The sequence below is a fragment of the Halichoerus grypus genome, chromosome X, assembly GCF_964656455.1.
Source record: "Halichoerus grypus chromosome X, mHalGry1.hap1.1, whole genome shotgun sequence".
NCBI lineage: Eukaryota > Metazoa > Chordata > Mammalia > Carnivora > Phocidae > Halichoerus > Halichoerus grypus.
The window spans coordinates 23,180,148-23,252,236 of record NC_135727.1 but is presented as its reverse complement, the minus strand read 5'-3'; positions in this window follow the sequence as shown (position 1 = coordinate 23,252,236).

Below are 72,089 nucleotides of genomic sequence, written 5' to 3'. Positions count from 1 at the left end.
CTGAACCAAAGGCAGATGCTTAACCATCTGAGCCACCAGGCACCCCCAATGTCAACCTTAATTTCAAAACAGTGTTGACATTTCTATACAATCTTTCATTAAGAATTTTGTTAACTTTGCTGCAATTTGACGGGTAAAACTAGGATTAGCAGGTGAGAGTTAATAATTATAAAAACAGCTCACATTTATTGAGTGGTTACCATTTTTAGGTCCTGAGCTTACTGTTCGTGAGTAAGTTAGCCTACTGAATTGTCACAACTCTAGGAGGCAATGCTATTATTATCTGGATTTTGCATATGAGGAGTTGAGCTCACAGAGAATTAGTAAAGTGTCCAATTTGTGAGAGTTAATATTCACAACTAGGCTTTTCTGGTTCTAGAACCAAAGCACTTAAGAAATATGTTATGCAATCCAGGGTGCCTGGGTGGCTCAGTCAGTTAAGTGGCTGACTCTTGATTTTAGCTCAGGTCATGATCTCAGCTCCATGTTGAGCTTTGTACTCAGTGGGGAGTCTGCTTGAGGATTTCCTCTATCCCTCTCCCCTGTCCCACCCAATGCTCATGTGCTTTCTCTAAAATAAATAAATAAATCTTTAAAAAAAAAAACACACAAAATACGTTATGCAATCTGACTTCATTTCCACATAGAAGAATTGACTTGTACTCAAAAGAGTTCAAAGGAGTCCAAAGAAAGATCATGACCCTTACTACTTGAAATGTTAGAATGAGGTTTAATGGCCACTTGACAGAAATGTAATGGCAAATAGAGCATTGTGCATGTGGTTGTCTCTCCAAGTTGTGATATTCTCATGTCCTGGACATAAAATTAGGTCTTGCACAAAGGAAAAAGCAAAAAAGATTGAGCAAAGAACAAGGATAGAGAAGCTATAAATTGGCCATTTTCCTGTGTGGGCTTTCTTTTTTTTTAATTGCCTTGTTGGTAATTCCCAGAATCCATATTTGAGTGGGAAAATTAGTCTCTTCCAGAGCCAAATATACTGTGATTAAGTGACATCCATCATTCAGTTTTATCTGAGCCATCACTATCTTTTATTTTATTTTTATTTTTATTTTTTGAGTATAGTTAACACACAGTGTTACATTAGTTTCAGGTGTACAAAGTAGTGATTCCACAAGATTATACATTATGCTACAAGTGTAGCTACCATCAGTCCCTATATATCCCTAGTAAAATATCCACTATATTCCGTATGCTGTTCCTATTATTCCTGTGACTAATTCATTTCATCACCAAAAGCCTGTATCTCCCATTCCCGTTCACTCATTTTGCCCAGCCCCTGGTCCCATCCCCTCTGACAGTCATGACTCTGTTCTCTGTATCTATAGGAGTGATTCTGATTTTTGTTTGTTTATTTTTTTAGATTCCACTTATGGGTTAGCTCATATGGTATTTGTCTTTCTCAATATGACTTATTTCACTTAACATAATACCCTTTAGGTCCATCCATGTTGTCACAAATGGCATGATTTCATCCTTTTTATGGCTGTATAATATTCCATTATATATATGTATAGTATATACATATGTACTATATATATATGTATAGTATATATATATAGTATATACATATGTATATATATATACTATACATATTTAAACATTTTATTTATTTTAGAGAGAGAGCATGAGTAGCATGAGTGGGGGGAGGAACAGAGAGAAGGGGAGAGAATCCTCAAACAGACTCCCTGTTGAGAGGGGAGCCCAATGTGGGGCTCTATCCCAGGACCCTGAGAAAGAGTTGGATGCTTAATCAACTGAGTCACCTAGGCTATATATATATATATATATATATATATATATATATATATATATCTCACATCTTCCTTATCTATTTGTCTATTGATAGAATTCTGGTTGCATCCATATCTTGGTCATTGTAAATAATGTTGCAATAAACATAAGGGTGCATAAATCATTTTGAATTGGTGTTTTTCTTTTCTTTTTTTTTAAGATTTATTTATTTATTTGAGAGAGAGAGAAAGAGCAAGTTGGGGGAGGGGAGGGGCAGAGGGAGAGGGAGACAAAGAATCTTCATGCAGACTCCCCACTGAGCATGGAGTCTGGGGTTCAATCTCAGGACCCTGAATTCATGACCTGACCCAAAATAAAGAGTCAGGCACTTAACCTACTGAGACACCCAGGTGTCCCGATGTTTTCATTTTCCTTGGATAAATACCAAATAGTGGAATTATTGGTTCATAGAATATTTCCATTTTTATTTTTTTGAGGACCTGCCATACTGGTTTCACAGTGGCTGTACCAATTTACATTCCCACTAACAGTATAGAAGTGTTCCTTTTTTTCCACATCTTTGTCAACCCTTGTTATTTCTTGTCTTTTTTTTTTTTTTTTTTGCCATTCCAACAGGTGTAAGGTGATCTCTCCTTGTGGTTTGGATTTGCATTTCCCTGACAATGAGTGATGTTGAACACCTTTTCCTGTGTCTGTTAGACATCTGTATGTGATCTTTGGAGAAATGTTTGTTTGAATCCTCTGCCCATTTGTAATTGGATTATTTGTGGGAGGTTTTGATGTTGAGCTGTATAATTTCTTTATATAATTTGGATATTAACCCCTTATCAGAAGAAGCAGTTGACAAAATTCAACATCGATTCTTGATAAAAACCCTCAACAATGTGGGGTAGAAGGAATATACCTCAACATAATAAAGACCACATATGGAAAACCCACAGCTAATATAATTTTCAATTGTGAAAAACAGAGTGGGAGAGGGAAAGAATCTCAAGCAGACTCTGTTGAACACGGAGCCCAATGTGGAACTTGATCCTGTGACCCTGAGATCATGACGAGCTGAAACCAAGAGTTGGACACTCAACTGACTGAACCACTCAGGCACCCCAGTACCTGGAAATGATTAATTCCTGAAATTAATGACTAGTGTTTACTAATTTAACAGAATTTTGACCACAGTACAGAAATAGCTGTATTAAGATGTATTAGAAAATTAAAATTATTAGATTTGTAATTAGTTTTGAAGTATTACTTAGGTGCAATCATTTTATTTATTGATTGATTTTTATTTGAGTATAGTTGACACACAATGTTACATTGGTTTCAGGTATACAAGATGATGGTTCAATAAATCTATGTTATGCTATGTTCACCAGAATTGTAGCTACCAGCTGTCACTATGCAACACTATTACAATATCATTGACTATATTCTCTATGCTGTATCTTTTATTCCTATGACTTATGCATTCCATAACTGGAAGCTTGTGCCTCCCACTCCCTTTCACTCATTTTGCTCATACTCCCCTCATAATCATCAGTTTGGTCTCTGTATTTATAGATTTGATTATGTTTTTTGTTTATTTGTTTGTTTTGGTTTTAGATTCCACATGCAAGTGAAATCATATGGTATTTGTTTTTCTCTATCCGACTTATTTTACTTAGCATAATGCTCTCTAGATACACTAGATCTTTTGCAAAGGCTCTATGTTTATTAATTGCAAACTGAGAACACAGAAATGTTATTATTTTTGAGTTCTATGAGCCATTCAAATATTTACCTGAAAATAAAGCAACATGGTTATGGAAGTGACTCAAAAAACAACCTCAATTTTTTTTTTAAGAATGCCAAACAGCTAGTATTTGCATGTATATATTTTAAGGCATTAAAAAATGAAATAAAGACTAAATAACTTCCATTTAAACAAATACAGATTAAAAATTTACTACTCTAAACTAAATCTAAAACATCAAGTGAAGGCTTGAGTGAAATTAAGGATATAAATCAAATTAAATATGAGAAATAAGAGAAGAGCACAGAAAAAATAAATAATTAGGAATGTTCAAATAGGGCACCTGGGTGGTTCAGTTGGTTAAGCAACTACCTTCGGCTCAGGTCATGATCCTGGAGTCCAGGGATAGAGTCCCGCATTGGGTTCCCTGCTCAGCAGGAAGTCTGCTTCTCCCTTTGGCCCTCCCCCTCTCATGCTCTCTCTCTCGTTCTCTCTCAAATAAATAAATATAATCTTTTTTAAAAAAGAATGGTCAAATAAATTAATTGTTCACTGTCTAAGAATTTTAAAAATGGAGACACCTGGGTGGCTCAGTCGGTTAAGCAACTGCCTTTGGCTCAGGTCATGATCCCAGGATCCTGGGATCGAGTCCCACATCGGGCTTCTTGCTCAACGGGGAGCCTGCTTCTCTCTCTGCCTGTCGTTCTCCCTGCTTGTGTGCTCTCTCTCTCTCTTTCTCTCTCTCTCTCTCTGACAAATAAATAAAATCTTAAAAAAAAGAATTTTAAAAATGTAGTATGATAAAGTGACTAAATTCAAGAATGCTTTCCAAATTCAAATTCCAACAGGTAAAGGAAATGGAAAACCAATTGCTTGGGGTATCTGGGTGGCTTAGTTGGTTGAGTGTCTAGCTCTTGATTTTAGCTCAGGTCATGGTCTCAGGGTTGTGAGATCAAGCCCTGCATCCTGCTTTGCTCTCAGTGGGGAGTCTGCTTGTCCCTCTCCCTCTCCCTCTGCCCCTCTGCACTCCTTCTCTCTCAAATAAATAAAATGTTAAAAAAGAAAAAGAATTGTTAAATGTGTACAGTAAAAAATGACAGACATTGATCTTTTGTAAGAGAAACAACTGGCACTAAAGAAATGCAAAGGTAAAAGAAAAACAAAAACAAAACAGAACTATGAATGAAAGATGTGTAAAGTGTTTGGAAAACTAAAACAATATATTAACTTATGGCATATCTCTGAGTACCCTAAACCACATTTACCTATTGTACAGAACAAAACATATGGTGATACATTTTATAAAAGCTATTGTAACAGTGTTTCTAAATAAGCAAAGCAGCTGTTTCTATAATTGTAAAACAGCTAATTTTTACTAATTTGGGGCAAGAGGCAACAGCTGCAGTTTTGTCAGCTGCATCCTAATGTTCCACACACCTCTGCTCAAAAAAATGGAAGTAGAGACTCTTTTTATTGCATAGTCTCCTCTCCTTTCAAATAAATACCCTGAAGGTCATTAGTAATGACATGTTACCCAGGGCTTTTTCATTCAGGAAAAGGTGAATAGCAGACACCAGATCTCTACAATTCAGCACAGAAAATCATGGTTTAGAAAAATTTAAGAGGAGGCAGAAAGGACTTCCTGCCTGGTACAAGGTACTACTTCCTTTCACAGCCTGTAACCCTAGGTGGCTCTTTGGCTGAATGCTTGATATAACACTTTTTTTTTTTTTTCCCCTAGTAGAAAGTGGTAAAAAAAAAAAAAAAAAAAAAGGAATCAGTTCTTAGTTGTTGCCTTCTTATAAAAGGTTTACTTAATTCTTATCCTGCCCTATTCTTTATCGTTCTTTGTTGTTATTTATTTTCTCTCAATCACAGAGAACTATTTTAGAGGGAGAGTAATACAGTGTTTATTCTGGTTCAGAAGATGCACGTTTGTGTGGTAACTGCTTGTTCCCTGCAGTATAGATAGCAGGATATGAAGTGCATGCTAAAAAAATATTGCATTAGGCAAATCTTAACCAAGCCAGATTTCCAGTCTCCACCATTTTTATCACAGAGTGAATGGGCTTGCTTTGTAAAAAACTGGAGTACTGTACTGATATGAAGACAGTTCAGTGTGTTAACTGCATTTGTAGGGAAAGGGTACCGGGAATGTTTGCATCCAATGAAAGCAGATCTGTCCTTTCCCCTTCAATTCAGATACTGGTGTAACAGAAAGGCATCTAAGTGTCTTTCAATTGTAGTGAAATTTTTTGCAGGTAAAAGATCACTGAATTTTGCTTGCTGATGAATTTTTAAAAGTCAATCTTTCAGGTTTTCAGTAATCATCTTTCATACAAAGTCTAATCCAGGAAGCATTAATAACTCCTTTAAACTCATGTATAGATAATACTTAAGGGAGTAAGGGGGGAAATATCCATTATTGCCCAAATCTTATAAAAAAAATTAATACGGACAAATGCCCCAACACTGGGATGTAAGTAAAAAAAGTCTACACATTTATTCCAATATTTATGATACACCTAAATTTTCTAGTGCTGTGGTCTGAATGTTTGTGTTCCCTCAAAATTCATATGTTGAAGCCTAAGTCTCCAGTGTGATGGTATTTGGACAGTGGAGGTAATTATGAGGGTAGAGCCCTCATTAATGGGATTAGTGCCCTTGTAAGGGGCTGAAAAGACCAGAGTTCTCCCCTTCCATCATGTGAGAATACAGCAAGAAGATGGCCATCTATGAACCAAAAGGCATATCCTCACCAGACAGTGAATCTGCAAGTACCTTGATAGTTGATTTTCTACCCTCAAGAAGTGTGAGAAATAAATGTTTGTTGTTTAAGTCACACAGTCTACGGTATTATGCTTGTTACAGCAGCCCAAATTGACTAAGGCATCTTGTATATATCAAATTTAAAGAAGTAAAATAAAAGTAATTAATAGTGATATTTAAAAGGCATGTGGCTTGGAGGTCAGTGAATATACTCCTGATATATTTTAGAAGGGATTTAAGTGTGGTTAATATATCAAACTCAAAATCATCAAAAAGCAATTACAAAGAATTAATCTCCATAGGTTATACATACAGAGGATGCACAGAAGTATTTGATATATGCTTCAGTTACAATTTCATTTAATTATCTCAGTGGTTCTTTCTAATGTCATTTCCTTTACTATTATTCAGGAATTGTTATTTAAAGTTCCATTCTACTCTGGATTGGGAGTCTAAAACAGCTTTTTGACATTTCAGTTGTGATATTTCCCAGAGACCAGTTAAGTTCATTAGTGAAACTACACAGAAAATATATAATTAGACCAGAATCCCTTTTCAGTTTTCACATTATCTATACCATTATTAAGCACCTGATAACTGAGACTTCATCCATCACCAACAATACAATTTAGTTTCATTAACTTGTAGATTTTTGCACCCAATTCTCATCATCCATCTTCCCTCAGATTCATACAAAGCAGGTGTATAGCATACACACATAATGATATTATATGTTCAGTTTCTGGACTTTAATAATGTTGATATATTTTAATGTTTTCATTCTTATATAATGGGCCCACTTATCAACTCTGACACACCATTAGCAGACACTAACTGTACATCAGACAGATTTACACTACAACATCTAATCAGGGAATTAGTGTCAATCTAACAATAGTAAACTCCAAATATTTCCAGAGTGACAGTACAATACCTTCTCTCCAAGTCAATCCTTAAATTTCAAAAGCTGAAAATGCCTAATAAGATAGAACATTTCCTATTACAGTGAAGAAAACATATAGTATTACTAATGATGATAATGTGACAGGAAATTCCAAACCTGAGCCTTATATGAATAGGATCCAAAAAAGAGCACTTTCCATCACTACCCTTTTTCATAAAGCATGTGTAACCAGTTGATACTTCACACGCAAATGACAAAAACAATGTCCTAACTCCTGCATCAATTCTTCCCTGAAAAAAGTGATTATTATCTTTCAGTAGCTAAAGGCTATACCCTAGTTCATTGGTTGATTGTTTCTTCATATTAGGATTAATTCACCAGTGCTCAAAAATATTTGGCAATAAATAATCAAGAGGTAGTATAAATGATGACTGATGTCTGTGCTGTTTTTCACCTTTAGAATCATATAGATTAAATTCTAGAAAACTGCTGCAGCTAACTTGTAGATTTCTCTTGCTAATAATTATATAAAACACTTAGGCCAGTGGAATCAATATTTGCACAAACTGACCTATATGAAATTGATAGGCCTTAATGACATTATAATGACATTATAAATACTTTGTTGAAATATATGTCTCCTTTTGGAGTTTTCAAGAAAAGAAAGTATTTAAATCTGGGCTATTTCTGGGAGTTTTCAAAAGCCACTTTGTGTGGTGATAAAAACCTCTAATTAGAAAAAGCTTTAAAAAAATTTTTTTTTTTTTTGGTCACACTGTCATTGGTACTTAGTAAAAAGGCTAATAATATAAAAAATAAATGGAAAGTCTGTTGCAGATATGCATGCAACCTGTTATTCTTCCTATTCTGTGACAGAAGTACATTTTGAGTGAAATGGAAGTAACACTTGGATGCCAAAAAAATATCTTTACAGGCAATTGCGCCAAAAAGATGTTATATATTAACACTGAGAATATCTGATGCTCACTACACAAACATTCTCCTTGAGCTCTAACTTAAAGCCATGATTTAGTTTAAGACTTCTTTAAAGTTGGGTAACAATAGCAGAATTTGAATTTTATGGGCCCACTGGTAAAAACTCTGGTACTACTATAAAAGATCTAAGGAAGTATTCATTAGTATCAACAAATATTTAAAACAGAATTGAAATGACTACTGCAAGTTTTATAGCAATTTTTCTAAATCAATTAAGACAGAAGAAATTTATTCATTATAGGGAAAAAAACAAACTCCATGAACTTCCAAGAACAAGTCATCATTATATTTTGACAAGGATAAATGAAAATGTATTCAAATATTTTACTCTACTTAATTAGGATTTATATTCCACTTATTTTCTAATAGATGAGGATGCTCTGTCATAATTTACAATGGAATCAACATTGATAGAAACATAACTGGAACCCTGTAAAAAAGGACATAAAAGGAAGAAGAAAAAATGAGTAAAATGTGTAGCTTTATTTAGTTTTCACTTTTTAGAAAAACGAAAGAAAGAAAATTAATAGAGACAATTTTTTTTCTTGATTTAAAAACTATTTTTTATTGAGATATAAATGACATACAACATTAAATTAGTTTTAGGGGGCACCATAATGATTTGATATATGTATATATTGTGAAATGATTACCATAATAAGTTTAGTTAACATCCTTAACCACACAGTTACATTTTTTTCTTGCAATGAGAATGTTTAGGATCTGCTTTTTTAAGCAACTTTCAAATATACAATATAGAATTGTTAATTATAGTCACCATGATATTTATTACATCCCCAGGACTTATTTATTTCATAACTGGAAGTTTGCACCTTTTGACCACCTTTACCCAATTGGCCCACCCCCAGCTCCCACCTTTGGCAACCACCATGTGAAATCTGTATCCATCAGTTCAGGGTTTTTTTGTTTTGTTTTGTTTTTGTTTTATTTTATTTTAGTTTTTTTTTTTTTTTTTTTTGGTTTTGGTTTTGGTTTTGGTTTTTAGATTACTCATATAAGTGAGATCATAATCTTTTTCTGTCTAAATTATCTCACTTAGCATAATGCCCTCAAGGTGTATCCATGTTGTCAAAATGGCAAAATTCCTTTATTTTTTATAGCTGAATCATATTCCAGTGCCAGTGTGTTACACACACCACATTTTCTTTATTTAGTCATCCATCAATGGACAATTAGGTTGTTTCCATTTCTTAGCTATTTCAAATAATTCTGCAGTACTAATAGTGGCAATAAACATGAAGGTACACATATATTTTAGACAGTTATTTGATTTCCTTCAGATAAATACTCAGAAGTGGAACTGATGGTTGATGGACCATATGGTAGTTCTATTTTTAATTTTTTGAGGAACTTTCATACCACTTTCCATTAATAGCTGCACCCCTTCAACAGTGTGGAAGGGTTTCCTTTTTTTCCGAATCCTCATCAACACTAGTTATTTCTTGTCTTTTGATAATAACCATTCTAACAAGTATGAAGTGATATTTCATTATGGTTTTGGTTTGAATTTCCCTGATGATTAAGGATGTTGAGCACCTTTCACATACCAGTAGGCCATCTCTGTCTTCTTTGGAAAAATGTCTATTCAGATCCTCTACCCATTTTTTCAATCAGATTTTTTTTTTCCTATTGAGTTGCATGAGTCTTGTATATATTTTTCATACTAATGCCTTATCAGATATATCATTTGCAAATATTTTCTTTCATTCTGTAGGTTGCCTTTTGTTTGTTTTCTTTGCAATACAGAAGCTTTTTAGTTTGGCGTAGTCATGCTTATTTTTGCTTTTATTGCCTTTGCTTGCTTTTGACATAAAATTCAAAAAATAATTTCCAAGATTTATGACAAGGAGCTTAACCCCTAGGTTTTTGTCTAGAAATTTTATTGTTTCAGGTCTCATGTTAATTCTTTAATCCATTTTTGGTTGAATTTTGTTTATGGTGTAAGATAGTGGCCTAGTTTTACTCTTTTTTGTGTAGTTGTCAAATTTTTCCAATACAATTTATTGAAGAGACTATTCTCCCCCCATTGTATATTCTTGGCTCCTTCATTATAAATTAATTTGTCATATATGCATGGTTTATTTCTTGGTTCTGTATTCTGGTCCATTGATCTATGTATCTATTTTTATGTAAACACCATACTGCTTTAATTACAATAGCTTTGTAATATTGTTTGAAATCAGGAAATTTGATGCCTCCAGCTTTGTTTTTTCTTAAGATTGTTTTGGCTATCTGAGGTCTTCTTTGGTTCCATACAAATTTTAGGATTGGTTTGTTCTAGTTCTGTGAAAAATACTGTTGTTATTTTGATAGGGATTATATTAAGTGTATAGATTGCTTTAGGTAGTATGGACATTTTAACAATATTTGTTCTTCCAATGCATGAGCATGGAATATCTTTCCATTTGTCTGTGTCTTCTTAATTACTTGCATCAGTGTTTTATAGATTTCATAGTACAATTCTTTCACTTCCTTGGTTAAGTTTATTCCTAATACATTATTATTTTTGGTGCAATAATAAATGGGATTGTTTTCTCAATTTCTCTTTCTGCTGCTTCATTATAGTGTATAGAAATGCAACAGATTCTGTACATTGAATTTGTATCCTGTGTCCTTACTGAATTCATTTATCAGTCCTAGTAGTTTTTTTGGTGGGGTTTTTGGGGTGTTCTATTTATAGTATCATGCCATTTGCAAATAGTGAACATTTTACTTCATAACCAATTTTGATGACTTTTAATTCCTTTCTCTTGTCTGATTGCTGTGGCTAGGACTTCCAGTACTATGTAGAATAAAAATGGTAAGAGTGGATATATTTGTTTCATTCCCGAATTTAGGAGAAACTCATCTTTTCACCATTGAGTATGATGTTAGCTGTTGGTTTTTCATATATGGCTTTTATTATGTTGAGGTATGTTCCCTCTAAACCTAAGTTGTTGAGGGTTTTTATCACGAATGGATGTTGTACTTTGTCAAATGCTTTTTCTGCATCTATTGAAATGATCATGTGGTTTTCTTCCTTTCTCTTGTTGATATGATGCATCACATTGACTGATTTGCAAATATTGAACCATTCTTCCACACCAGGAATAAATCCCACTTGATCATGGTGAATGATTTTTTTTTAATGTGTTGTTGAATTTGGTTTGCTAATATTTTATTGAGCATGTTTGTATCTATGTTCACCAGAGATACTGACCTGTAGCTCTCCCCCCACACACACACCCGCATAGTGTCTTCATCTGGTTTGGGTATCAGGGTAATGCTGGCCTCATAGAATGAATATGGAAAATTCCTTTTTCTTCTCTTTTTGGGGATAGTTTGAGAAGAACAGGTATTAACTCTTCTTTAAATGTTTGGTAAAAATCACCTGTGAAGCTGTCTGGTCCTGGATTTTTGTTTGTTGGGAATTTTTTTTACTACCAATTCAATTTCATTTCTGGTAATCAGTCTGTTCAAATTTTCTATTTCCTCCTGCTTCAGTTTTGGGAGGTTATATGTTTCTAGGAACTTATCCATTTTTTCTCAGTTGTCCAATTAGTTGGCATATAATTTTTCATAATATTCTCTTATAATTCTTTGTATTTCTGTGGTTTTGGTTGTCATTTCTCCCCTTTCATTTCTGATTTTGTTTGAGTCCTCTCTCTCTCTCTCTCTCTCTCTCTCGATGATTCTGGCCAAATGTTTACCCATTTTGTTGATCTTTTCAAAGAACCACCTCCTCCTGATTTCATTGATCTATTCTATTGTGTTTTTATTTTCTATTTTGTTTATTTCTGCTCTAATCTTTATTAATTCTTTCCTTTAAATGCCTTTTATTTATTTGTCTTGCCTAATTGCTCGGGCTATAATTTCAAGTACTATGTTGAATAAAAGTGATGAGAGTGGACATTCTTGCCTTGCTCCTAATCTTAAAGGAAAAGCTTTGAGTTTTTCACCATTGGGTACAATGATAACTTTGGGCTTGTCATATATGGCCTTAAGCATGTTTAGGTATGTTCCTTCTATGCCCACTTTGCTAAGAGTTTTTTTTTTTTAATCATGAATGGATGTTGAATTTTTCAAAGGTTTTCTGCATATATTGAGATAATCACATGACTTTTATCCTTAATTTTGTTAATGTGGTGTATTACATTGATTGATGTGGCTGTTGAACTATCCTTGCATTTCTGCAATAAATCCCATCTGGTCATGGGATCATGGGATATGGTCCTTTTAATGTGTTGTTGAATTTGGCTTGTAATATTTTATTGAGAATTTTAGCATCTATGTTTATCAGGTATATTGGCCTGTAATTTTATTTTCTTATAGTGTCTGTCTGGTTTGTATCAGGATATCGCTGGCCTCATAAAATGAGATTGGAAGTGTTCCCTCTTCTTATATCTTTTGGAACAGTTTGAGAAAGGTTGATATTAATTCTCTGAATGTTTGATAGAATTCACTAGGAAAACCATATGGTCCTGGACTTTTGTTTGTTGTGAGGTTTTTGATTACTGATTCAATCTCCTTAATAGTAATCAAACTGTTCATATTTTCTCTTTCTTCATTATTCAGTCTTCATAGGTTATATGTTTCTAGAAAAATATGCATTTCTTCTAAATCTTCCAATTTGTTGGCAAATAAGTATTCATCGTAGTCTCTAAAGATCCTTTGTATTTCAGCAATCAATTGTAATGTCTCTTCTTTAATTTATAATTTTGATGAGTTTAGATATAGGTTTGTCAATTTTGTTTATCTTTTTTAAAAAAACAAGTTCTTAGTTTCATTGATATTTTCTATTGTTTTCTGGTCACTACTTCATTTATTTTCACCCTGATGCCTTCCTTCTTCTATTTTTAGCTTTGTTTTCTCTCTATTTTCTAAATACTTGAGGAATAAAATTGTTTATTTGAGATCTTTCTCTTTTTTTTCTTAATATAACTGTTTATTACTATGAACTTCCCTCTTAGAACTGCTTTTGCTGTAAATTTTGGTACATTGTATTTTCATTTTTATTGGTCTCAACATATTTTTTATTTCTCTTTGATTTCTTCTTTGACACATTATTTTTTTGGTAGGATGTTGTTTAATCTCAATAGATTTGTGAAATTTCCAGTTTTCTTCTTGTAATTTATTTCTACATTCATACCACTGTGGTCAGAAAATATACTTGATATTATTTCAATTTTCTTAAATTTATTAAGATTTGTTTTGTGGTCTAACATATTATCTATTCTGGAGAATGTTCCATGAGCACTTGAGAAGAATAAGTATTCTGCTGTGTTTGGATGGGACATTCTGTTAATGTTTATTAAGTTCATTTGGTGTATCATGTAGTTTAATTCCAATGTTTCCATATTGATTTTCTGTCTGGATAATCTATATATTGATGAAAGTGGGGTAATGAAATCTCCAACTATTATTGTATTGTCTATTTCTCCTTTTAGGTCTATTAAAATTTGTTTCATATATTTAGGTGCTTCTATGTTTGGTGCATAAATATTTACAAATGTTATATCCTCTTGTTAGATTGCCCCCTTTATCATTATGTAATGCCCTTCTTTGTCTCTTATTATGGTCGTTGTTTTGAAGTCTATTTTTGTCTGATTTAGGTATAGCTACCCTTGCTTTCTTTTGGTTTCCATTAATGTAAAAAATATTTTTTCCATCCCTTCACTTTCAGTGTGTGTGTACTTACATCTAAAGTGAGTCTCTTGTAGGCAGCATGTATTTGTTTTTTGTTTTTTTTTATATATTTTTGGTTTTAATCCATTTAGCTACGCTATGACTTTTCTTTGTAGAATTGAGTCCACTTATACTTAAAATAATTATTGATAGGTATGGATTTACTGTTATCATTTTATTAATTCTCTTCTGGAGTTTTTGTAATTCCTTTGCTCTTTTCTTCTCTTGTTCTTTTTCTTTGTGATTCGATGATTTTCTCTAATGGTATGCTTAGTTTCCTTTCTTTTTCTTATCTACTATAAATTTGTAGGTACCATGAATCTTATATAAAATATATTATAGTTATAAGAGCTTTTTTAAAAGTACTGATAACAACTTAAATTCGAATGTATTATAAAGCTCTACATTTTTACTCCCCCATTACGTTTTATATTTTTGATGTCACAATTTACATCTGTTTAGCTTTTGTATCTATTAACAAATTATTGTAGTTATTTTTACTACTTTTGTCATTCAATCTCCATACTAGATTTATAAGTGATTAACGCATCATGATGAAACCTTTAGATCATTCTGAATTTAATTATATATTAATTTTACAAATGAGGTTTATATTTTCAAGTTTTCCTATTTCTAACCAATGCCCTTTCATTTCAGCTTAAAGAAGTCCTTTTAACATTTCATGTAAGTCTAGACTAGTGATGATGAATTCCTTCAGCTTTTGCTTTTTTGGAAAACTTTTTTTTTTTTTTTTTTTTTTTTAGTTTCTGAAGGACAATTTTGCTGGATAAAGTGTTCCTAGTTGGCAGGGTTTTGTTGTTGTTGTTTTGTTTGTTTGTTTGCTTGTTTCCTTCCAGCACTGAATATATCCTGCCGCTGTCTTCTGGCTATCAAAGTTTCTGCTTAAACATCTGCTAGTTTTCTTATGGGGCTTCCCTTATATGTAACAACTTGTTTTCCTCATGCTGCTTTTAAGATTCTCTCTTTCTCTTTAACTTCTGACAATTTAAACATAATTTGTCTCGGAATTGGTCTCCATTCATCTGATTTGGAATGTATGGATTTCTTGGATCTGCATATTTATTTCCTTCCCCAGGTTAGAGAAGTTTTCAACTATTGTTTCTTCAAATAAGTTTTCTGCCTCATTCTCTCCTTCTCCTTCTAGGATACTAATAATGTGAATATTGATTTTCTTAATGTTGTTTCATAAGTCTCTTAAACTATCTTCACTCTTCTTCTTTTTTTTTTTTTTTGCTTCTCTGAGTGAATGCCACTGCCCTATCTTTGAGTTTGGTGACCCTTTCTTCTGCTTCATCTGGTCTGCAATTAAACCACTTTATTGAATTTTTTTTTTTTTAGTTCAAGCATTGTATTCTTCAGCTCTATAATTTCTATTTGATATTTTCTTATATTTTCTATCTGTTTGTTGAAATCCTTATCTTGTTTATGCACTGTTCTCTTAACATTGGCAATCATATTTATGACCATTATGTTGAACTCTTGATATCAAGTAAATCACTTATCTCCACTTTATTATGGTCTTTCTCTGAGGTTTTATCTTGTTGTTCCATTTGGAATACAATCCTTTGTTTCTTCATTTTCCTTGATTCTCTGTGTTGGTTTCTGCACATTAAGTAGCCACCTCACAGTCTTGAAGGAGTGGTCTTGTGTGGGAGATAAACCTTGTTATTCAATCCCACCCTAGCTTTTGAGTGTCTCTCAAGTCTTTGTGATTGTCTAAGCAGACTTCTTTGCTCTTAGGGCTCCCAGTAGTTGAGAGTGTGCCAAGACTTGTCAGTGTACCAACAGAGAGGATCTCAGTCGGTACCTAAATGTAGGCTGGTTGGAAGCCAGACCTTCAGGTAGTGGCTTTTAAAGTATACAATATACCTTCCAGGGGAAGACTGGGAAATAATCATTTCTGTCTTCTGTACTGAGCCCTGGGGAGGCAGCCAGTTTCAAATAGTTTCTTTGCTACCATCCACTTGAACTCATGAACACAAGTCACATTGACTACCAGAGCCAGTATATCAAGGGATGTGTGCTCTGGGAAACAGCCACAAAATCCAGGGCACCTGACATATGTCCTTTTATAGAAAGACTTGTGACCTGGTTACAGAAGGAGAGCACAAAGATGGCATCTACTGACTTCACCAGTCTTTGGAGAGCATTGCAGTTGGCCCTTAGATGTATCCTAAATAAGAAGCCTGACTCTCAAGCCTGCAGCTTTTAAGATATGCTAATATGCCTCTTTCATAGAAAAACTGTTTTAGTCTCCTGCCTCTATGTTGGGCTGGGATGGGGAAGGATGGCCATGGTGAGTCCTATTAGACCATTAAGAACTATTTCTTTGTTCACTATAGCCTTGTGGGTCTCATGGACAAAAGCCCCACTGGCTTTCAGAGCTACATATTTTGGGGGTCTCTCTCTCAGATGTAAGTCTTAAAAGATAGGATGTTAGACGCTTCAATCCAATCATTTCACTCCTCAGGGAGAGGCTGAGAGTTGTGCTTTTCCTCCCAATTTTGTGTCACTGTCCTGGGGGTAGGCTTTCTGGCAAGACTGCATCTCTACTTATTCTACCCAATTCAATGTAAGTCTTTTTTAATTTAGTTTAGTATATAGGAGTCACTCAGCTAGTTTGGGTGTTATTTATTTATTTATTAAAAGATTTTATTTATTTATTTGAGAGAGACAGAGAATGCAAGCAGAGGGAGAGGAATAGGCAGAGAATTGTAAGCTGACTCCATGCAGAGCACGGAGCCCAAGACAGGGATTGATCTCATGACCCCGAGATCATGACCTGAGTTGAAACTAAGAGTTGGGTGTTTAACCAACTGAGCCACCCAGGTGCCCCTGGGTTTTTTTTTTTTTTTTTTAGAGGTAATTGTTTTGTATGAAGTTGTAGATTCTGTGTGTCCATGAGAGGAGGTGAAATCAATAGCCTCCTATGTTAAAACGGTGAACCAGAAACTCAGACACAATAATTTCTTGTTACTAAACTCAAGAGGGAATTTATCATTTGGAATATTGCATAAAGGTCTTCTGTAACACTGTGAGTGATAATCTCAAGATAGAATTTTATTAAAAGGCAAACATGAAAAATGAAAAATTATTCACTCTACAAAAAAGTATATTTAAAAATCATTTACTGTATTATACATAACAATTATAAATTTTTTCTGTTTGCCTGGTTCATAGTTAAAATTTTATTTTATTTTATTGTGTTAGGAACACTTAACATGATATTTATCTTTTTAATAAATCTTTAAGTGTGTGATACAGTATTGTTAAATAAAGGCACTATGTTGTAGAGAAGATCTCTAGAATTTATTCTTCTCGCATAAAATTTGTTCTATAACATCTTCCAGTATGTACAGCCCCCAGACCTTGACAACCACCATTATATTCTATGTTTCTATGAATCTGATTATTTAAAATACCTTCTATAAGTAGATTCCCATTTATAATAGCCAGTTGGGCCTCTGAATCAACAGGCAAATAAAGGAGTTATAGTGTTGGCTGAGGTGATTGATCCTGACTACCAAGGGGAAATTAGATTGCTACTCAGCAATTGAGATAAGGCAGAGTGTGTCAGGAATACAGGAGATCCCCCAGGGCATCTCTTAATACTACCATGCCCTGTGATTAAGGTCAACTGAAAACTAAAACAACTCAATTTAGGCAGGACTACTAATGGCTCAAACCCCTGAAGGATGAAAGTTTGGGTTAGCCCAGCAGGTAAAGAACCATGACTAAATGAGGTGTTTATCGAAAGCAAATGAAATACAGGATGCATAGTAGAAGATAATTAAAATACCAGCTATAACCACATCATCACTTACAGAAATGAGAACTGTATTATATAAGTGCATTGCTTTTATATTACAGCATTTAAATATTGTTAATTTTACATCATAGCATTTAAGTTATTGAATTATCAAGGAAAAGGGTAAACATCATCCAAGGACTTTATCTCCTCTTCTGAGGAAGGGATTAGTGCATTTTCATTTGTATGCAGTATAATTGTATCATGTTAGGTGGAATTATGACATTATTATTATCTTTATTTGGAAACTAACTATACTTTAAGGATATGTATATGAATGCCATGTTGACAAGGGTGGACTTGTGATGGTTAATTTTATGTGTTGACTGGCCACAGGATGCCCAGATTAAACTATCTCTGGATGTGTTTGTGGTAGTATTTCTGGATGAGATTAGCATTTGAATTTATGGACTCTAAAGTAGTTTGGCTTCTCTAATGTGGATGGACATCAACTAATCCACAGAAGGCCTGAATACAACAAAAAGCAGAGGAAGGAGGATTTGTTTCTTTTTTCTTGCCTCACTATTTGAGTTGGGACATCTCATCTCAACTTCTCCTGTCCTTAGACTGGGATTATGCCATTGGATTCCTTGGTTCTCCGGTCTTTAGACATGGACTAAATTACCTAAACAATGTTCCTAAGTCTTCAGCTTGCAGATGGCAGAAGATGGGACTTCTCAGTCTCCATAATTGAGTAAGCCAATTCCTCATAATAACTCTCTCTCCATCTCTCAATATAGATAGACTAGATACAGATATAAATGATGTGGATATAAATATAAATAGGTACAGACCTAGATATATAGACATAAATATAGACAAAAGTGCTTCTAGAGGAATAGAATCTTAAAAAAATGAATTTCTGAATTGTCTCTGGAGTTTCTAGAATTAGCTCTCTATTTTGATTAGATTAAAAGACACTAATGGTATTTTCAGTAGTAAAGAGAGCATTGATAGTCCTTGGCATGTTGTGGCAATAAAGACACACAAAATATCACCATTTAATATTCTTAATCAAATATATGTAAGAATCAAGGATCTGGGTGGCCATGTATACAATATCTCCAATATTTTTGACAAACTGAGGAGTACAATGAGATTGACTTCTGTTCCAAATATCCCTGGACAAAGTGGGGAAAAAAGGATAACTTCAGGGACTTAAATTTACACCTCAAGGGTGACATAATGACCTGAAAGTTTCTATGGTTGCCCTAAAAGAGACTCTCATCTCCAGTAGTGTCAGAGCTGAGATTTCTGAAAACCAAATCCACAACCTCATTTTGTCAGGGGCTGAAGTGCAAATTAAATTATCTGCCTTGCAGGGTGTGTACTTTTAAAGTAAGGTCATTACTTGGGAAAAAATGATATCATGCAATTTGGGATAATGACTTGTGAGAAGATTCTGATGAAGCTGGAGACACAGAGCCCTTAAATTCTTACATAGTCTTCTTTGCAAGTAAGAACAGTCTTTCCATTTCTGAGATTAAACCTGCATTGCCTGAAGAAACTGTAAAGGCTTCCCCTGAGGCAAATTTTCCTCTGTTTCCACTCCCACCACCCTTTGCCCCTACACCTATAACTAGATTGAAGCCCCAGAAGGTCCCCGAAGATGAGGAGAAGTTGATTTCCCTTGAAGAAGGACCCCAATGCACTACCAAAAATGTATACTGTCAACCTTTATCCCACTCTTCCCTAGAGACCTAAAGCCTTTTACCAGAAAGACTGCGTTAGGGAACTGGGGCACCTGGGTGGCTCAGTCGTTAAGTGTCTGCCTTCGGCTCAGGTCATGATCCCAGGGTCCTGAGATCGAGCCCCGCATCAGGCTCCCTGCTCCGCGGGAAGCCTGCTTCTCCCTCTCCCACTCGCCCTGCTTGTGTTCCCTCTCTCGCTGTGTCTCTCTCTGTCAAATAAATAAGATCTTAAAAAAAAGACTGCATTAGGGAAAATGAAATAATCAGAATTTCAGGGACTACTGGACATTGGCTTTGAATTGACACTAATTTCAGGAGACCAAAAATTTCATTGTGGTGTATTAATCAAAGTAGGGGTTTAAGAAGAACAGGATGATCTTTTTGAAAACAATAACTCCTTGGTCTGATTTTTACCTCTTCTCCAAAGGGAGTTTAGTTTAATCTGAAATTACACAGTCCTAGAAAGAATGAACATAAGATATTGCTTGTTAATTTTAGCGCTTCATTGTTTTTCTTCCTAAGTTGTTTGGTGCTTGTTGTTGGAAATTTTTCCTATATGGCTTTTTTTTTAGAAATACATGTTTAATATCCATATTTTAAAAAGACTACTGCTTACTCAGTTTCCTTATCTCCAGGAAGATAAGGTTATATTATCTGATTTCTAAAGTCTTTTGCGGTTCTAAAAATACTATGATAATTTTAATTTGCTAGATATATTTTTATTTACTATTCAGCATATTATATTATTACTTCTATAAATCATCCAACCTTTCAGCTAATTCAGTTCACAGAAAAAAAAAAGTGTGGGAAAGAGTTGACTGGATTTTTCAATTTTCACTTTTCAACAGGTTGTTGTATTTATATCATGCTGATACACTAAAAAGAAAGATCAGGGGCGCCTGGGTGGCTCAGTTGGTTAAGCGACTGCCTTCGGCTCAGGTCATGATCCTGGAGTCCTGGGATCGAGTCCCGCATCGGGCTCCCTCCTCAGCAGGGAGTCTGCTTCTCCCTCTCCCACTCCCCCGTCTTGTGCTCTCTCTCTCGCTCTCTCTCTCAAATAAATAAAGAAAATCTTTAAAAAAAAAAAAAAAGAAAGATCAGTAAAAATAATTATGTCAGGTGAAAATGAACTGGTTACAGCAATCATAAATATATGTATATATATAATAGATATAACTATATATAGTATTATTCATATATAATTACTATATATGTATAATATCTACCTTGGTCTTTTATCTAACTTTATAGTATCTTTAATGTAAAAGTAATATGTGCTAATGGAAGACAAATTTGAAATTACAGATAAGCAAAAAGAAACCTAGGAAAAATTTAATTTAATTCCAACATCCAGGGATAACTATTATTATTTTACAGTGTCTTTTCTCTAATCCTGCTCTTTCTTTTACTTCCCTCCCCTGGCGTACCATACATGCAGTTCTGTTTTATGGTTAATTATCTCAATACTATATTATGGTGTTTTTCATGTGAATAAAATGGGATGTCATTTTTTTAAGTCTCTTTCATAAAAGTCTTTGATTGATATACCATTATTTTACCTATTTTTGATATTTTAGTTAGTCCCAATTTTGATTTTTAGTTAGTCCCAATATAGCTGTAATATATATTTTGAAAGAGCTGAAAAAAATTCTGATGTGTCTCTCCTGGCTTTAAACTACCACTTTAATCTACATAGAATCTATTTAAGTATAAAATATGAAGAATATATACATATATATTATATATCCTAAATGACTATTCTAACATACTTGACTGAATAGCAACTTTTTCATTCCAGTTTGATATGCTCTATTTATCACATACTAAATAATTATCTTCTCTTTGTCCCTCTATAATTGTTATTTTGTTCAATTACTTTGTATGTTCATACTTACACTGGTATTACACAATTTTTATATAGCTTTATGTCAACTGATTTTACATTGTGTAGGCAATTCCTATAATTTTTGGTGTATATGTTGCAGCAAGAAAAATTAACCATGATAAATAGTTCATGCATATGATATGTGAGAGTCAAGATCAGTAATGTCCTGACAGATACACAGATAGCTAGCAAATCCATTTGCTTTAATTCATTTTGATGTGACATTTTTACTGATGGTCTTTGTACTGGTGTGTGACTTGTGCTGTTGCTTACAATTAAGAATGACAAGCAAGAAGAGTCTCCCTAGATATAGAAATGCAGTCCTCTGGAGATAACTCTGATGGTCAGTTGAAACCCAGTAAGTCAAGAACATGGTATTTTACTTACTAGTCATTCCAAGGCTTATTTGGGGAAGTAGAAATCTTTCAATGTTTTTGTATAAGTGTTTTTCCTATTTTTGAACACAGAAAATCCTGAGTATTCTTTACTTTGGTTCAAAAGTGTGGCATCAAAGACACTCAGAAACATTGAACAAAAGGCATTATTTACAATCTTGCCATTCTATCATTAATAATAGAACACTAGGAAATAATAAAAACAGGGAATAATATCATAATTCCATTATTCTATTAAACAAGAAGATACAGTGATTAAATAATTGAAATTTTTGTTTCTCAAACATGACAATAAAGCAAAGACCTAATAAAATATTAACATCTTTATCCATAAGGGTAAATCTGAACTACAATATAACTTCAATTTTTTTCACTAAAAAATCAGGTCTTGAACCTAATTACAACTTATAAATATGATTTAAAAATGAATTTTGGTCTCTTATATCCCAGCAAAAATGTGATCAATGACAAGAGAAAGAGCAAAGGAGAGAATAATCAAGAAAAAATCAGAGAAGTTACATTTTTATTTGAAAAATTGGAAAAACGTGGGTAATGTACTTTTTTTTTTTACATTGGGGAGGGTATGTGCTATGGTGAGCACTGTGAATTGTGTAAGACTGTTGAATCACGACCTGTACCTCTGAAACAAATAATACATTATCTGGTAATGTGCTTTTACTGAACTAGATGATTGTGTATACTTTTATTATTATTTTCTTAAATATAAAATGGTCTATTATAAACCATTTCAGGTTTAAGACTCTATCTCTTATTTTCTACTCAAGCCTGCAGAATTTCTCCATTCTTACAGCCCACTGGAGATTTAGTCATAGTACAAATTCATTCAAAAAGAGTATATTCATCAAGAATATCGTTAGACAAAGTAAAAAAAGCATATAATGTAAATCAATTACACAAATTATGTTATGCTTTCTAGGAAAAACAGAAACATTAAGACTATAATAAATAATTTAATATAACTAACCATGTGTGAGATCATAAAGTCACACGTTGGTATTTCTCATTATACATAGCAGAATTCAAAAATAATATTCTTTTTGAAAATTTGGCTTTGGACTCTTGTCTGAGGAACTTCAGTTCATAAGTAATCCATCTTTGTTATAAAGTAGTTGTTTTGTGTTTATCTTAAGTCTATTGATAGTGATGGTATTAGTTAGGAATGCCTGAGGCAGTCATCTGTGGGATTCCCCCCACAGACATTTTCCCAACCAGAGTTAATGCTGTGGCTGAAAAGGCCTTTTTGGTTCTTATTATGATTACAAGACAAACATCAGGAAAAAAAGTCAGAGAGTTTTGAAAAAAAAAAAAAAGATCTATTACTCACAGATGCTGGAGGATACATGGCACACCCAAAGCTATATGGCCAAGTCCCCGGGATAGAGAGAGAGAGAGAGAGACAGAGAACAGTGAATGGACCTGCAGGTCTGCCTTTATTGGGGTCCAAGTGAGGATGCCTAGGGCTTCACATGTTCACTCTTTATTCATGAACTTAAAGCATAAGAGTGAAAATTAGGGCCAGGAAGGGAAAAACAAGGTGATTCAAGCAGTCAGTTATCTAGGCTACCTAGGACTTTCTAAAAGGGGAACCTCCTGGAAGAGGCAGCTTGGTTTATTTAGTTGTTTTATTAGTAGCTGTGTCACAAAGCTGGCATTATGTTTATTCAAGATGGCTGTCTTTGAAATGGATGCTTTGAAAATCAAAAGCTTAATATCAGGAACTAACATTAGAATAAAAAAGCTTAATGTCAGGCAATTATACTGCAGTAGTTATACCAATGAGGCAAAGTCACCTTTGTGGAATAAGCATTAAATACAAAGCAAAAGAAGGACATTGGTATTTTCAGGACACCTGTCATTCTCCCCTTCATTCCATAATTTCCATTACCACTGAAATTCTCTCTAAAACCAATTTTGATTATGTATTCCAGTGTTAACTCTCTTTTGTTGTCTCTTGATTGCCTAGAGAATCAAGTTCGAACTCATCCTAATAGTATGCAGTATATACTCCAATATAATGAAATATTTTTAATTACCTAATAGCCCATTTACTTCTATGCATTTGTGTCATTTTCTGGCTGTTCTGTTTGTACAAAATGTCATTTTAACTCTTTAGCCTTGATCAAATTCAAATTAGGGGCAGAAAACATTTCTATTCATATTGTAAGTTTTATTCAACTTCTTGATCAAAACTAAAACCCTTTGCTTGTACTATCATATTGTCTGCTTTATATTTCTATACTGAATGGTTGAGTACATCGTAATCTAAACTTGTTATAATTTGTGATGCCCATGCCTGTACTAGCCACTAGATTGTGAGCACATTGGGAAATGGACCACAATGTATTCATCTTATCTCTCTGCAAACAAATGTGGATTGTTATACATAGAAAGAAATTGTGATTGTTAAGTAAAATATAAAGCTTGTAATAAAATCAGCTCTCATTATAATATGGCAGACTATGATATATGATAAAATAAAACAATCTTCTACCTAATCCAAGTGTCATTATTACAAAAGAAATCACAGTTACTAAAGATTGGGGATTGTAATTTCTCATATAAGATTGTAAGCATAAAACATGTTATACAACATTCTTGTAACATCAGGACATAGCAAAGTGTTCAAAAGATATAGATAATAATATAGTAGATAGTAGAAAGTCATAAAGTAGTAGATACATAAAGATAAGAGGTAGTCAATAAATAATTGTTGGGTAATTGGAATGTGCCCTACCATAAACTAATTCAAGGGTTCATATTTCACAATTCAATTTGAGGAAAAATAAACTTTAAGAAACAATAAAAGTGCATGTACTTACTAAATTAAATAATTCACTTAAGAAGATATAATTGGATTAATTATGTTTGACAAAAGTAGTCATCTCCTCAAACAGTATAATAATGAGACTATATCAAAATATGATATGACACATATGCTATGTATTTCTAGCAAAATGGGATTTAATACAGGAAACTAAATGCTTAAAACCATTGAAAGAAAGGCTTGGTAGTCAGTTGTGGATTATCAGTAACTTTCAGATTCACTGTTGCAGATATAGTCAGAAAACTGTGAGGGAACAACTGAAAATGTCACACTTTCCCTGCAGCTCTGACATATATGATTAACAAGAAAAGATGGAATCTGGTTGACTGTGATAATTAGTCATGTCTGATGAATTTAGTATCAACAATTTCTGTCTCTTGCAGTAAAGCCAAATTACTTTTACCTCCTTTCTGCTTTCTAAGTCTCTTTCTGGCACATTTTATTGGTGAGATCTAAATTGTATCAAGAACCTTAATGGCAAAGATGTGAAAGTGGTTCCTTAGTGCCGGTCAGTACTTGCATAATAATGTAGTGAAAACTGTGTAACAACCCTCAAATTTGAAGCAATGAGAATAGCAGCATCTTTTCCTATAGTTTTACTAAACACTAAATAGAAGCTTCAGATCTCTTTCTTTCACTCAATCCTTTCTACCACTCTCACCCACATATTATCTTCAATTTTTTCCATGAACTAAGTCATTTGTTAGATGAATATATCTAAACCCTAGCTATTGATTTTCTCAGCGAAGTAGTTACTACGTAAAATTGTTTTACAGAGAAGGAAAAAAGCTTTTATGAAAAAAGCTGTCCTTCAGTTTCACCATTCCAGTAATGAAGATCTATCACTGGTAACTCCTCAGCCAATTCTATTCATACATTATGTCCTCATCAGTCTATCACAAACTGGAAGGTCATTAAATTACATGGACATCCAATGGCCTAAACATCACTGCAGTTGTGTTGAATATATATATATATATGTTTATACATATATATATATAAACGCTTTATCATTTTTATGTAATTTGGATATTTGTTCACTTTTATTTCCAAATAGGTTCTGTTAGCCTTTACAATAATGGTATGAGAAAATATAATATTACCTTCCTTTCATTTGCCGTAACTCTGGTTGTGTTTCAAAAAATAAAGGATTACAGAAATAAAAAGTTAAGCTCAGAATTTCTCCAGGTTAATCAAATGAATAGAATTTACTTATGCTGAAAATTCTTCTTGAATATGAGCAGACTTTGTGGGAAAATTCTAGGGTACGTATTATTCTCGTGTTCACTGAATAACTTCCAGTAATATTCATCATATGATGGCTGGAAGAAAGCTTTCTGCAGGTAAATATTTAAAGTCTTACAGAGTTGTACTCAAACAGACAGTGTTGTATTGCTTCATCTTTCCACTTAAAACTCAGTACACTGAGGAAAACATATAATGCATTACTGCCTAGTTTCCTCAAAGCAAAACAGCTTTTACAGAGGAAAAATAAAAAGTATGTGTGTGTCTGTGTGTGCGCAATTCAGTTTTATATCTCAAGTCAATTCCCTTTCTCAAAAACAACTAAAATAAAGCAGACATCTGTAGACTTTATGTAATGCTTTAACCTTGGGAAATACTGTTTACTAATTCATATAATAACAACTCTTCATTATGATCACATGCTGAAGCCCATGCTTTCTTATGATATCAGGTGTTACTGCCCAAGATGATACAGAATATCTGCGTTAGCACTGGAATAAATATAAGCAGTCCGGTTGGAAAAAAATAGCTATTAAGCCATTAGCTATTTTTTACAGCACATGCTTAGTCAACGGTGCCAGTCTCTAGATATTGTATTCACTACAAAAAAAATGTACAGGGGCACCTGGGTGGCTCAGTCATTAAGCGTCTGCCTTCGGCTCAGGTCATGATCCCAGTGTCCTGGGATCGAGCCCCGCATCGGGCTCCCTGTTCAGCGGGAAGCCTGCTTCTCCCTCTCCCCTCCCCCTGCTTGTGTTCCCTCTCTCACTCTGTTTCTCTCTGTCAAATAAATAAACAAAATCTTTAAAAAAAAATGTACAAAAATGTTTTAATAATGAAAATATAATTATAGAAATTTAAGGCAATAAGAAGATAATATCAGGAAGTTAAAAAATAAATACCATTTTCAACTTAGCACACACACTTGTGCACACATGCACACATCTTTAACACAAGAACAGAGATATAAAAGCCATGACCTAAGGTTTTAGGAACAACATATATTTTGTTAAAAAAGAGATCCATGAGTGGATATAAAGATCAGAAAGAGTCCTAGTGCTTAAGGTTTTACTGCTTAATGGGAGAGCTAAGTCTTATCTAAATTGATAAATTTAGAAAATGATAAACATTCAACAAACCCAACCGTAACAGTAAAATCATATACAGTAAGATCAATATAACAAGAAGTGAAATTTTTTTTTTAATCTGGAAAGGCTATATTTTTGTTATTTAAAAATTTCTGTAAATATTTAAGTAAAATATGAATATACAATATACAATATTTAGTTGATACACAAATAATAAGTATACCATAGATGAATTTTCACAAAGTGAATGTATGTATAACCATCATTTGGACCAAGCAATATATTTTCAGCAACACTGAAGCACACTCACCCAAGGATGACTACTATCCTGACTTTTAGCATCAAAAATTAGTTCTTGGTTTTCAAATTTATATACACTTATATACATATAGTAGAATGGATACATAAGCTTTAGTATATTCAAACAATGAAAACTATACAATAGTGAGAATGAACACAATAGAAATGAAATGGAAGTCCTTGGCTATTGTGTAACATATGGTAAACTATAGTAACTATTGCCAAACACTTTTCCTAAGTGGTTATACCAATTTATTCTCCCATCCCAATTATATTAGAAGCCAGGTTGTTTTACATCCTCACCAAAACTTGGTATTATCTATTTTTAAAAATTTGGCTATTTTAATGGGTATTTAATAATTTCTCAATCTAATTTCAACTATCATTCTTCTGATGACTAATTAATGCTGAGTACATGTTAATGTGTTTATTGAAGATGGAATCATCTATAGTGAAAAACCTGTTCAAATTAGATTATCAATCTTATTAAACTGATTTGAAGGGATTCATTATATATTTTTGAAGAAAATAATTTATTGGATATATGTATTGCTTTTTTTTAATCAGAGCAAACATTGGTCTACTGCACAATTCTCCATCATACCTGTTCTATCATTTTCTTTCTTTTTTTTTTTTAAGATTTTATTTATTTATTTGAGAGAGAGAGAATGAGAGAGAGAAAGCACATGAGAGGGGGGAGGGTCAGAGGGAGAAGCAGACTCCCTGCCGAGCAGGGAGCCTGATGCGGGGCTCGATCCAGGGACTCCAGGATCATGACCTGAGCTGAAGGCAGTCGCTTAACCAACTGAGCCACCCAGGCGCCCCTATCATTTTCTTTCTATATGAGCTGCCAACTATGAGTCTCATTCTGTCATCACATAGGTATTAAAGAAATCCATACCATCCCAATTTGTTTGTATGCTTCCAGGACTTTATTTTTTTATTTCATTTTGTATACCATTACAATCTTAGTTCTAATAAAATCTCATTTTAATCATTGCACTTTCGAGCTTAAGAATTTATAAGGGTTGTTATCAGAAGGATAAGAAATTTTATTACCAGAAAGTCTTGTGAGGAAAAACAAAGGACAAAAAGCTAGAGAAGAAGGAAAGAGCTGTTATTCTATTCTGTAGGTCTGGCCTCTGTGAAGAAAAGAGCTACCTAGGAAGAGTCTCAGACTATAGTACAGTTTTAAGAAAATTTAGGTCAATATTGATATGGAGTCCTGAGACCTAAGTTGCCCTGTGAGATTAATCCTACATCTTATAGGAATGGATCTGCCTTAGTATCACTGTGGCTCTGTCATTTGCTGGCAGCTGCCCTTGTGAAGCCTAGCCTTACGTAAACATGGTGGTGGATTTAAAACACAACACCTGGGGTCTTCTGTCAATTATACTCGCTGCATCAGATCGAGGGTTGCATATTTTTGGTCACCACAAAGCTCATTATGAATAACATGAACAACCACAAATCCCCAACATATCACAATTTTATTCCAATTACTTTTATAAAGCTTATCACTTACTACTCCCTTTTACAAAATTCTTGTTTCAGGGTTTACTGTGCCTTTCTCTTATTCCCTATCTCCTTATCTGCCACTTTTAATTACTGCTTCTCTATTATATGTTGTATTCACTGACTATAATATTCTTGCACTATACTTTCACTTAGGAAAAATTAACTCTTTCATCAGTACACTGCTCAAATTCCATCTCCTCTGTTATCTCACTAAGCAAATGATCTTTACTTTTTCTAAATTCCTCTAGCATTTATATTCCAAATCTTTTAGTCTCTGATTTCCTATTGTTTTGTCAGTGTGCTACTATGTTAATACAAAATTTCCTTAACATATATAAATTATCTGAGAAAAAAATTAGAGCATTATATCCTCTACACCATTTTCATGTTCTAGGAATTAGAGCTCCTCATATGGAAACTCAGTACCCTGCGTGTCTTCTATATTGGCATTTACCAAACTGCATTAGATTTATTTAATTGTTTGATCTATTAGATTACTTATCACACATAACATGCTCCAACCAAATTTATTGAATAGATTTCTGAATAGTTTTTTTTAATATTTTATTTATTTATTTGAGAGAGAGAGAGAGCAGAGGAAGAGAGAAAGAGCATGAGTGTGTGTGGGGGGCGTGGAGGGGCAGGAGGGAGAGGGAAAAGCCGACTCCCTGCTGAGCAGGAAGCCCAACACAGGACTCCATTCCAGGACCCTGGGATCATGACCTGAGCCAAAGGTAGACACTTAACCAACTGAGCCACCCAGGTGCACCCTGAATAGTTCTTACTCTGTAGTTACTTTATTATTTCCTTCTCTATATATTTTATGTTTTAGTAACATACATTTTTTGTGACTTAATTTTTCTCAGATTTACAACTTATTTGGTTCCCAGCATATTGGAATAATATCACTAAACAATGGAATGTGACTTTATTGATAAAACCTACATCTTAAAGCTGTCTAATTTTATCGTCATGCTTTCAATGTAATTGATTATAGAGATATCTGACTTTTACACACTTTTTTCAGATTATTGTTAAAGTACTAACATTAGTGAAATATGTACCTTGTATTTGTTAAGGCAGGAAATGACTTAAGGAAAACTATTACAGAGCATGAATTTTGAATATTTCCCATTGTTATAATAAGAATATAAAATATATTATATTATATAAATGTTATAGAATATAGATTAAGAATATAAATATATATTATATTATATTATATAAAAAGAATATAAAGACCACCCTACTTACTAAAGTAAACCTAGTCCAGAAAATTTCCAAATTTTACTTTAAAAAGTTCACTAATGATAGGTACTATAATGCTATGATAAATCAACAGTAATGTCAGTAATAATTACATTTGCTTAAATACAAAATGTCATCATTAATGAGAGCATGACAACAAAAATAAAACAAACAAACAATTCAGCACATTTCCATTTCCATAGCCCAAGATAAAATGACACTTCACTTTTATTTTGCAAGACATTTTATAGTTAAAACCCCTGATATGGGGTGCCTGGGTGGCTCAGTCGTTAAGCGTCTGCCTTCGGCTCAGGTCATGATCCCAGGGTCCTGGGATCGAGCCCCACATCGGGCTCCCTGCTCCGCGGAAAGCCTGCTTCTCCCTCTCCCACTCCCCCTGCTTGTGTTCCCTCTCTCGCTGTGTCTCTCTCTGTCAAAAAAAAAAAAAAAAAAAAAACCCTGATATGACTTCTGAATTATCATTTTAAAAAAAACTTTTGACTATAGTAAAAATAATGTAATTAAACCAATATAATCCAGTCAATATCTTCTGACTTATTTTCATTTCAAAGGATGAAAAATAAAACTCTGTACATGAATAAATATTAGCAAAGTCGAGCACAAAGTTATATATGATGAAATCCAAACGTAATTAAATTTATAAATATTCTTTAGCTACAGCTTTCTTGAAGAGAGAATAACATCAACCTTGTGCTATCACTTTAGAATTTGATTGGAGGGGCACCTAGGTGGCTCAGTCAGTTAAGCATCTGCCTTAGGCTCAGGTCATGATCCCAGGGTCTTGGAATTGAGCCCCATGTGGGGCTCCCTGCTCAGCTGGGAGCCTGCTCCTCCCTCTCCTTCTGCTTCTCCCTCCTGCTTGTGCTTTCTGTCTCTCAAATAAATAAGTAAAATCTTTATAAAAATAAAAAAATAGAATTTGATTGGATAATAATTTGACTGGAAATTAAACATGTCTGATGTTTTTATTATGGACCTGGAAAATGTTTATTAAAAATATGGGAAAAGTATGTCTCTCTGATGAACAAAGCGCATCTTTTCTATAGTGTGGTAGGCAGAATAAGTGTTCCCCCCAAATACCCAATTCTTACTCTCTTAACCTTATAAGTAAATTAGGTATTTAAAGTTGCAGGTGGAATTGGGTTGTTAATCAGCTGACTTTGAGAGAGGGATATTATACTGGATTATCTAAGTGGGGCAATGTAACCACAAAGGTCCTTATTTGTGAAGGTACGGAGCTGGAAAGTCAGTCAGAGCAATATAATGTGAGGAAGATGAAACTGACCATTGCTTACTTTGAAGATGGAAAGTAAACCATGAAACAAAAAATGCAGACAGCCACCAGAAGCTGAAAAGGATAAGGAAACAGATTCTCTCTATAATGGGTTGGTGGTAGCCCCCCAAAAGATATGTATATGTAAAATCCCTGGATAATGTGGAAACTGAATGTTACCTTAATTGGAAAAAGGAACTTTTCAAATGTAATTAAGCTAAGGATCTTGAGATCATCCTGGATTATTTGAGTGAGTCCCAAATCCATTGATAAATGCCCTTACAAAATAAAGAAACAGTGAGATTTGTGACAAACAAAAGAAGACAAAGGAGAGGAGAAATCAATTTAAGATGAAGGCAGAGACTGGAGTGATATAGAAACAAGCCAAAGAACATGTGAAGGTAGCAGAGGATGGAAGAGGTAAGAAAGGATTCTCTCTTAGAGCCTCCAAAGAGAGTGTTGCTTCTGACATAGGTTGCCTTTTCATTTTATTGGTAATATTTTTCTGTGCAGAAGTGTTTTAGTTTGATGTGGTTCCACTTGTTTATTTTTACTTTTGTTACCTTTACATTTATTTTTGTTGCTTTGTCATAGCCAAAGTATCATTGCCAAGACCCACGCAAAGGAGTTTACCGTCTATGTATTCTTTTTGGAATCTTATGGTTTCAGATCCTACTTTGAAGTCTTCAATCCATTTTGAGTTAATTTTTGTGAATATTGTAAGATAGGAGTATGGTTCTATTCTTCTACATATAAATATATAATTCCATTAGCACCATTTATTGAAGAATCTGTCTTTTCTTTGTTGAGTATTCTTGGCTCTCTTTTCAAATATTAGTTGACCATATATGCATGGATTTATTTCTAGGCTTTCTATTCTGTTCCATTGGTCCATGTGTTTGTTTTTAATGCTAGTATCATACTGCTTTGATTACTATGGCTTTATAATATAGTTTGAAATCAGGAAGTTTAATGCCTCACTGTTTCGTTTTGAATTATTTCAATTGCTATATCTTTAAGTTCCCTAATTTTTGTTTCATTTGTAATGTCTAAACTGCATGATCCCATATAGTTATTTTTTTCATTTCATACATTGTATTTGTCATCTTTTGAAGTTTTATTTGGGTGTTTCTATATATTGCATGTATCTACTTAACACACTCAATGTTTTCCTTACTTTCTTGAACATATGGAATATAGTAATACTAATTTTAATGTCTTATATTAATTCTATCATTTCCATCCTTTCTGAGACTGTTTCTATTAAGTTGTATTTTCTCTTTTTGGTATAATAGATCCCTGTTTCTATTTATACACTGCAACTTTTTACTGAATGTTTGACACTCTGATTTTGTTTTGCTGTTGAATACTAGATACCATTGTATTCTTACAAATAGTGTTTAGGTGTTTTTGGCATAATTATTTCACTTGGAAATAGTTTATCACTTAGGGATTTGACTTAAGCTTATTAGATAAGAACAAAGTAGGCTTTACTCTAGGAATAATTTTGCCTCCCTACTGAAACAACACCCTCTTGAGTATTTTTTCTGATGCTCCATACATTATGAGGTTTCCAACTCTGGCCTGTGGGAACAAGAATTATTCCTGAAGCTTATGTTCGCCTCCTCCCTTGACACAGCTAGATAATTATCAGATTATTCTGAACACCGAGGAAATTGATCTAAAGACTGAGAGAACACACTGCACAATTAGAGGAAGAAAAGAGGCCACATCGTGGAAGGTAGGAGGTGCAGAGAAGAAATTTGGGGGAGAAAAGAATCATGAGTGCTGTGGAGGGGAGAGAGGGAGGGAATCCTGATCATGAAGTTATGGAGAGAGGGGATAGAGAGAAAGAGAGAGAAAAAGAGAGAGAGAGAAAGCAGCACATAGGGGATTATACAAGAAAAACACTTCCCCAAAATCATTGACTGGGAAAACTAGAGGGGCTGATTATTGCAAGTTTTTACAAGTAGTGGAGCTGAAAGTCTGAAGTTTCTGAGGTCTGTGCCATCGCCAGAGTCAAGCTATTGGGCGTAGCATAGCACTGCTCCTGTGGAGAAGGAAGGCAGAGGCCTGGGAACAGACCACACGTTCTGAGTATCCCCTGTGTCTTACTGGGAGAGACAGTTCCCCTTCTTGGAGTGCATTTGGGGGAGGTGGCACTGCCTCCTAGGGGACAAAAGAATAAGCAGGTGTCATTGAACTGCCTTGTTCATTAGCATAGGGACAGAGATGCCTGCTAAGGGCAGCTAAACCCGAGTGCCAACTTTTTGTTGCACTTTACCATAAAATCCAAGCCCCTGTGTGGTCATATGACTGCTTTTCTGGGCTTTCCTGGGACAAACCAGTACCAGTCACAGCTGAGTGAGATCCTCCTCTAGAGGATCAGTGAGGGTTCATTCCTGATTGGACCCCTAAAATCTGGAGTTTTGAAATCCAGCTGCATGTGTAGATTAAACACAAGAGTACTACACCACCAATCAGGCAGACGGCTCATATACAGACAGGGTGAAGGCAGGTATCTGACAGAACCTTTGGAAATAAGAGGGGAGATTGTTGGCTCTTCTGGGATGGATTCCTGAACACAGGAAGGCATGAACTCCCCCCTCTGGGGAAGAGAATGGGCCTATGCCAATTTTACCCTTGCCCATCAGCAGGGCTGGACTTCAGTGAGCAGCATAGCATCCCAAAGTGGAGGCTTGAGTTGCTTACAACAAGCTTCTCCCCTGTGCTCTCTGCAGGTGCCTTTTTTACTAGGTCAGGTGTGATTAAGAGCCAGAGCTGTAGCAAGATCCACTCCCAGAAGACCAGCATATAATTCCTGCATGCACCAGGTCTACTGATCATAGAATGCTGTAAATCTTCAGCTCTAGTGGAAATAGGACAAGGCACAGGTTTTTCTAACACAAAAAAGACAGAGTCTTAGACAAACTGCTAAGACAGAAGAATTCATCCAAAAAGAAAGAACAAGAGGCCACAGCCTGGGAGCTAATTAAAATATATATAAGTGATATGCCTGAATCAGAATTTAAAACAACAATCATAAGGATACTAGCTGGGCTTGATAAAAGCATAGAGGAAACCACAGAGACCCTTACAGCAGAGATAAAAGACTTAAAATTAGTCAGGTTGAAATAAAAAATGCTATAATCAAGATGCAAAACTGATGGGATATAATAACCACAAAAATGGAAGAAACAGAGGAATGAATAAAGGATAAAGAAGATAAAATTATGGAAAAGAATGAAGCTGAGAATAAGAGGGAAAGAAAAATATTGGATCATGAATGTAGACTTAGGGAACTCTGCAACTCCGTAAAGTGTAATAACATTCATATCATAGGAGTCCCAGAAGAAGAGATGGAAAAAGGGGCAGAAAGGTTACCTGAGCAAATTACAGAAGAAAACTTCCCTAATCTGGGGGAGAGAAACAGACATCCAAATACAGAAGGAACAGAAAACTCCCATTAAATCAACAAAAGCAGGCCAAAACCAAGACATATGGTAGTAAAATTTGGAAAAAAAAAAAAATAGAGAGATAAGGAAAGAATCCTGAAGGCAGCAAGGGTCAAGAAACCCTTAACCTACAAAGGAAGACAAATCAGGTTAGCAGAGATCTATCCACAGAAACGTGGCAGGGCAGAAGACAGTGGCATGATATATTCAAAGTGCTAAATGGGAAACATATGCAGCCAAGAATACTTTATCCAGCAAGGTTGCCATTCAGAATAGAGGAGATAAAGAATTTCCCAGACAAACAAAAACTAAAGGAGTTCGTGATCACTAAACCACCTGGCAAGAAATATTAAAGAAGACTCTGAGTGGGAAAGTAAGACTGAGAGCAACAAAGACTAAAAAGGAACAGAGAAAATCTCCAGGAGCACTGACTTTATAGGTAATACAACGGCACTAAATTTATATCCATCAATAATCACTCTCAATGTAAGTGGACTAAATGCTCCAATCAAAAGACATGTGGTATCATAATGGATAGAAAACCAAGACCAATCTATATGCTGTTTACAAGGGACTGATTCTAGACCTAAATACGCCTGCAGATTGAAAGTGGGGGATAGAGAACATTTCTTGTGGTAACAGAAATCAAAAGAATACCGGAGGAGCCATATTTGTATCACACAAGCTAGATTTTAAAGCAAAGACTGTAATAAAATATCAAGAAGGGCACTATATCATAATAAAAGGATCTATCCAACAAGAAGATCTAACAAATATGTCTATGCCCACAACATGGGAACACCCAAATACATAAATCAATAATAAACATAAAGAAACTCATTGATAATAATACAATAATAGTAGGGGATTTTAATAACCAACTTACAGCAATAGACAGATAATCTAAGCAGAAATTCAACAAGGAAACAATGGCTTTGAATGACACACTGGACCACATAGACTTAACAGATAGATTCAAAACATTTCATCCAGGAATGCCTGGGTGGTTCAATTAGTTAAGCATCTGCCCTCAGCCAAGGTCATGATACTAGGGTCCTGAGATCAAGTCCTGTGTCAGGATCCCTACTCAAAGGGGAGTCTGCTTCTCCTTCTCCCTCTGCCCCTCCACATGACTCATGCTCTCTCACTCTCGCTCTCTCTCTCTCAAATAAATAAGTAAAATCTTTTAAAAAGGACATTTCATCCTAAAGCAGCAGAATACACATTCTTTTCAAGTGCACATGGAATGTTCTCCAGAATAGATTACATACTGGGTCACAAATCAGCCCTCAACAAGTACAAAAAGATTGAGATCATACCATACATATTTTCAGACCACAATGGTATGAAACTTAAAGTCAACCAAAAGAAAAACTTTAGAAAGACCACAAATACATGTAAGTTCAAGTACATCCTACTAAATAAAGAATGGGTTAACCAGGAAATTAAAGAAGAAATAAAAAGAAAAAACACATAGAAGTAAATGAAAATGTACATGTGACAGTCCAGAACCTTTGGGATCCATCAAAGGTGGTGATATGATGGAAGTATATGGCAATATGGGCCTACCTCAAGAACCATTAAAAGTTTCAAATACAGAACCTAATCTTACACCTAAGGAGCTAGAAAAGGAACAGCAAATGAAGCCTAAAACTAGCAGAAGAAGGGAAATAATAAAAACAGAGAGCAGAAATAAATGATATGGAAACAAACAAAAAAAACAGTAGAAGAGATCAATGAAACTAAGAGCTGGTTCTTCAAAAGAATTAATAAAATTGATGAACCCCTAGCCAGACTTATTAAAAAGAAAAGAGAAAAGATCCAAATAAAATCACAAATGAAAAAAGAGAGATCACAACCAACACCAAAGAAATACAAACAATTGTAAGAGAATATTATGAAAAATTATATGCCAACAAACTGGGAAAACTGGAGGAAATGTACAAATTCCTAGAAACATACAAACTACCTAAACTGAAACAGAAAGAAATAGAAAATTTGAATAGACCCATAACCATTAAAAAAATAAAAAATAAAAATAAATAAATCAGTAATCAAAAATCTCCCAACAAACAAAAGTCCAGGGCCAGATTGCTTTTCAGGGGACTTCTACCAGACATTTAAAAAAGAGTTAAAACTTATTTTTCTCAAATTGTTCCAAAAAATAGAAGGAAAACATCCAAATTTATTCTACAAGGCCAGCATTACCTTGATTCCAAAAGCAGAGAAAAACCCCTTTATAAAGGAAAAATAATGATGTAATGTATAGTGATTAACATAACAATAAAACAATTTTTAAAAAAGGAAAAATACAGGTGAACAGTATCCCTGATGAACATGGATGGAAAAATTCTTAACAAGATAACAGCAAATCCAATCCAACAGTATATTAAAAGAATTATTCACCAGGATCAAGTGGAATTTATTCCTGGACTGCAGTGGTGGTTCAATATTCGCAAGTCAATCAATGTGGTACACATTGTAAGCATAAGAACCATATGACCTTCTCAATAGATACAGATTAATAAAAGTAAGCATAAGAACCATATGACCTTCTCAATAGATACAGAAAAGCATTTTACAAAATATAGCACCCATTCCTGGTAAAAACCCTCAACAAGGTAGGGATAGAGAGAACATACCTCAAGATCACAAAGGCCATATATGAAAGACATACAGCTAATATCATCCTCAATGGGGAAAAACTGAGAGCTTTTCCTCTAAGGTCAGGAACAAGACAGGGATGTCCACTCTCACCATGTTATTTATCATAGTACCAGAAGAATTAGACTCAGAAATCAGACAGCAAAAAAGAATAAAAGGAGTCCAAATCAGTAAAGAGGAAGTTGAACTTTCACTCTTTGCAGACGATAAGATGTGATACTCTACATAGAGAACCTGAAAGACCACCAAAAAATTGCTAGAACTGATACATGAATACAGCAAAGTTGCAAGATATAAAATCAATGTATGGAAATCTGTTGCATTTCTATATACCAATAATGGAGCAACAGAAAAGGAAATCAAGTAATCAATTCAATTTACAATTGCTCCAAACAGCATAAAATACCTAGGAATAAGCTTAGCCAAAGAGGTAAAAGATCTATACCCTGAAAACTACAGAACACTTATGAAAGAAATCAAAGATAGCACAAAGAAATGGAAAAACAATCCATGCTCATGGATTGGAAGAACACATATTGTTAAAATGTCTATACTACCCAAAGCCATCTACACATTTAATGCAATCCTTATCAAAATACCACCAGCATTTTTCACAGAGCTAGAACAAATAATTCCAAAATTTGTGTGGAACCACAAGAGAACCCGAATAGTGAAAGCAATCTTGAAAAAGAAAAACAAAGCTGGAGGCATCACAATTCTGGACCTGAAGCTGTATTACAAAGCTGTAGTCTTCAAGAAAATAGAAAATTATTTTTCTAAGAATCAGGAACAGTCTTATACAGTTGTTGGGAATGCAAATTTTGTTTTGTTTTGTTTTAAGATTTTATTTATTTATTTGACAGAGAGAGATAGCAAAAGAGGGAACATAAGTAGGGGGAGTGGGAGAGGGAGAAGCAGGCTTCCCCCTGAGCAGGGAGTCCAATGTGGGCCTCGATCCCAGGACTCTGGGATCATGACCTGAACCGAAGGCAGACACTTAATGACTGAGCCACCCAGGCGTCCCAAGGGAATGCAAATTCTATACTGGCACAAAAAAGACACATAGATCAATGGAGCAGAATAGAAAAACCAAAAATGGACTCACAGCTATAGGATCAACTAATCTTTGACAAAGCAGGAAATAATATCCAATAGAAAAAGACAGTTACTTCAACAAATGGTGTTGGGAAAATTGGACAGCAACATGCAGAACGAACCTGGATAACTATCTTACACCATACACAAAAATAAATTCAAAATGGATGAATGACCTAAATCTGAGCTAGGAAGCCATAAAAATCCTAGAGGAGAACACAGGCAGAAACCTCTTTGAAATCAGCTATAGCAACTTCTTACTAGATATGTCTTCAGATAAAAGGGAAACAAAAGCAAAAATGAACTATTGGGACATCATAAAGATAAAAAGCTTCCACACAGTGAAGGAAACAATCAACAAAAGTAAGAGTCAGCCTACAGAATGGGAAAAGAATTTTGCAATGAGATATCTTTTAAAGGGTTAGTATCCAAAGTCTATAAAGAACTTATCAAACTGAATACTCAAAAACCAAATAATCCAATTAGGAAATAAGAAGACATGGATAGGCATTTTTCCAAAGAAGACATCCAGATGGCTAACAGACAAATGAAAAGATGCTCAATGTCACTCATCATCAGGGACATAGAAATCAAACCACAATGAGATATCACCTCATACCCGTCAGAATGGCTAAAAATAACAACATAGGATACAACAGATATTGTTCAGGATGTGGATAAAGGGGAACAGTCTTACACAGTTAGTGGGAATGCAAACTGTGCAACCACTCTGGAAAACAATATGGAGGTTCCTCAGAAAGTTAAAAATCGAATTATTCTATGACCCAGCAATTGCACTACTAGGTATTTAACCAAAGAATACAAAAATACTGATTCAAAGGTGCACATGCACCCTGATGTTTATTGCAGCATTATCAACAATAGTGAAATTATAGAAAGAGCCCAAATGTCCATCACCTGATGAATAGATAAAGAAGAGGTGGTATAATATATCGCAATGGAATATTACTCAGACATCAAAAAGAATGAAATCTCACCATTTGCAATGATGTGGATAGAGGTAGAGTGTATTATGCTAAGCAAAATAATCCAGTCAGAGAAAGACAAATACCATATGATTTCATTCATATGTGGAATTTAAGAATCAAAACAGATTAACATAATAGAGGGAAAAAAGGAAGGAAGCAAACCATAATAGACTCTTTACTGTAGAGAATAAAATGATGGTTGATGGCAGAGAGATGGGCTAAATGGGTGATGGGCATTACAGAGGGCACTTGTATTGAGCACTGGGTATTATATGTAAGTGATGAATCACTAAATTCTACTCCTGAAACCAATATTACACTATATGTTAACTAACTAGAGTTTAAATAAAAATTTGAAAATAAATAGATAAAAAATAAAAATGCACCAATACCCAGACATATTATTAAAAGTCATAATCTAAAAACTTTTAAATAGAAGTCAGTCTCTTTAATTTGAAATTTTGTATTAGTCATCCCTATAGGATTATCAGAATAACAAATAGTATTTTATAAATTTGAGAAAGGAAATAAATAGACACAAGCATAATACTCTTCTTTTAAAAATTGTTTATAGCTTTAAAATTTGCTAATACTCACAGATAGTCATCAGCCATCAGTTGAATGTACTATGCAGTTGATATCAGCAGAGACACAATTTCTCACTAATGGGTGTTAATCTTGTGATTCCTAGAGGGTTCGAGATTGCCAAGGTAAATTATGACTACATGTGTCTCAGAAAATAGAAAATTATTTTTCTAAAAATCAGCGACCAGGTCTAATAGTTATTCCCAATAAAAAGTAATCTTCAGTGGCATGGGAGTAATGATTCTAATTATTGACTTTACACTTACTGTTTCTGTTTCTAGTTGAACCTTTAAAGAAACTCCTGTTTGTCCCTCATTTATTGTCAGCATACAAATGTGTCTCCATCTAAACGAATAGAATTGTAATTGTTAAAATGTAAGCCATTATATTATTAAACAGCAGTGTCCAGGCTGACGCAATATTAAACAGCCAGACAATTAAACATTGTACCACGTAACAATACTGTGACAATGAAAAGAAAATACTACTATAATATTAAAATATTTTTTTTCTATCAGAGAACAACAGGGAACTGATTTTGCCTGTCTATGCCAGTGTGTGGTTAATATGCAACTATGGAGATATAGTAAGAAGCTAGTGATGAGAACAAAATGGAGATTTTACATACTATGAATATTCGTTTCACAGTAGTTTGAGAAGATTTTCCAACCAAAACAAATTGCATACTTTAAAAATACTGTCTAGTCAACTGCAGTCAGAAGGTACCTTAACGTTTATTTAATTGAAATCTCCATTGAATAATTGAAATTTCCCCCAATATAATAATAGATTTTTTCTAGCCTCTGCTTTAAAACTGCCAGTGTTACTGAAGATAGAGCCATCCAAAGTAGCTTATTCCAATTCTAATTGATAGATATTTTTTCTTTTTTTTTTTTTTTAATTTTTTTATTGTTATGTTAATCCCCCTACATTACATCATTAGTTTTAGATATAGTGTTCCATGATTCATTGTTTGTGCATAACACCCAGTGCTCCATGCAGAACGTGCCCTCCTCAATACCCATCACCAGGCTAACCCATCCTCCCAACCCCCTCCCCTCTAGAACCCTCAGTTTGTTTCCTTGAAATATGTGAATTCAGCAAAATGAATATCCCACCAACAGAGTTTTAATTTAATTTAATTTAATTTATTTATTTTAAAGATTTTATTTATTTATTTGACAGAGAGAGAGACAGCCAGAGAGGGAACACAAGCAGGGGGAGTGGGAGAGGGAGAAGCAGGCTTCCCACGGAGCAGGGAGCCTGATGCGGGGCTCGATCCCAGGACCCTGGGATCATGACCTGAGCCGAAGGCAGACGCTTAATGACTGAGCCACCCAGGCACCCCCAGAGTTTTAATTTTAGATAAAATATAACCAGGCTTTTCAACAATATTGTGGTATAAATAAAAATTATTGATATAACTGTAAGACTTTACATACACATCTAATAATTCATTTGGTTACAGTCAACTCGTCTATGAGAAAGACATTTTTGGTTTTAACATACTAAGTCTTCTTTTCATCCTAATGTTATATTCAAATTATAACTGAATACCATTAATATTCTTCTTAAGATCTGCTATATATTATTATCATCATTATTGTTTTTGCTTTACACCTTAATTTTTTTAATTAGTTCCAGAGGTAGAATTAAGTGATCCATCAGTTGCATGTAACACCCAGTGCTCATTATATCAAGTTGCCCCCCTTAATGCTCATCACCCAATTACCACATCCCCCCACCCACCTCCTTTCCAGCAACCCTCAGTTTATTCCCTATAGTTAAATTATTTTATACTTTGCCTCCCTCTCTGTTTTTACCTTATTTTTTCCTTTCCTTCCCCTATGTTCATCTGTTTTGCTTCTTAAATTCCACATATGAGTGAAATCATATGGTATTTGTCTTTCTCTGACTGAATAATTTCATTTAGCACAATACCCTCTAGTTTAATCAACATTATTGCAAATGGCAAGGTTTCTTTCTTTTTGATAGCTGAGTAATATTCCATTGTATATATATTTACCACTTCTTTATCCATTCATCTATCAATGGACATCTGGGCTCATATTTTGGCTATTGTGGACATTGCTGCTATAAATATTGGGGTGCATGTGCCCCTTCAAATCACTATGTTTGTATCTTTTGGATAAAAATCTAGTAGTGCAATTGCTGGGTTTTAGGGTAGTTCTATTTTTAACTTTTTGAGGAACCTCCATACTGTTTTCCAGAGTGGCTGCACCAGTTTGGATTCCCACCAACAGTGTAAGACAGTTACCCTTTCTCTGCATCCTTGCCAATATTTGTTGTTTCCTGACTTGCTAATTTCAGCCATTTAGACTGGTGTGAGGTAGTATTTCATTGTGGTTTTGATTTGTATTTCCCTGATGCCAAGTGACATTGAGCATTTTTTCATGTGTGTTTTGGTTATTTGTATGTCTTTGGAGAAATGTCTGTTCATGTCTTCTGCCCATTTCTTTACTGGACTTATTTTTCTTTGGGTGTTGAATTTGATAAGTTATTTATAAATTTTGGATACTAGCCCTTTATCTGATAAGACATTTGCAAATAACTTCTCCCATTCTGCAGGTTGCCCTTTCATTTTGTTGACTGTTTCCTTTGCTGTGCAAAAGTTTTTATTCTGATGAAGTCCCAATAGTTCATTTTTGCTATAGTTTCCCTTGCTTCTGGGGATGTGTCTAGCAAGAAGTTGTTGCAGCTGAGGTCAAAGACTTTGCTGTCTGTTTTTCTCTAGGATTCTGATGGATTCCTGTCTTACATTTAAGTCTTTAATCCACTTTGAGTTTATTTTTGTGTATGGTGTGAAAAAGTGGTTCAGTTTCATTCTTCTACATGTGGCTGTCCAATTTTCCCAACACTATTTGTTGAAGAGACTTTTTTCCATTGGTTATTCTTTCCCACTTTGTCAAAGATTAGTTGATCATAGACTTGAGGGTCCATTTCTGGGTTCTTTATTCTGTTCCATTGATCTATGTGTCTGTTTTTATGCTAGTAACATACTGTCTTGATGATCACTGCTTTGTAATATAGCTTGAAGTCCAGAATTGTGATGCCTCCAGTTTTGGTTTTCTTTTTCAACATTCCTTTGGCTATTTGGGGTCTTTTGTGGTTCCATACAAGTTTTAGGGTTGTTTGCTCCAGCTCTGTGAAAAAATGTCAATGGTACTTTGATAGGGATTGCATTAAAAGTATAGATTGCTTTGGGTAGCATAGACATTTTAGCAATATCTGTTCCTTCAATCCATGAGCATGGAAAGTTTTTCCATTTGTGTGTGTGTGTGTGTCTTCCTCAATTTCATTCATAAGTGTTGTAGTTTTCAGAGTACATATTTTTTACCTCTTTGGTTAGATTTAATCCCAGGTATCTTATGGGTTTTGGTGCAATTGTAAATGGGATGGATTCCTTGATTTTTCTTTCTTCTGCCTCATTGTTAGTGTATAGAAATGCAACTAACTTCTGTGCATTGATTTTGTATTCTGTAACTTTGCTGAATCGCTGTGTCTGTTCTAACAATTTTTTAGTGGATTCTTTTGGGTTTTCTACAAGTATCATGTCATCTGCAAGGAGTGAAAGTTTGACTTCTTTGCTGATTTGGATGTCTTTTATTTCTTTTTGTTTTCTGATTGCTGAGGCTAGGACTTCCAGTACTATGTTGAACAACAGTGGTGAGTGTGGACATCCTTGTTGTGTTCCTGTCCTTAGGTGAAAAACTTTTAGGTTTTTCCCCTTGAGGATGATATCCACTATGAGTTTTTTGTAGATGGCTTTTATGATATTAAAGTATTTTCCTCCTATCCCTACACTGTGGAGAGTTTCCTTCAAGAAAGGATGCTGTATTTTGTCAAATGCTTTTTCTGTATCTTCTGAGAGGATCATATCATTCTCATCCTTTCTTTTATTAATGTGATGTATCACATTGATTGATTTGCAGATGTTGAACCACCCTTGCAGCCCAAGAATAAATACCACCCAGTCATGCTGAATAATCTTTTATTTACTTTTGGATCCTATTAACTAGCATCTTGGTGAGAATTTTTGCATCTATATTCATCAGGGACATTGGTCTGTAATTCTCCTTTTTAGTGGAGTCTTTGGTTTTGGGATCAAGGTAATGCTGGCCTCATAGAATGAGTTTGGAAGTTTTCCCTCCATTTCTATTTTTTGGAAGAGTTTCAGAAGAATAGATATTGCTTCTGATTTAAATCTTTGGTAGAATTCCCCCCGGGAATTCATCTGGCTCTGGCCTCTTGTTTGTTGGCAGATTTTTTATTACAGCTTCCATTTCTATGCTGATTATGGGTCTGTTCAGGTTTTCTATTTCTTTCTGTTTCAGTTTTGGTAGTTAATGTGTTTCTAGGAATTTATCCATTTATTCCAGATTGCATAATTTGTTGGCATATGATTGCTCATTATATTCTCTTATAATTGCATTTCTTTGGTGTTGATTGTGATCTCTCCTCTTTCATTCACAATTTTATTTATTTGGGTCCTTTCTCTTATCTTTTTGATAAGTCTGGCCTGGGGTTTATCAATTTTATTAATTCTTCCAGAGAACTAGCCTCTTACCTTTGTTGATCTGTTCTAATGATTTTTTTAAAATTTCTATATCATTATTTTTGCTCTAATCTTTATTATTTCTCTTCTGCTGCTGGATTTAGGCTTCATTTGCTGTTATTTTTCCAGGTCCTTTAGGTGTAAGTTTAGGTTGTGTATTTGATACTTTTCTTGATTCTTGTGAAAGGCCTGTTATGCTATATACTTCCCTCATAAGACAGACTTTGCTGCATCCCAAAGGTTCTGAACTGTCATGTTTTCATTTTCATTTGCTTCCATGTAATTTTTTTTTAATTCTTCTTTAATTTTGGTTGCCCAGCTCATTCCTTAGTAGGAGGCTCTTTAAACTCCATGTATTTGTGTTCCTTCCAATTTTTTTCTTATGGTTGACTTCATGTTTTAAAACATTTTGTTCTGGAAAAATATACGTCATATAATCTGTCTTTTTACCAGTTGAGTCCTTTTTTGTGACCCAGTATGTGATCTATTCTGAAGAATGTTCCTTGTGCACTTGAGAAGAATGTGTATTCTGCTGATTTAGGATGAAATGCTCTGAATTTATCACTTAAGTCCATCTGGTCCAGTGTGGCATTCAAAGCCCTTGTTTCCATATTGATCTTCTGACTAGATGATCTGTCCATTGCTATGAGTGAGGTATTAAAGTCCCTTGCTGCTATTGTAATGTTATCAATGAGCTTCTTAATTGTGTTACTATTTGGCTTATATATTTGACTGCTTTCAATTTAGGGGCATAAATCTTTACAGTTGTTAGGTCTTCTTGTTTTATATACCCCTTTATAATGATAGTGTCCTTCATTTCTTATTACAGTCTTTGTTTTAAAATCTAGTTTGTCTGATATAAGGAGTGCTACTCCAGCTTTCTTTTGATGTCTATTAGAACAATAAAGTGTTTTCCACCCCCTCACTTTCAATCTGGAATTTTTTTTGGGTCTAAAATGAGTATCTTGTAAACAGCATTGATGGGTCTCGTTTTTTATTCATTCTGATACCACATGTATTTTGATTGGAGCATTCAGTCCAGTTACATTCAGAGTAATTATTGATGGATATGGATTTAGTGTCATTGTATTACCTGTAAAGTCTTTGTTTCCATAAATTGTCTCTGTTCCTTTCTGGTCTTTGTTACTTTTGGGCTCTCTCTCCTCTCAAAGGACCCCCTTCAATATTTTTTGGTTGGTTTAATGTTCATGAATTCCTTTAGTTTTTGTTTGTCCTGGAAACTAGCTCTCCTTCTGTACTGAATGACAGCCTTGCTGGATAAACTATTCTTGGCTGCATATTTTTCCCATTTAGTACATTGAGTGTATCTTGATAGTCCTTTCTGGCTTGCCAGGTCTCTGTGGTAGGTCTGTTGCCAATCTTATGTTTTTACCCTTGTAAGTTAAGGACCTCTTTTCCTGAGCTGATTTCAGGATTTTCTCTTTATCTTTGAATTTTGCAAACTTTACTATTATATGTCAAGTTGTTGACCTATTTTTATTGATTTTTCAGGGTTTCTCTGTGCCTCCTGGTCTTGAATGACTGTTTCCTTCCCCAGATTAAGGAAGTTCTCGGCTATAATTTGTTCAAATACACCTTCTGCCCCCCTCTTCCTCTCTTTATCTTCTGGTACCCCTATTTTCAGGACATTATTTTGCTTATGGAATCTCTGAGTTCTCTACGTCTCCCTTCATGATCTGGTATTTGTCTTTTTCTCTTCTTTTCAGCTTCCTTATTTTCCATCATTTTATCTTCTATATCATTGACTTTCTCTTCTGCCTCATTTATCCTCACTTTTAGAGTCTCCATTTAGGATTGCATATCAATAATAGCATTTTTAATTTCAGCCTGACTACATTTTAGTTCTTCTCTCTCTATAGTAAGGGATTCTCTAGTGTCTTCTACACTTTTTTTCAAGCCCATTAACACCTTTATAATCTTTGTTTTAAATTCTAGTTCAGACATTTTATATCTGTATTGATAAATCCCTAGCAGTGAGTACTACCTCCTGTTCTTTACTTAGGGTGAATTTCTCCATCTCATCTTTTTTTTTTTCCAGGAAAGAATAGAAGAATGAAAAAAGAAATACAAAAATAACAAAAACAAATGAACGACAACAACAACAAAAATAAAACAGAAAATAAAAAACAAAAACAAAACTAAATAAGAAAAAAATCAAACAAGAAACAAAACAGAACAAAACAAAGAACTAGATCCTGGGTATATTTTGGTCAGCTTGTTAAAAGAAACTAGATCCCAAAATAGGAAAGAAAGAAGAAATATATATAACATATAAATAAAAATTTTAAAAGAATAAAAAGTGCATTGAAAAAATAAGGAAATAGCTGAAAAATAATACTGAAAGACTAAAAAATAAAAAAATAAAAAACCCACGAATGTTATATACTGTTTTCTCCAAGAGCTAAAGCTTTGCAGTTCTCTATGATCAGTAAACTTAGTGCTAACCAGTTGTTCCTGTCGGTCTTCTGGGGGAGGGGGGCCTGTTATGCTAATTCTCAGGTGCCCTTGCCCTTATGGAAATGACCTACCCTTGCCAGGGGGCTGGGCTTAGTGTAAACAGCTTCTGATTCCACTATGTGGTGCTGTTTTGCTCCCTGAAGGTTTTTAGCGCCAATGGGTGGGACTAAAATGGTGGTGCCCTGCTCTCTAGCCCTGGAGCTGAAAGTTTATGTCTCCCATTCTTCAGTGAACCCTCACAGAAAAGCAGCCAATCACTCCTGTGTCCCTTGTTTCTGTCCAAAATCTATGTTCACCCAGCCTGTGACTGAATGTTTTTATCTCAGGCATGCAACTGAGTTTCAAAACTCCAAATTTTACAGACTTCTCCAGCTTGGACACATGCTGTTCCTTTCAGGGGAGGGAAACTTCTGCTTTTGCTGGGCCCCTGCCAGGGGAGCAGTCACAAAACCCTGAAGCAGTTTGCAGTTTATGGTGACATAGAGCAGAAAGCCAGCACCTAGACTCACTGTTCTCAGCCTGCTTCCCCACTCTTATGTCTGGGAACTCTGTTGCTCTCAGACACCCCTGTTCTTCTTGTGACCATGGGGATTCTGAGACCACATGTCCCACCCAGTATTCCACCCTGCTTCGCCACCTGAGCAGCTTTAAATCAGGGATGTCCCCCACTGTAGCATACTTCTAAAAGTTCCAATTTTGCACTCTGTTGCTTATAATACTTTGTGGTAGCTTCCTTAAGCTGGTTCCCTCCCCTCTGCCATATCCTCCAATATATCACCCCAGATTCAAGTCTTGGAACCTCCTATCTTCCAAAAAGTGGTCATTTTTCTATTTGTAGAATTGCAGCATATCTTTTCATAGATCTCCAATTGATTTTGCAGGTTTTCAGAATGATTTGATAACTAGCTGGATTCCAGGGACCAGATGAACTTAGGATTCTCTACTCCTCTGCCATCATAATTCCTCTCAAGATCTGTTATATATTATTAACAGGAGATGTCTGTGCCATGATAATAGTGGATATACTCTAGGTTGATAGTGACTCAAAGCTCAGCACTGTGTAAGGTTGTTCAACTAGTTAGAGATCAGCCTAAATTTATTATCTGTTACTACAGATCTTTCAATTTTTTTTCCAGAAAGACACAATGAGACTCAGCTTAAATAAACATACTATGTCTACTATTATAGTTCGCTGATGTATTAGTCTGGCATCCCAGTCAAAACACAAATGAATGTATTGATTGTGCTCATTGGTTTCATTTTGTAATCATCAACAACTTATTTAATAATAAATTCTGTAATTTTACTGAAATCAAGAGACGTGTCATCAAAATACTGTTTCTTTAAAGGATGATTTTTCACATTAAGGCTTCTAATCCCTTTCATATGCTTCATAATGACTGAAGACTTGTTGGCAGATTTGATGATATAAATTAATTATGTAAATAGTTTGAGTCAGAAATCTTGAATACTTCAAGACTAAACTAAAAATGTCTGTTCAGGTCATCTCCTCAATTTTAATCCAGGTTTTTGGTGTTGAGTCATATATTTTTTGGTATATTTTGGATATTGACCCTTTATCAGATATATCATTTCCAAATATATTCTCTCATTTGGTAGGTTGCCTTTTTGCTTTGTTGATGGTTTCCTTTGCTGTGCAAAGTTTTTGTTTTGTTTTGTTTTGTTTGTTTGTTTTCATGTAGTCCCAATGGTTTATTTTTGCTTTTGTTTCTCTTGCCTTAGGAGGCATATCTAGAAAAATGTTACTAAGGCAAATGGGAAAATTATGGAAGTTCCTCAAAAAAATTAAAAACAGAAATACTATGTGATCCAATAATCCCACTAATGGGTATTTACCCAAAGAAAACAAAACACTGATTCAAAAAGGTATATGTATCTTTATTTTCCTTGTAGCATTATTTACAATAGTCAAGATATGGAGGCAACCTAAGTGTCCATCATTAGAAAAATGGATAAGAATAATGTGATATTGCACTATCGTAAAACACTACACAGCCATAAAAAAAAAAGATGAGATTATGCCATTTGAGACAACATGGATCAACCTAGAGGTTATTATGCTAAGTGAAATAAGTCAGAAGGGCAAATACCATATGATTTTATTCATATGTGGAATCTTAAAAAAATGAATAAACAAAAAGTAGAATTAGACCTATAAATACAGAGAAACCTGAAATTGCCAGAGGGGAGGGGTTTGGGGAGGATGAACAAAATGTGTGGAGTTGGAGATATGGGTTTCCAGTTACAGAATGAATAAATCATGTAAATAAAAGGCACAGCACAAGGAATATAGTCATAACATAATGTATAAACTTGTTGAATCACTATGTTGTACACCTGAAACTAATGTAATATTGTGTGTCAATTCTACTCAGATAAATTAAAAAGTAAGTTTAAATAAATGAACTCATGGGCAGTCATGTAATATTCTTCCTTTTTGTTTACTGTTCCCTAGAATTTCTCACTATGATAATCTGCAATTATTAAAAAATTCATTTTGGAATTTTAGAGCAACATGCCCTATTAATTTTTCTCACCTATAACTCTAGATGTATCCTCTCTTTTAAAACCTTGCTTTGAAAAAATAAAAATAAAAAAATAAAACCTTGCTTTGGTTTGTCTAGTAGAACTCAAACTGGTCTTCTTAACTAGAGGAATGTCCTCATAAATCTGATTTCTTTTCTGTCATTGGTGTTCCTTCTAAATCCCAAATTCATTATTGTAATATCTATGTTTCAAACACTTCACCATTTTTTCCAATATAATTTTTTGTCTTAGCATTGTATAAACAACAACATCAACAATAATTTTACTGTATCTATATTTTATTCCTCACATTCTTGTAACACATTTTCTACTTCCTGCCTGAAATTACATACCACATATTCACAAAAGCAAACACACAATCACACACTACATGACACATACACAATGACATCCATTCTTCCTTAAATATATTTTATTATTTCTCCATGACTTCACTCATGCTATTCTTTTTTTGTTTACCTCCCTCATGGATAGTTTCCAAAATCATTTAAAGCTCATCTAAAATTGTGACATCAAATCCTTGTTGAATATCCCAGTTGTTTGCTTTCTCTAAAAAAAATATTCTTAGGCTGTTTTAACTCAATAGTATGATTATTTGTTTTTGGTTTTTTTACATATTTATTTCCTACCTTCTTTAGGCTAATAGGGTCTTCTGGGAGGAGATACTATCTTCAATTTTACTCAGTGCTCAGAATAGTAAATAATTCAACTTTTTTAAAATAAAGTAGGTTAACTTAATATTATGAAAAATAGTCAACCATTTTTGAAACAATGAATAAATTAAGCATTAATCTTTTACAAATACATTGCTACTTATTTCATCTTAATAGACTGGTTATTTTAAATAAGTTATATATAGATATATTTTAATTTTCTGTAGTCTACACATATGACTGATCAGAAAATATATTTGAAAACTTTGAAACACAAGTTAAGTGGGTTATTATCATGGTTTGTGCATTACTTTATGTTTGTATCTATAAATGTCATTTTCAGCTATTTCCCAGAATTATTTGAATAGCCATACAAATCTAACTGCACTACCATCAAAAAGAATCTTAATTGGGGTGCCTAGGTGGTGCAGTCAGTTTAAGCATCTGACTCGTGGTTTTGGCTCAGTTTGTGATCTCAGGTAGTTGAGACTGAGCCTCACATCAGGCTCTGTGCTCAGGGCAGAGTCTGCCTAAGACTCCCCAACCCTCTTCCTCTGCCCCTCCCCTCTGTGCTGTCCCTCTTTCTCTCTCTCTAAAATAAATAAATAAATCTTTAAACAAGCTTAATTACCAAAACTCCAAATGTTTTACTTAAATCAATTGTTTTATACAATTTTCCATCAGACATTTTTCTATGCATATGTGATACTAGAATGGTAAAATAGAATAAATCTGAGAGAATTTCAGCTCTGTATTTAGACTTATAGAATGACAGCATCTACAATCTTGACCTTCCACAAAGAAGTTTTTTTTTCTCTTTCAAAAAGAAAAAGAAGCATAGTTAAGCCTGAGAAATTCTTCATCAAGCTAATAGTGTGATGCCACTGCTATAAAATAAGGATGGGAATTTTCATTAGATTCAAGCATTTCACTAAAGTTTTAAGAAGGTTATTAATTCTATTATCCATATCTTATTTTCCAAACTGCTCTGCTTTAAAAAGTCACTGATGTAGGGGTGCTTGGGTGGCTCAGTCTTTAAATGTCTGCCTTCAGCTCAGGTCATGATCCCAGGGTCCTGGGATTGAGCCCCACATTGGGCTCCCTGCTCCACAGGAGGCCTGCTTCTCCCTCTCCCACTCCCCCTGCTTGTGTTCCCTCTCTCGCTGTGTCTCTCTCTGTCAAATAAATAAATAAAATTTTAAAAAGTCACTGATGTATCATTTTGTATTTAAGCACTCATCACTCTATTAAGTTCAAAGACTTTTAGTAAAATGTTGGTATAAAGGTAAATAAAAATTGTTACAATAAAATCCACATTGTTATTGCTTTTATTAGCCAATAATTTCATTAATATATTCTCAATGGGCAAATTCAAACAATAGTGATTTTTACACAGAAGTACATTAAATTTGAGCTATTTCCCATTCTACTACTACCACCTACTGCAAACTGCTCCCACTCTTCTCAAAGATAATTTTTGTCAATACTCTGTTGTATGTTTTTTGTTTCCTTTCTGTATGTACACATACACATATGTGTATACATATATATGTATATATATAATAGTATATAATTAACCCTTGAATAACATGGGTTTTAACTGCATGGGTCCAGTTATACATTAATTTTTTTCAATAAATATATTGGAAAAAATTTTTTGGAGATTTACAACCACTTTTTTAAAAGATTTATTTATTTTAGAGAGAGAGAGAGAGCAAGCGGGAGAATGGGCAGAGGGAGAGAATCTTCAAGGAGACTCCCTGCTGAGCACAAAGCCCAACGTGGGGCTCAATCCCAGGACCAATGAGATCATGACCTGAGCTGAAACTAAGAGTCAGATGCTTAACTGACTGAGCCACCCAGGTGCCCCAAAATTTGCAACCATTTGAAAAACTCACAGACAAATTGCATAGGCTAGAAATATTGATTTTTTTTAAAGTTAGATATGTTATGAATGGATAAAATATATGTATATTCTAGTCTATTTATTATTACCATAAATATAAACAAATCTATTACAAAAAGTTAAAATTTATCAAGAATTACACACATGAACACTTATAGGACATACATGCTGTCATTAGCAGTCAAGAGAAATGTAAAAATACAGTATTAAATAATAACTGCATAAAATTAACTATAATTCTTACTGTACTACTGTAATAATTTTGTAGCCACCTCCTGTAGATATTTGAGATGAGCTCATGTATTGAAATTATTTGCTTAGAAAGTCTTGCAATGTTAATCATCTCCACATGCACAGTTTGTTTCTCTGGGAATTGCATATCACAATAAAAGGTGATCTCTTGTGGTTCTTGTGTATTTTTCATCATGTTTAGTGTGATACCATAAAGCTTGCATAACACCATGAGACCCATATGAAGTGCCACTTGTGCTGCTGGAAGTGCTCCCAAGAAGCAGAGAAAAGTCATGACATTACCAATAAAAAAAAAAATTGAATTGCTTGGTATATACTATAGATTGAGGTCTGTAGCTGCAGCTGACCATCACTGCAGGATAAATGAATCCAGCATAACGACCATTGTAATAAAATAAAAATAAATTTATTAAGCCATCACTGCAGCTATGCCAGCAGTCATGAAAACCTTGCACTTTTTGCAAAATGCCCTTTAATCTCATATTGAAAATGCAGCTTTATGTGAGCACAACATTGCTATAAGAAAGGCATACTTATAGACCTTAATATGATTCTTAAAAAAGTGGTCATTATATAACAAGTTAAAGCAAAAGGAAGATAAATGATCTAAAGCGGGATAATTTAATGCCAGCAAAGGATTGTTTGATAATTTTAGAAAAAGTTTTGGCTTAAAAAATGTCAAGATAACAAGAGAAGCAGCTTCTGGCTGCCAAGAGACAGCAGACAAGTTTCCAGATGCCACTAATAAAATTATTGAGAAGAAAGGATATCTGTCAGAATAGGTTTTTAATGTAGACCGAAATGCTTTATTCTGGGGAAAAAAATACCACAGTGGACATTTAGTAGTAAGGAAGAGAAGCAAGCATCAGGATTTAAGGCAGGAAGGAATGGGCTAAATCTACCAGTTTGTGCAAATGCAATTAGGTTAGGTTTATGATTAGGACTGCTTTTATCTATAAAACTACAAACCTCTGAACCTTGAAGGGAAAAGATAAACACTACTAGCCAATTTTTTTGATTGTACAAGAAGGCCTGGACAATGAGAATCCTTATTGATGGTTCCACTGATGCTTTGTCCCTGAAGTCAGGAAGTACCTTGACAGCAAGGAATGTCTTTTAAAGTTCTTTTGATATTGGGCAATGCTCCTGGCCACTCAAAGCCCCACGAACATCAAAATGGTCTACTTTCACCCAAACTCATCTGTAATTCAGCCTCTAGATCAAGGGTCATAAGGACGTTTAAGGCTTATTATGCACAGTACTCTATGGAAAGGATTGTCAATGCTATGGAAGAAAACCCCAATAGAGAGATCATAAAAGTCTGGAAGGATTACACCATTGAAGAGGCCATCATTGTTATGGAAAAAGCAGTGAAAATCATCAAACCCCAAACAATAAATTCCTGCTGGGAAAAATCATGTCCAGTTGTTGTATATGAGTTTGCAGGGTTTACAACAGAGGCAATCAAGGAAATCATGAAAGAAATTGTGGATATGGCAAAAAAAAAGTGGTGGTAAAGGGTTTCAAGATATGAATCTTGGAGAATTTCAAGAGTTAATACAGACACTACACCAGAGGAATTAACAAAAGATGACTTGATCGAGATGAGTACTTCTGAACCAGTGCTAGATGATGATGATGAGGAAGAAGACATTGAAAAAGCAGTCAGAAAACAAATTGACATTAGACAATCTGGCAGAAGGTTCTGATTATTCAAGACAGCTTTTTAATTTCTTTTACATCATAGACCCTTCTATGATATAGGCACTGAAACTAAAGCAAATGGTGTAAGAAGGACTGATACCATATAGAAACATTTTTAGAGAAATGAAAAATCAAAAACATCAGACAGAAATTGTGTTGGGTTTCTGCAAGTTTATACTTAGTGTGCCTGTCTCTCCTGCCTCCCCTTCCAATTCTTTCACCTTTTCTGCCTCCGCCACTCCTGAGACAGCAAGACCAACCCTTCTTCTTCTTTCTCCTTAGCTTACAGAACGTGAAGATGATGAAGATAAAGACCTTTATGACGATCCACTTCCACTGAATGAATAGTAAATAATCATCATGCCATACAGTTAATAAATGTATCTGTTGTGCATGTGTCTAAATGTGCAAATCTGATAACTGTATGCAAGAACTGCATGAGATACTTTTGTGTCATCATCGCCATCATTGCCTAAGTATTCGTCATGTAGAACAGCATGTGCAAGACTCTTATGGAAGTGGGCAAATTATCCTTACATAAGGATAAGGTTAGTGATAATTCAATATAAAATTAACAATGTGTTAGTTCCCTTGCTATTTTATAACTTCTTTCAAAGAATTACATTATCATACAGTATGCCTCTATCTCTCATAATTGGAGAAACTGTTAGCTTATCCTCATAGGTAAGTGGTTTTTTTTTTAAATTAACATTTCCAATACTGTATTATGAATATGACTGTAATATTGTATGCCATAAAAATTTTATAATGATTAATTCATTTGTGTATAGGCTAGGTTAGTATGAAGCAATTGTATTGATTACACTAGGATACCATAAAGCAATCACATTGCTGCTTCTTCATTCTCAATGCATGAATCATTATATCTATAAATAAATATGAATTTCTTTTTCACATTATCTTTGCATTTTATGTCTCATGTTAGTAATACCTATCTACAGTGTTTTGTATCATATAAGACAATATTGATATAAGTACTGACAAATGATTCATCTTATAAACAGATGACATAAAGTTATTATATCAATAAATACAGTAGCTTACTATAAATGTATTTTCTCTTCCTTGTGATTTTCTTAATAATCTTTTGTTTTCTCTAGTTTACCTTACTATAAGAGTACAGTATATAATACACATACAAAGTATGTCTTAGTCGATTGTTTATGTTACCAGTAAGGTTTCCAGTCAACAGTAGGCTATTAATAGTTAAGTTTCTGGGGAATCAAATGTTATATGTGGATTTTGACTGCATGGGGGGCCAGCACCCCTACCCTCCCCCATTGTTCAAAATTCAACTGTATTTCTATATACATGAGCTGTGTTTTTTAACATGTAAATAGTAGTCTGTGATTGTTTTTTAATCTCATTAAATTATATTTCAAAGTTCTTATTACATATAGGTTTATATTTTCTCTTAATACATGTTACATATGGGTTTATATTTTCTCTTAATAACAAGATAGCATTAAATGGAGAAAAAATGTAACAGTTATTGAGTGTGAATTCTCAAACAAACAAACAAACAAAAAAGGGTCCTGGCTGACTCAGTCAGTAGAACATACAACTCTTTTTTTTGAGAGAGCGAGAGAGCGCACATGTGTGCATGAGCAGGGTGGGGGAGGGGCAGAGGGAGAGAGAATCTTTTTTTTTTAATGATTTTTTTTAAAGATTTTATTTATTTATTTGACAGAGAGAGACACAGCAAGAGAGGGAACACAAGCAGGGGGAGTGGGAGAGGGAGAAGCAGGCTTCTGCCGAGCAGGGAGCCCAATGTGGGGCTCAATCCCAGGACCCGGGGATCATGACCTGAGCCAAAAGCAGACGCTTAAGGACTGAGCCACCCAGGCGCCCCAGGGTAAGAGAATCTTAAGCAGACTCCTCACTGCCCTGTGGTGGGGAGGGATGTGGGGCTTGATCTTAGGACTCTGAGATCAGGACCTGAGCCAAAACCAAAAGTCAGACCCTTAACTGACTGCACTACTCAGGAGCCCCAAGCATGCAACTCTTGATATTGGGGTCATGAGTTTGAGCCCCACATTGAGTGTAAAGTTTACTTAAAAAAAAAAGTGTGAACTCTGGAATTAGAATGTTTAAGTTAGACTACCTGCTGTGTGAGTTATGGCAAGTTAACCTCACTGAGTTTGTTTTCTATATACTAGACAACATAATAGAACCTTACACGTTGGTGATCGTGAGCACTGAGTAAATTGATACATGTAAATCATTTGTATTTCAAGTTTACAGTAAATACTCATTAAATTTTACACATTATTATGTCATGATAAGGATGTCCCATAATTAGTTAATTATTCCTCATATATTTCTTGCAGGTTTTCATTGTTACAAAAAATCCTACCCTGAACATCTTTTCAAACATAACCTCAACATATGTCAAATATTACTAGAATTTTACTTGCTAGCTCAAAACATGTGCATATTTAAAATTGTATGTATATTATCAAATTGCCTTCTAAACAGACAATTATTTAATTGATTTGCAAAAGCTGTTTATATTCTCTGGGTAAGAATTATCTTCATCTGTTATTAAATTTTATGTTACCATCATTAGCTCCCATTTTGTAACTTTTAAAATTTTGCATCTATTGTCATTTAACAAACAAAAATTTAAATTTTTGATTAGGTCTAATTGTTTAGTTTTTCACTAATGGTTTTTGGGTTTTGTATGTTGCTTAAGATGAAGAGTCAGACTTTTTTTTTTCTGAGAAGTCCAGATAGTAAATATTTTAGAATTGCAGGTTGCATATGGTTACTGTAAGATATCCTTCTTTGTTTTATTTGTTTGTATGTTTACTTTTTTAAAAAAAACTCGTTAAAATTTAAAAAAATAAACTATTCTTAGCAGGCTACCTTTAGCCTATAGTCCAGATTTGAACTGTAAGCCATAATTTGCAGATGCTGCTTAAGAATATTATAAAATTATTTTACTATATTTTCTACTAGTATTTATAGTAGTAGAAATGTCAGCTTAAAACTAAAATTCCTCCCCTTGTAATATGATTGGAGACTACGTAGGGAGCAGTAGTGAGGTACTTCTACATCTTCCTGCCAAAGTATCAGTGGGGGCCTATTGACAAGCTAGTGCTCCCACTCCTTCCCACTGGTAAGGAGGGTTCCTTTCTTGGGTGTCAGCAGCTGCCAAATGTACCACCTGGAATTTTACTTCTGGCCTGACAGTATAAAAGTGGAATCCCCTAACCTTATAGTAATAAATTGGCATCCCCCATCCTAGCTGGAGCAGTACCAACAGAAGACAACTTACACAGGAAGTTTGAAGGAGATCCAGAGTCTAATAACATAATAACCTAAATGTCCACGTTTCAATAGAAAAAAACATCATCATATCAAGAAACAGGAGGATCTCAAACTGGATGAGAAATGGTGATCAATGGATGCCAGGAATGTAATAGAAAATCTCAAAAAAATAGAAAATATTTAGAAAAACAAATAAAAATTTAGAATGGAAAAAAAAATAACCAACATAAAAAACTCAATAGATGAGCTCAATAGCAGAATGGACGGAATAGAAAAAATAATCAGTAAACTAAAAAATAGAAATTACCGGGCGCCTGGGTGGCTCAGTTGGTTAAGCGACTGCCTTCGGCTCAGGTCATGATCCTGGAGTCCCGGGATCGAGTCCCGCATCGGGCTCCCTGCTCGGCAGGGAGTCTGCTTCTCCCTCTGACCCTCCTCCCTCTCATGCTCTCTGTCTCTCATTCTCTCTCTCAAATAAATAAATAAAATCTTTAAAAAAAAAATAAATAAATAAAAAAAAAATAAAAAATAGAAATTACCCCATCTGAATGATAGAAAATAGACTGAAAAACAATGAACAGAGACTCAGGGATCTATAGTATTATAACAAAATATTTAACATTTGTGTAATTGGTGTCCTATAAGGGAAGGAGAAAGAAGTTAGGTCTGAAAAAAGTACTATAAGAAATAATGGCTGAGGGGCGCCTGGGTGGCTCAGTCGTTAAGCATCTGCCTTCGGCTCAGGTCATGATCCCAGGACCCTGGGATCCCCGCATCAGGCTCCCCACTCTGTGGGAAGCCTGCTTCTCCCTCTCCCACTCCTCCTGCTTGTGTTCCCTCTCTTGCTGTCTCTCTCTCTCTGTCAAATAAATAAATAAAATCTTTAAAAAAAAAAGAAAGAATGGCTGAAAACTTCCTATGTTTGGCAAGAGTCATAAACCTATAGACTGGAGAAGCTGGGTGAATACAAAGAAGGATAGACCAATGAAATCCACACCAAGACATATTATAGTGAAACTTCTGAAGACTAAAGACCAGAAAAAAAATTGTAAGTAGTGAGAGAAAAACTTCTTTACATATAGGGGAAAAACAAGTCATATGACAGCAGATTACTAATTAGAAACCACGAACACCAGAAAGATGTGGCACATAATTTTTCAAGTGCTAAAAAAAAAAAAAAAAAAAAAAAAAAAACAACTGTCAATTCAGAATCTAATATCAATTGAAAATATCCTTAAGGAATGAAAGAGAAATCAAGACATTTTCAGATAAAGGAAAATTAAGAGAGCATTTTTCCAGCACACTTATCTCAAGATAATGGCCAAATAAAACTTTATAAACAAAAAGGAAAGGAATCTTGACATATCTGGAAGGAAGAATATGATATACAAAAATATGGGTAGATATAGTAGACTTTATTTCTCTTCTCTAGTTTTCTAATTATTTTTGACAGGTGAAAAAGAAGTAAGACCTTATCTGAGTGACTGTAAGTGAATGTGGAGGAAATATTTAAGAAAATTCTAATATAACCAAGGAAAAGTAAAGGAAGTTAAGGTTTTTGCACTGCACACAAAACAGGTAAAATGAACACATCATTAGACTGTGATAAGTTATGTATAAATAATGTAATTGCCTACAACAAACACTAAAAAAAAACTATACAAAATATCAAACTTGAGAACAACACATATTAATCAAAAATAGAACTCTGGAAACTGTTTAAGTACCTAGAATAAAAAAAGAGCAATAAAAAATAGAACAACTTTATTTGCAAAAAACACATCTGACAAAGGATTGTTATCCAAAATAAAGAACACTTAAAATTCAACAATAAAAAAAATAACTCTATTAAAAAAAAATGGGCCAAAGACCTTAACAGATACCACACCAAAGAAGACATACCAATGGCAAATAAGCATATGAAAAGATGAACCACATCACATGTCAACAGGGAAATGCAAATTAAACAATGTGATACCACCATATACCTATTAAAATAGCCAAAATTCAGATCTCTGACATCAAATGCTGGTGAGGGAATGGGACAACAGGAACTCTTCATTCATTGCTGGTGGGAATGCAAAATGGTACAGCTACTTTGAGATACAGTTATTCAGTTTTCTATTCAACTAAACATACTTTTACCATACGATCCAGTGATCACAGACCTTGGTATTTACCCAGGGGAACTGAAAGCTTCTGTCCATACAGAAACCTACACATGAATGTTTATAGCAACTTTATTCATAATTGCTAAAACTTGGAAGCAACCAAGATGTTCTTCAGTAGGTGAATGGAAAATACATCCAAAAAATGGAATACATCCAAAAAAGGGAATATTCTTCAGTGCTAAAAATAAAGAGCTATCAAGCCATGAAAAGATATAGAGAACCCTTAAATGCATATCACTAGTGAAAGAAGGCAATCTGAAAAGGCTACACAATGGAGGACAGACTACTACAATCTTACCACATTCCAACATTTTTGCATTTATCATTTTTAAGATATGTAATCTAATTTAAATTCTATTAATGATTGAATATGCATTTTTCAAAATCATTTGTTAAATATTTTAATCTTTATTTGTAAACTTATAAAAATTATTTAAATACATGAATTATATTACAACTTTTCATTACCTATTTGAGATATTAACATTTTAAATATCACCTTTTTACAGGAAAAAAAAAAACCTGAAACTGATGGGAAATGGTAATTACTCCAAAGCCATAGATATGAAAAATAAAATTTACTAATAAATTATTTTTTTATTTTTTAACAATTTATTTTAAACTTACTGAGAACTTATTTTTCATAAAACATACGCTAAATGTAAAGTTTAACTTTTAAAAATATTTTTTTTGGAAATGTCTACCCATTTCTTAGTATATAAAAATGTTTTTTTATTTTTCTGGTTTACTCAACATGTAAATGATATGATTTCATCGAACAATAATCCAACCTTAAAGTCATGACCAAATATAGTCATGAAAACTATCAACTTGAATATATATTTTGAAATAGTTTTGAGCAAATGAAAAGATGCTAAAGTTTATAATGAAATTGCTCACACACACAGATGGAAAGACTAGATTTTTAAAAAATATTTTTATTTATTTGAGAGAGAGAGGGAGGGGGAGGAGTGGCAGATGGAGAGGGAGAGAGAAAATCCCAAGCAAACTCCCCACTGAGCATGGAACCCAATGCTGCACTGGATCCCAGTTGCCTGAGATCATGACCTGAGCAGAAATCAAGAGTCTAACGTTTAACCAACTGAGCCACCCAGGCACCCTGGAAAGCCTAGATTCTTAATCAATCAAAATTGCTGCCTTAAGTATGTGCTATGGTGAGCGCTGTGAATTGTGTAAGACTGTTGAATCACAGACCTGTACCTCTGAAACAAATAATACATTATATGTTAAAAAAAAAAAAAAAGAAGAAGAAGAAGCTAGCAGGAGGGGAAGAATGAAGGGGGGGAAATTGGAAGGGGAGACGAACCATGGGAGACTATGGACTCTGAAAAACAAACTGAGGGTTCTAGAGGGGAAGGGGTGGGGGGATGGGTTAGCCTGGTGATGGGTATTAAAGAGGGCATGTTCTGCATGGAGCACTGGGTGTTATATGCAAACAATGAATCATGGAACACTACATCAAAAAATAATGATGTAATGTATGGTGATTAACATAACATAATAATAAAAAAAAGAAAAGAAAAAAATTGCTGCCTTAAAGACTATTCTGAGGAGGGGCGCCTGGGTGGCTCAGTCAGTTAAGCATCTGCCTTCGGCTCAGGTCCTTCATCTCAGGGTCCTGGGATTGAGCCCCGCATTGGGCTCCCTGCTCAGCGGGGTGTCTGCTTCTCCTTCTGCCCTTCCTTGTGCTCTCTCTCTCTGTCTGTTTCAAATAAATAAATAAAATCTTAAAAGATTATTCTGAGGAATACTTGACATCTAACCACCTTTCTGTATTGAAAGTGTAATGCATTTCTATTATTTAGTAATAAACATCATGTTTCAGATCATAGAAAAGATCATAGATAGAAAAAGAAAGCTTTACCAAATTATTTTGTAACAGAAATGGCAAAAGAACATTCAAAACAGAGTATTTTTTTATCCCTTCTGGGCAAATTTAAAGAATGAAATGGGAAAGCATAGTTTTATTGTTAACTTGTTAGAATGAAAGAATGAATGATTAGAACAAAGTTTGGTCATACAATGTTGAGAAAGATAGCATACTATAAAATGGGGGAAAAGGAAATGTTTTTTTTTAATTATTATGTTACGTTAATCACCATACATTACATCATTATTTTTTGATGTTGTGTTCCATGATTCATTGTTTGCATATAACACCCAGTGCTCCATGCAGAACATGCCCTCTTTAATACCCATCACCAGGCTAACCCATCCCCCCACCCCCCTCCCCTCTAGAACCCTCAGTTTGTTTCTCAGAGTCAATAGTCTGTCATGGTTCTTCTCCCCCTCCGATTTCCCCCCCTTCATTCTTCCCCTCCTGCTATCTTCTTCTTCTCCTTTTTTTTTTTTTTTTAACATATAATGTATTATTTGTTTCAGAGGTACAGGTCTGTGATTCAACAGTGAATTGTGTAAGGAAATGTTTTGAAGATAATTCTTAGACAAATTCCAGAGACTTCTGCAGCTATAAAGAGGTGAACATGACTTTATTAGAAAATAAGAATAAAAAAGCAATTGTTAAGTAACATTTATTCTTTCTTTTCTATATTCTATTTTGATATCTCTCTGTGGTTTTAGGGTTCTTTGGGATGATTTGGATATGGAGCAGAGGTGCAGGATAGGGAAAATCAGATATATTACATGCAAGATTTGTTCTAACTTAAAATTATAGGATGATCCAGAATAATTGAGCTAGAAATCAGTACAGTTTTTAGTGTATTTTGGGAGGGAGAATGCCCAATCTCCCTGAGATGTATTTTAAATATATTTGTCTTACATTAATATATATGAAAGTATGCTGGGTGGATGAATATTAGTTAATATCAAATTCAAACTTCAAAGCAAGCTTTGTATCTCCTTTTTTGGTTCATGGACTAGTTTTATCCCCTTCCCCTTGCTCTTGATGTTGACTTCTTTGAGTTTTAACCATTTTTACGAAGTACCAATCAGGAGACTGTTGATTAAATCAGGTCCTTTTATTTTTTAAAATTTTTATTTATTTATTTATTTATTTAAGAGAGAGTGCACACAAATTGGGGGGGGGGCGGGAAGCAGAGGGAGAGGGAGAAACAGGCTCCCCGCTGAGCAGGGAGCCCAATGTATGGTATTTTATAAATTTAAATTATATTGTACACCTGAAACTAATAAAGCACTGTATGTTAATGATACTTTAATTGAAAAAATTAAATAAAAAATAAAAAATAAATTTTAATAAAGACAAAAGGATAAAAAGATTAGCTATGATTGTCCAAGTGGGACTAAGATAATTACAACAGTCCTCCAAATGTTGACAAGGGAGACAAAAGAGTTGGTGCCAGAGAATGCTGCCCAGCTGGCTCTGAAGGTGGAGGAAGAGCCATGAGCCCAGGAATGCGGGTAGCCAGCAAGAGACTGGAATAGGAAAGGAAACAGATTCTCCCTTGAGCCACTAGAAGGAACTCAACCATGCAGACTTCGTGCTATTAGCCCGATGAGACTACTTCCAAGCTTCTGCCTCCAGAACTGTAAGACCACGTATGTGTTGGCTTTAAGCAACTAGTGTGGGGATATTTTGCAGCAGCAGGAGGAGTCTCACATGGACATAGGCAATAAAATTATTTGAGGCAATGGAGTTTAAGCCTCTCAATTCACTCATCAGCTTCCCTTGGATAAGGGCAATTGATATTAAAAGCCCACAGTAGTTAGAAAGGAATTTTTTTTCTTTTATTCCTTTTTTTTTAAATTTTATTATGTTATGTTAGTCACCATACATCATTGGTTTTTGATGTGGTGATCCACGATCCATTGTTTTTGTATAGCACCCAGTGCTCCATGCAGTACGTGCCCTCCTTAATAACCATCACCAGGCTAACCAACCCCCCCTTCCCCCTCCCCTCTAAAACTCTGTTTGTTTCTCAGAGTCCATAGTCTCTCATGGTTCATCTCTCCCTCCAATTCCCCCCCCCATTTTTCCCTTCCTTCTCCTAATGTTCTCCATGCTATTCCTTATGTTCCGCAAATAAGTGAAACCATATGATAATTACTTTCTCGTGCTTGACTTATTTCACTCAGCATAATCTCCTCCAGTCCCATCCATGTTGATGTAAAAGTTAGGTATTCATCCTTTCTGATGGCTGAGTAATATTCCATTGTATATATGGACCACATCTTCTTTATCCATTCATCTCTTGAAGGGCATCTCTGCTCTTTCCACAGTTTGTCTATTGCAGACATTGCTGCTATGAACATTGGGGTGCATATGGCCCTTCTTTTCACTACATCTGTGTCTTTGGGGTAAATACCCAGGAGTGCAATTGCTGGTTCCTAGGTAACTCTATTTTTAAATTTTTGAGGAACCTCCACACTGTTTTCCAAAGTGGCTGTACCAACTTGCATTCCCACCAACAGTGTAAGAGGGTTCCTCAGAAAGGAAATTTTAAATCGATGTTGTTATATTCTGCCCCATCAACTGATACAGTGAATTTCTCGTGGCGTAAATGTGCATGTGGTCTGACTCTGAGGCCTTTGAGGCAGTGACAAAGGAAAGGAACTCATGATCAAAATTAAGGTCACTCATTGTAATTTAAATCTTTGTATTTCTGCATCCTTTTATTTCACATAAATTTGAAACTTCATTCTTTTTTGCTGTTATCCTCTCCAGCTTTCTCAAAATTCTTATCAACATAAAAGATGAAATCATAAAAAAAAAATAAATAAAGAATGGCCTTGGTGTACTTGATCTCAATGTAAATTTAGAAAGAGAATCACAAATACCAGCCAATTTTCTAAACGCACTTTTTATTTCAGAGGGCTAATAAAATTTGGAGTTTTGAATTTACACTAGACAAGAGATAATCTTCTATTATACACTTATGGGATGACCAATTTTCTTGTTTTTCCCAAGACTGCCCTAGTTTTAGAACAGAAAGTCCTGCGTCCCAGGAATCTCTTGAATTTTGTGCAAACTGGGATAGTTGATCATCCTATGGTATGGCCAAAATAGAGATAAGGGCTGAATGAGAGTACAGATGCATGAATTCATAACTGTTTGATCAACACCCTCAATGATTGTCAATCTGGAAGATTTTTTCTTAACAGCATACTGCAACACTTTATTCTTTACCCTTTTATCAACTACTTGGATATGGTTACTGTATATATACCAATCAGAGATATATCCAGTATATATGCTGATGGGAGAATGAAATAAAGATAACAATGACAGGTAATATGTTAGATCAAGATTCAGTAAAAGCAGATTTCCAAAATGCAGCAAGCAAGCCTAGCTAAGAAAGATTTTTTTGTTTTTAAATAAGATCAGGAGGCCATAGGAAAAGAGGAATTTATGCAAGTCATCACTGGAGAAACTATGAACTTTTTTTGGAACTCTTCAGCCAGCTTCAAGTCCTCAGCTTGGACTTAACTTCCTCCTCAGTATGACACCTGAATCATCCCCATTCTTTACTTTCAAAGGAGCCAAGGCAGTTTAACAAGCTTTAATCCTCCATTTGTATATTAATTCAACCAATCCCAGTTACCCTAATTTCCAATCCTTGTTTTGCATAGAGGACCTGAAAGAGAACTACACTAGTAATTTTTCACTTATATAACTCTAGCTCTTCTTTGTCTTCCTTCGAACATAAGACAGGTTTCTACCTGAATCTGTGTTTCACAAACTGCAAATCTAACTGCCCAAATGAATGCCTGTTTGCTTTAATTTTCAGTGAATTCTTTCTTGGCCGACAATTCCAAAATATTCTTCTTCACCCCAGTAATAAACTCAATATAAAATTTTTAAAAGGAAAAAAATTAAATATTCACAATTATATTTGTAATAAGTGTCACAGTTTAAGCATTAGCAGGAACCACTGCCTACTTTCAAAAATGTTCTGACTTGTCCAGTGAATCAGTGGAATGTCCTTGAACTCAGTTAATTTGCATGGACTACTGGCAGGTCTAGGGGACATTAAAAGGAAGAGGGACTGGTCAAAAAGCCTATGTCAGCTACAAAACCTTAGTTATCAAAAAGAAGAGAACAGTGCTTGTCAGTTGAATTTGTTTTTTACTTAGTGTCACATTGGCCTTAATCTTATAGAGAGGTGGTACTGTGGGCAGAGAGGCTTTACCTAAAATTTGAAAAAGTTATCTTCTTTTTTCTTTTTTTAAATTTTATTTTGTTATGTTTGTCACCATACAATATATCATTAGTTTTTGATGTAGTGATCCATGATTCATTGTTTTGGCATAACACCCAGTGCTCCATGCAGTATGTGCCCTCCTTAATACCCATCACCAGGCTAACCCATCCCCCCAAACCCCTCCCCTCTAAAACCCTCCGTTTGTTTCTCAGAGTCCATAGTCTCTCATGGTTCATCTCTCCTTTCAATTCCCCCCTTCATTTTTCCCTTCCTTCTCCTAATGTCCTCCATGCTATTCTTAATGTTCCACAAATAAGAGAAACCATATAATAATTGACTTTCTGTGCTTGACTTATTTCACTTAGCATAATCTCCTCCAGTTCCACCCATGTTGATGTAAAAGTTGGGTATTCATCCTTTCAAATGGCTGAGTAATATTCCATTGCATATATGGACCACATCTTCTTTATCCATTCATCTCTTGAAGGGCATCTCGGCTCCTTCCACAGTTTGGCTATTATGGACATTGCTGCTATGAATATTGGGGTGCACGTGGCCCTTCTTTTCACTACATCTGTGTCTTTGGGGTAAATACCCAGTAGGTAAATACCCCATAGGGTAGCTCTATTTTTAATTTTTTGAGGCACCTCCATGCTGTTTTCCAAAGTGGCTGTACCAACTTGCATTCCTACCAACAGTGTAAGAGGGTTCCCCTTTCTCCACAACCTCTCCAACATTTGTTGTTTCTCGCCTTGTCAATTTTGCCATTCTAACTGGTGTAAAGTGGTATCTCAATGTGGTTTTGATATACCTTCAATGCCATCCTGATCAAAATTCCAATGATATTTTTCAAAGTGGTGGAACAAACAATCCTAAAATTTGTATGGAATCAGAAAAGACCCCAAATAACCAAGGAAATGTTGAAAAAGAAAAATGAAGTTGGGGGCATCACGTTGCCTGATTTCAAGCTATATTACAAAGCCATGATCACCAGGACAGCATGGTACTGGCACAAAAACAGACATATAGACCAATGGAACAGAATAGAGAACCCAGATATGGACCCTCAACTCCATGGTCAAATAATCTTTGACAAAGCAGGAAAAAACATGTAATGGAAAAAAGACAGTCTTTTCAATAAATGATGCCTGGAAAATTGGACAGCCACATGCAGAAGAATGAAACTCGACCATTCTCTAACACCATACACAAAGATAAACTCAAAATGGATGAAAGACCTCAATGTGAGACAGGAATCCATCAAAATCCTAGAGGAGAACATAGGCAGTAACCTCTTTGACATTGCCCACAACAACTTCTTTCAAGATACATCTCCAAAAGCTACTGAAACAAAAGCAAAAATGAACTTTTGGGACTTCATCAAGATAAAAAGCTTCTGCACAGCAAAGGAAACAGTTAACTAAATGAAGAGACAACCCACAGAATGGGAGAAAATATTTGCAAATGACACTACAGATAAAGGGCTGGTATCCAAGATTTATAAGGAACTTCTGAAACTCAACACCCAAAAAATAAATAATCAAGTCAAAAAGTGGGCAGAAGATATGAACAGACACTTTTCTGAAGAAGACATACAAATGGCTAACAGACACATGAAAAACTGTTCATCATCATTAGCCATCAGGGAAATTCCAATCAAAACCACATTGAGATACCACCTTATACCAGTTAGAATGGCAAAAATGGACAGGGCAAGAGACAACAAATATTGGAGAGGTTGTGGAGAAAGGGGAACCCTCTTACACTGTTGGTGGGAATGTAAGTTGGTACAGCCACTTTGGAAAACAGTGTGGAGGTTCCTCAAAAATTTAAAATAGAGCTACCCTATGACCCAGCAATTGCACTCCTGGGTATTTACTCCAAAGACATAGATGTAGTGAAAAGAAGGGCCATATGCACCCCAGTATTCATAGCAGCAATGTCTGCAATAGCCAAACTGTGGAAAGAGCTGAGATGTCCTTCAACAGATGAATGGATAAAGAAGATGTGGTCCATATATACAAAGGAATATTACTCAGCCATCAGAAAAGATGAATACCGAACTTTTACATCAACATGGATGGGACTGGAGGAGATTATGCTAAGTGAAATAAGTCAAGCAGAGAAAGTCAACTATCATATGGTTTCACTTATTTGTGGAACATAAGGAATAGCATGGAGGACATTAGGAGAAGGATGGGAAAAATGAGGGGGGGGGAATCAGAGGGAGAGATGAACCATGAGAGACTATGGACTCTGAGAAACAAACAGGGTTTTAGAGGGGAGGGGAGAGGGGGATTGGTTAGCCCAGTGATGGGTATTAAGGAGGGCATGTACTGCATGGAGCACTGGTTGTTATACGAAAACAATGGATCGTGGATCACCACATGGAAAACTAATGATGTATTGTATGGTGACTAACATGACATAATAAAATAAAAAAAATACTATAAAAAAAAGAAATCAAAGGGTACATGGAGACAAAAAAAAAGAGAGAGAGAAAGAAAACACAATGGTCAAAAATATTTTTGATGCTGTAAAATTGGTTATAAGAGTGGAGTTTATAACAATACAGGGCTACCTCAAGAAACAAGAAAAGCCTCAATCTAATTTTATACCTAAAGAAGTTAGAAAAATAACAAACAAAACACAAGACCAGCAGAAGGAAGGAAATAATAAAGCAGAAATACATGATATAGAACCTTAAAAAAAACACTCAAAAACCAAAACCAACCTAACAAACAAAAACATGAAACCAGGCGTTGGTTCTTTGAAAAGATAAACGAAATTAATAATCCTCTAGCTAGACTCATCAAACAGAAGAGAAAGAACTCAAATACACGAAATCACAAATGAAAGAGAAGAAATAACAACCAACACCACAGAAATACAAGTAATTATAAGAGAATGCGATGAGGCCAGGCCTGACCCGCTGGCTGCAGACTCCCTGCTCTCCTTATCCAATCATTCCCTCACCCTTTGGTTCTGCCACAAGTATTTCTCTAGTCCTAGATATCCCCACAGACTTTCTTCCATTGGGTGTGTTTTGTCAAGTCTTGACTTCTGGAAAAAGAAGAGGGAAGGGGGCAAGATGGTGGAAGAGTAGGAGACTCCGATTCAACTGGTCCCCTGAATTTAGCTAGATAGCTACCAAACCATTCTGGACACCCATAAAATCAGCCTGAGATGTAAGAATATATATCTGGATCTCTACAAGCAGAAAATCAACAGTCACAAGGTATGAAGGATGGAGTTGTGATTCTGCAGGCAGATTTTAGAAGATGAACAGAAGGGAAAGGGAGCTGCCATAAGCTGGCCCCTGGAAAGTGATATAACACCCCAGCGCAAAAGTGTCCTGCACCAGAGGACCAGCGATAACATGCAGAGCGGTAGCAGTGGGATGGGAAGGGCTTGATAACAATACAAAAACAGGATCCAGGAGCTGTGGGAGTGCGCACATGAGTCCACGCCTGCAGACCCGGGGCTGTCGCTTGTAGGGACCCTGGGTGCTCATGGTTTAAGAAGCACAAAGGGCAGAGACAAGCAGGGGCCTGAATCCACTGCTGAGAGGGTCCCTGGGGGCGTGCATCACCCGTGGGAGGCTGAGGTTTTCAGCAGCAATTACAGAAAGGGAGACTGTGTGTTCTGGAGTGTTCAGAGAAGAGCAGACTGTGATTTCTCTGCCCTGGGGCAGAGGTGTGGGTGCAGACATCTTCCTTTGCTCTGACCCTCCAAAAAGGTGCAAAAAGCCACCAGAACAAAAAAAAGCTGCCAGAGAATAAAAGCCCCAAAAACCAGTTTCCACGGAGCCCAGCCCCATGATAGGGGGCAGGGCAACTCCGCCCAAGCAGGGTTGCCTGAAAAACAGCACGGAAGGCCCCTCCTGCAAAAGACAAGCTGGAAGAACAAGAAAACGACAACCCTAGGGTCCCCATAAAACTGTAAAACCCCAAAACCAGGGGAAAATAGTATATTGAGCTCCAGATGTTGACTCACAGCTTGTGTATTTCTCAGATACTTTTTTTTTCTTTTTATTCTTTCTCATGTTTCTTCTCTATTTTTTCTTTTTACTTTTTTCTCATTTCAACTAGATGTATAATATAACATATTTCATAGTAGCTTTTTAACTTGTACTTTTTCAAACCTATTTTTTTATATGCAGATATAAGCTTCAGTGTAGTCCTTTTTTCCCTATTCAATATTACCTTTACATATATACCAATTTTATTTTACCTGTAACTCTGGGAAGTAGTGTCCTCTAACAGAACAAAATACACTCAGGAAAAACTGAAACACCCTACCTTGCCCACATTGAGAGATTATAGCCCCTGCCCACCCCCCCCCATTTTTTTTTCTTTTTTCTACTCCTTTTTTTAAAATTTTTCATCTTTAATTTTTTTAATTTTCAATTTTATAAATTTTATTTTTGGGTTTCATTTTGGCTTTGTTTTTTCAGTGGTGGCTTCTTACTGCTCTGGATTTTCCCAGAGTGCATCTTGCCTGGATTGTGGTTGGTATTTTGGACTCTGTCCATCCCCTCAACCATCCCTCAACAGAATGACTAGGAGGAGGAACTCCCAACAAATAAAAGAACCGGAGACAATGGCTTCTCCTGCAGACCTAATGGATATGGATATAAGCAAGATGTCAGAAATAGACTTCAGGGTAACAATTATGAAGTCAATAGTTAGGCTTGAGAAAACCATTAGCAACAATATAGAATATCTAAGGACAGAAATGAGAGCTAATCAGGCCTAACATAAAAATGCTGTGAATGAGATGCAGTCTAAACTGGATACTCTAACATCTGGGGTAAAGGAGGCAGAAGAACGAATTAGTGATCTAGAAGATAAACTGATAGAAAGGAAGGAACAGGAGGAGGCCTGGGACAAAAGGCTTAAAATCTATGAGAACAGACTTAGAGAGATTAACGATGCCATAAACGTTCCAATGTCAGACCTATTAGGATCCCTGAGGGGGTGGAAAGAAGGTATATTTGAGCAAATTGTAGCTGAGAACTTCCCTGATCTGGGGGATGAAACAAGAATTTGTGTTCAAGAGGCAGAGAGGACCTCTCCCAAGATCAAGGAGACCAGACCAATGCCCCAGCATATAATAGTAAAAATCGTAAATCTTAGAACCAAGGAAGCCATCCTGAGAACAGCTAGAGGGAAGAGATTTCTTACATATGGAGAAAGGAACAACAGAATAAAGTCAGACCTGTCCACAGAGACCTGGCAAGCCAGAAAGGGCTGGCAAGACATATTCAGGGTACTAAATGAGAAGAACATGCAGCCAAGAATACTTTATGAAGCAAGGCTGTCATTCAGAATGGATGGAGAGATTAAGAGCTTCCAGGATTGGCAGAAACTGAAAGAATATGTGACCACCAAGCCAGCCGTACAAGAAATACTAAGGGGAATTCTATAAAAGAAGAAAGACCTCAAAAGTAATATAGACCAGAAATTTACAGAGACAATCCATAGAAACAGGGACTGTACAGACAGTAGGATGGCAATATATACATATCTTTCAGTAGTAACTCAACGTGAAAGGCCTAAATGCTCCCATGAAATGGCACAGGGTTGCAGATTGGATACAAAGGCAGGACCCATCTACATGCTGTCTACAAGAGACTCACTTTGAACATAAACACACCTCCAAACTGAAAGTGAAGGGATGGAGAACCATTTATCATGCCAATGAACCTCAAAAGAAAGCTGGAGTAGCAATTCTTATATCAGACAAACTAGAATTTAAACCAAAGACTGTAATAAGAGATCCAGAGGGACACTATATCATACTTAAAGGGTCTATCCAACAAGAAAATCTAACAATTGTAAATATTTATGCCCCCAAAATGGGAACAGTCAACTACATAAGGCAGCTGTTAACCAAAATAAAGAATCATATTCATAATAATACATTAATAGTAGGAGACCACAAAACACCACTCTCAGCATTGGACAGATCATCTAAGCAGAAGATCAATAAAGAAACAAGAGCTTGGAATGATACATTTGACCAGATGGACTTCATAGATATATACAGAACTTTCCACCCTAAAACAACAGAATACTCATTCTTCTTGAATGCACATGGAACTTTCTCCAAAACAGACCACATACTGGGTCACAAATCAGATCTCAGCCTATACCAAAAGATTGAGATTATTCACTGCATGTTATCAGACCACAATGCCTTGAAAGTGGAACTCAATCACAAAATAAAAAAAAAAAAAATGGAAGGATTCAAACAGAAGTTAAAGAGCATCATGCTAAAGAATGATTGGGTCAACCAGGAAATTAAAGAAGAACTTAAACAATTCATGGAAACTAATGAGAACAAAAACACTTCGGTCC